Below are 66688 nucleotides of genomic sequence, written 5' to 3'. Positions count from 1 at the left end.
TCTTGAGAAAACACAGAATAGAATGCTGCCGGCGGTTAAAGTAAAACAGCCAGATAATGACAGGGCTTGCTGGGACAGCGACAGCAACTTTATACATATGGCCTTGCTGGGGAGAGCGGAGAGGAGGAGGAGGGATGGAAGGGCTGGGGGAGGAGTGAAGTAGGAGGAGAGGGAGGAAGGAAGGACAGAGGAGGAGGAGGGAACGGAGGGGAGGAGAAGGAAGAGGGACAGAGAGGAGGGGGAACCGAAGAGGAAAGGGAGAAGGGGTGGAAGAGGAGGAAGGGATCCGGACCCTCTGCCCGATGGGGCTGGGCTGGCCTCGGATGATGGAGGATTCCCAAGGCTCTAGTCAGTAGAGACCATTGCCTCTCATGTTCTGTGTTTCTCGTACCCTCACTCTGCAGATGCAATTCAGGTAGAAGCAGCATTGCCTAGTGGTTAAAGCAGGGGTCTGGAAGTCAGAAGGACCTGGCTTCTAATCCAGGCTCTGCCACTTGTCTGCCATATGACCTTGGGCAAGTCACTTAATTTTTCTCTGTGGTTCAGTTACCTCATCTGTAAAATGGGGATTAAGACTGTGAACCTGATGTGGGACAGGGAAGGCATCTGACCTGATTAGTTGGTAAATACCCTGGCTCTTACAACAGTACTTGACACATAGTGAGCACTTAATAAATATCATCATCATCATCATAAAGGGAGGGCAAGGGGCTCCCTGTGAGCTTCTAGAGGACAGAGAAGGGACCCCGCCCAGAAGGTTGGTCCCTGCGTCTCCCCGAACTGTCCCCAACCCCCTGCAGCATGCGCAGGGCAAATTTGGAGAGGTGGTGGGGACCCCCGCCGTTCCTCACTCCTCTGCCCAAAGTTTCGGGCACCATATGGAAGCAGGTGGGTTCTTGGCCAGGAGGGAGGTCGGGCTCATGCCCTTTTCTGCCACCATCCTCACCAGTGGCCAGTCTCCTCCGTGGTGTCGGGGCCATGAGGGCATGAGTGGCCTCCCAGTCTTGTCCATTTCAGGATCCCCCGGGTCTCAGCCCCCCACCGGTCCCATCCTGGGGCTAGCTGAGAGCCTGAGGACCCCTAGAGGCCCGGGACCAGATGGGGAGAGGTAAGGGTCTCACCGGGTCCCCAGTGGTGAGTGCCCACTGACCCGGCAGCTGATTGGAACCCCCCGCCCCCCGCAGCTCACTCGCTCTTTCGAGTGGAAGCTCTTTGAGGGCAGAAGTGAACCTTGTTCTGTTTGTCTTCCCAAATGCTCACAGCAGTGCCTGGGGGGTCCAGAGTGCTAGCGAACACCACCCCTGCTGCAGGCTTTCCAAAGGAACGAATGGAAATGCTCTGGTCTCACTGTGACTTGTTCAGCCACATCTTGCAATGTCTCATCCTGCAATGTGGAGGGCTCTCGTGGGAGGGCTGGGCCGTGAGCACACTCGGGCCCGGAGCTAAGCCTGCGGACCAGAGCAGAGGGCAGCCATCCATAATTTATTTCCAGTTGTACGATAGTCTTCAAAGGCAGGATGCCACTTGCATAACTTCTCATAATAATTGCATTGTAACAAGGCTTTACAAGTTGCACTGGTTCATTATTCATCGGCGACTAGACTCTCTGGGTCCCTGCGAAATGACTGCAGGGAGCTAAAGGAGATCGCCCAAGGGAGGAAAGGCAGAACAGACCTCTGTCCTTTGTGGTAATAAAGCCAGCGCCTTCAACACCACAACCAGCAGCATCGTTGATGCGGCATTTGGCATGGTGGCTATCCTGACCTGCTACTGTGGGCAGAGCGCTATACTGGCTGCGTATCCCTATTATCTACAGAGCTCTGTACTGGCTGCCTCATGTGGGCAGAGCACTCAACTGGCCCCATACCATGGGTAGAGCACTATACTGGGAACCTACTATTCGTAAGCTCCGACCAGGCTACCTAAAATGGGAGGAGCACTATACTAGACCCCAACTGTGTGCAGAGCACTGTACTGGACTACTACCATGTTCAGAGCATGATACTGAGCACCTGTGTGCAGAGCTCTGTTCTGGATACTTGGGGACAAATTAGAAGAGTAGAAGACACAGTCCCTGCTGTCGAGGAGCTTACACTCTAATGAGCCTAGGGAGGAACTGTGGTTGATGGAGCCGATGAATTAGATTTCCTGAGAGATTTTGCTTCCTGATTTACCAGTGTCTTCCCTCTGTACCACAGGAGTCACCACGGTCCTGACCATGACAACCCTGAGCATCAGCGCACGGAACTCCCTCCCCAAAGTGGCCTATGCCACTGCCATGGACTGGTTCATTGCCGTCTGCTACGCCTTTGTCTTCTCTGCCCTGATCGAGTTTGCCACCGTCAACTACTTCACCAAGCGAGGGTGGGCATGGGATGGAAAGAGTGTGGTCAATGACAAGGTAGGTGGCGTGGCCAGTCAGCCTCGTGGAGATGCCACCCACTTCCTCCTCCTACCAGGGTTCCGAGCTTGTTGAGCTGTTGAGCTGACAGGGTTGCAGAACCCCAGCTCGGGTCTGCCTCACCCCACCTCGCCCCACGGAGACAGAACTCCAAGATCATGGAGGACTCAGCTCCCTGAAGGGCCTTGACGCCACTGCCATGGCCTGTCCTTCTGCTTGGAGTTCTGAGGAATCACCTCCCCTCCCCCAACACACACACCTGGGGTTCTGGGGATACGCCCCCCCCCCCATAATGCCTGGAGTCCTGGGATAGCCTCCCACCATCCGGGGTCCTGGGAAGTCGGGGAACCCCATGACACTTGGAGTCGCAGGGAAACCCCAGGGTTCCAGAGATGCGGGCCCCCCTCCCACCCTGCCCCCCGTGGGATGGCCTGTTGCCGGGTGCTGCACTTAGGCCGACTTCGTGCCTCTCCCCAGAAAAAGGAGAAGGCTTCCGTCATGAAGAAGAATAATGCCTATGCGGTGGCTGTGGCCAATTACGCCCCCAACATCGCCAAGGACCCGGCCCTCGCCACCGTCTCCAAGAACGTGGCTAGCGCCGAGCCCGGCAAGAAGCCGGAAGGGAAGCCAGCAGAGGCCAAGAAGACGTTCAACAGCGTCAGCAAGATCGACCGGATGTCCCGCATCGTTTTCCCCGTCCTCTTCGGGACCTTCAACCTGGTTTACTGGGCTACCTACTTAAATAGGGAGCCTGTGCTCCTGGGGTTCGCACCGTCCACCTAGGCCCCGCAGAAGGCCCCGGGCCATGTCGCTGGGCCCCCCGGGGGTGGTACAATGGGTCACTGCTAATCTGCGATCCTGTGTGTACAGTGTGTAAATAGACAAAGCTCTTCTCCGCCCACCCTGTGCACGGTAGATCCATGGGGCCCAGGGGCGGGGGCGTGGGGGGCGCCGTGCCAGGAAGACCATTACATGAAAGCAGGGGTGGGGGGGTGGGGAGCACTCCTTTCAGGTGGGCTTTGGGAAAATGGTGAGGTCAAGTCATGATGAGCCCATCTTCCAGATAACTGGCGGATGCGCTTGGGCGTGGCCGGCCAGAGGGAGTTGGTTGGAAGTCTCCACGGGCTTCCACTATCCAGAGAACTTGCTCGTGTGGATCTCTCCGGCTGGCAGCGATGGACCCGGGAGTCCCAGCCAGCAATCTCTGTTTTGGCCCTCGGGCGGAAAAAGTTTTCTAATCGGCCGGAAGGCAGAGGGGGAGCTGTTCCTAAAAGCTGATGCTTTCAGACAGTGGTGTCCCAACTCAGCCACTTTGGCCCCAAGAGTCCCACCCCCTGGGGATCCAGGCAGGGGGTCTGGGAATGGTGGGAGAAAATGGTGTGGAGAGCGGGGTGGTGGTAGGCGCTGGGATGTGGTGGACCCGGTCTTTGGTCCTCCTGGGCTGTGTCCGGACCTCAGGGGACTCCTCTGTGCCTCTCGGCAGGGGAGAACCGTGTCCCCACTGGCTTCCTGAGGTGGAGTTGCATGGCCGGGGGCTGTAGTAGATGCCCCCCCCCGCGCCCCAAGAGTATCCCCCGGGATCCAGCCAGCCATCTGGCCAGCTCGGAACATTGGAATTCGTTGTGGTGGCCCGTTCCCGAGAGAAGAGCCTGACTTCCTAGAATGCGTTGTTTCAAGCTGTGGCCATGGTAAGGGCGAGGGTTGGAGAAGAAAGTTCTCCGGCCACTCCGATGACCGGCGCTCGAGGGGCTGAACAGGCCATGTGGTCCTGGGGGCCCACCCGCTGCCTCCATTTGCTAATTCTGCCTCTGACATCTGTCCCCCCATCCCTGCTCCAGCCCCCTGTGGCGTCTGCCCTTAGCCTCCTTCTGGTCCCTGCACATCTGTTCTCCCCGGCTCCGCATCCCGCTCCCTGCATCGTCTGTCCCCCCGACTTTGCCTCCAGTTCCCTAAAACATCTAGCCCCCCGCCCCCGCCTTCACCTCTCTGCACATCTATCTCACCGGTTTCACCTCCAGCTCCCTGGAACATCTGTCCCCCACCCCCGGCTCCGCCTCCAGCTCCCTGCATCATCTATCTATCTATCTATCTATCTATCTATCTATCTATCTATCTATCTGTCTGTCTGTCTGTCTGTCTGTCTGTCTGTCTGTCTGTCTATCTATCTATCCATCCATCCATCCATCCATCCATCCATCCATCTATCTATCCCTCCGGCTCCGGCCTCGATAGCGGAAGCCAGGAGTTGGGAGGAACGGGCAGCAGGCGCGGCCCCAGACGAGATGCCGCGTGAATCTGCTTCTGTAAATGGCAGCGTGACGTTTTGCTGGCATGACTTTTCAGCGGCTTTGTATAGTAGGCGAGGTTTTGGTAAGGATTGGACTTTTTTTTACTTACACTTTGAAGCGTTACTGGCAACCGCCCACTCTTTCACAGCGGTAAGGTAGCCAAACTAGAAGCCCCCCACCTTTTCGATTTTGTACAAGCATTGGCTCCTGATTGGTCACTTTCTTTTTCCTCCCGATGTTCTGCAGAGCTCCATTCTGCCCCAGAGAGTGGGGTAATAAAAGGGAACGGTGATGTATCTTACCTAATTCCTCGTTTCTGGTCTCTGTTTCCCATGTCCGTTAGCAGTTAGCAGTTGACCTAACAGTAGCCAAGCCCCCCACCGCACACACACACACACACATTCACATACACACACATGCACACACACACACACACACATCCCTTCCCCCACCCCCGGACGGTGTCCGAGGATCGACGGTCCTTTCCTGCCTTTGTACAGTTCTGACTGGGTATCGTAGCGCAATTCCACAGGTCTGTTCTGAAAATCAATAAAAGGACTTCATATGGCATGGGAACACGCCAAACTCCACCCACCCTCGCTTTCCCTTCTTTTCCTCTTTGCCTTTCAGCTATGAGGGACTGTCCCCGTCCCAGGCCTGGGAGGATGAAGCCTCGACCCCCGCGGGACACGGCTCCGAGGCGCCGCAGGGCGCGGGACGCAGGGCCCAGGGCTCCCGGGAGCTGCAAGGGGGGGTGGTCCCATCTCCCCAACGGTCCCTCGGCCACCCGGCCGCCCGCCCGCCCGGGGTCAGAGCCGGCTTCCGTCTCCCCCGGCAGCGGGTGACCAGCAACCCCGCCCTAGCCCCCTCCCGGAGATTCTGCGCCCCGCAGACCCGCCTTGGGAGCTCCCGTTGGCGAGGGCCCGGCCGCTTCCCTTCTGCGGCCCTGGGCGGATGACGATTTAGGGTCCCCGATTCAGGGTCTGGGAGTCAGAAGGTCATGGGTTCTAATCCCAGATCCTCCACTTGTCTCCTGTGTGACCTTGGGCAAATCACTTCATTTCTCTGGGCCTCAGTGACCTCATCTGGAAAATGGGGATTGAGACGGTGAGCCCCACGTGGGACAGGGCCTGTGTCCAACCCGATTTGCTTGTATCCACCTCAGCGCTTAGTACAGTGTCTGCCACAGAGTAAGTGCTTAACAGATACCATCATCATGATTACTATTACTACTGGGGGGGGTACGGGGAGAGGCGGGGATCTCAAGACGCTGATGGAACCTTTCCTCCTTTCCATCCAAACTCCGTCTGTGCCGACAGGAAGGGGCAGGGCTTGGCTTCGACGTCGAAGCTTCGTGCTTTGCTTACCAGGGGCCCGGGCGGGCACTGGGATGGGTGGTGGATGGCAGCCCAGCCGGAAGGCGGCCCCGGACGGGCACGTCCAGGGATGGGTGGCGGATGCGGTCCAGCCCGGCCCAGCCCAGCCTGCCGGCCGGCCGGCCCGACCGATGCCCCCTCCGAAGCCCCCTCCGGACGGGCTCCGGCTGGGCTCCCAGGGTCCCGGGAAAGCCATCGGCCCCGCTAGGGAAGAGTCTCTTTTCCCAGGCCCTCTTCCCGGCTCGACCTCCTGGCCCGGGTTTCGGGGCCTGCGGGTGGCCCGAAAAGGGAGGCTCTCAGGGAACTGGGGGTGGTTCGGAGTCCTCAGCTCCAGTTCTCTACCAAATGTGTGGAGCCCCTCTCGGGCTCTGGGCCGATAGTCACCCTCAGGACTAAGGGGTTTCATTGTCAGGGGGGTTGGGGCCGGGGGCGGGGGGACGGGGGCAAAAAGGAGGCAGGGTCTGGTTAGGGGTGAGGGGAGAGGGGGAAGGAGAAGGGGGCTGGGAGGCCAGGCAGGTGCAGACCTTGAGAGCTAGCAAGTCATTATCACACAATTTGGGGTCTTTCCAAGCCCGGTTCAGAAGTGCTCGGGTCTAGTCAGAAACCCGGCGGGGATGGAAGCTGGAGTCCATCCCAGATAGCTGTGGGAGAGACAACAACTTCACCCCCACCCCCTAACATCCACGCACACCCACACACTCACACACACGCACAGAGCCGCCAACCTAAGGGGCACCAGCCCCATCGTCTACTGCTGAAATCCTGGGGCTTTGGCCCTCACTCCCCTCGCTGTAATCGAGGAGCCTGGACCCGTGGTTTCCACAGCTGGGAGTCCGGAGGGTACCGCCCCCCACGACCACCTCATCTGCCTCTGCACCCAGTAAGCCCTCAATAAATACGATTGAATTGAATGAATCTGCCTCAGTGAGAAGCAGCTTGGTTTAGTGGAAAGAGCATGGGTTTGGGCTTGTGAGTCAGAGATCATGGGTTCTAATCCCAACTCTGCCACTTGTCTGCTGTGTGGCCTTGGGAAAGCCACTTAACTTCTCTGCCTCAGTTCCCCCATCTGTAAAATGGGGATTAAGACCGTGAGCCCCACGTGGGACGACCTAATTACCTTGTATCTATGCCAGCGTTTAGAACAATGCTTGGCACATAGTAATCGCTTAATACAAATACCATCTCCATCATCTGCGAACTGGAGAGCTTGCAGCTGAGCTTAGGGTGAGAGCAGACAGCGATTGATGCACAGTCCATAGTCCATAACGCAGTGAGAGAGTAGATATAAATAGCAGACCCAAATGGAAAAAGAAATCGATAACAAAGCCATCCACAGTGAAACCCAGGAGGGCTGAGGTGGCTGAGGAGGGGCACGATCGGGAAGGAGGGAGGGAGTTAGTTCGGGAAGGCCTTCCGGAGAGCGGGATCGGCGATCGTTAGCTGGGGCAGGAGGGCTTGGAGCTGCCTCGCTTAGTGGCAAGAGCCCGGACTTGGGAGTCAGAGGTCGTGGGTTCTAATCCCAGATCTGCCACTTGTCTGCTGTGTGACCTTGGGCAAGCCACTTAACTTCTCTGTGCCTCAGTTACCTCATCTGTAAAATGAGGATTAAGACTGTGACCCCTCGTGGGACAACCTGATTATCTTGTATCTATTTTAGCGCTAGAACAGTGCTTGGCACATAGTAAGCGCTTAACAAATACCATAATAATAATTATGAAGGGCGGTCCTGGTTTCCGGCCTGGTCTTCCTGCATACTCCGACCTGGAGTCTGAAGACAAATTTCTCCTTTTCCTCTCCACTTCCCGGTACTTGGGTGACCAACAGGACACGGAGTCTGGAGGTTGAGTGGTGCTGAGTCGGCGGGAGGGAGACTTGGATCTGACTGCACAAGGACTCAGCTCCAGCTGGTGCTGTGGTTCCCCCCGCCTTCAGGTCAACAAACCGTTCTGAGGGCGGGAGGAAAGGGGGGAGACAGACATCAATACAAATAAATTTTATTTATTTTATTTGTACATAAGTGCTGTGGGGCTGGGAGTGGGGAAGAGCAAAAAGAGCAAGTCACGGCGACGCAGAATGGAGTGGGAGATAAGGAGAAGTGGGATTTAGTGTGGGAAGGCCTCTTGGAGGAGATGTGTCTTCAGTAAGGCTTTGAAGGTGGGGGGAGAGTAATTATCTGTCGGATTTGAGGAGGAGGGCGTTCCAGGACAGAGGCAGGACATGGGCTAGGGGTCGGCAGCGAGACATGGGGATTACCTTGAGAGAGATAGAAGCACAGAGATAGAAGCACAGAGAGGTTATTCATTCATTCAATTCATTCAATATTATTAATTGAGCGCTTACTCTGGGCAGAGCTTTGTACTAAACGCTTGGAAAGAACAATTCGGCAACAGACAGAGACAATCCCTAGCACTAGAGGAGCGAAGTGTGCCGGGCTAGGTTGTCGAAGGTGAGAAGTGAGGTGAGATAGGAGGGGTAAGGTGGTGGACTGCTTTAAAACCTATGGTGAGGAGTTTTTGTTTGAGACGGAGGTGGTTGGGCAACCAAGGGAGTTTTGTGAGGAGCGGGGTGACATGTCTTGAACGTTTCTGTAGAAAAATAATAAGGGCAACAGAATGAAGTATGGACTGGAGTGGGGAGAGACAGGAGGCTGGGAGGTCAGCAAGGAGTCTGATGCAGTAATCCAGGCGGGATAGGATGAGTGATTGTATTAACGTGGTAGCAGTTTGGGTGGAGAGGAAAGGGCGGATTTTAACTATGTTGTGAAGGTGGGACTGACAGGATTCAGTAATGGATTAAATATGTGGGTTGAATGACAGAGGAGTCTAGGATAACGCCAAGGTTATAGGCTTGTGCGACAGGAAGGATGGCGATGCCATCTACAGTGATGGGTAAGTAAGGGGGAGAACAGGGTTCGGGTGGGAAGATAATGAGTTCTGTTTTCTTCCTGCTTTGGACAGCTCCTGTAGCTCCTTCCCCTCCAGGGCGGGGTAGTGCGGTGCGGGGCTGGGCAGGGGAGGGCGGGGCAAGACAGGGCAGACTACGCGCTAGCGGCAGCGGGCTATGAATCTCTGCCCGAGAGCCCATTTCCAGGATCGCTGTGTAACGGTTCTTGGCCAAGGAGATCCTCCCCTCCCAGCTGGCTCGGGCCGAGCCTGAGACATTAGAATACGACCTTGACCTGCCAGTGGGCAGAGGCTTCCTTTAAATTCAGTCGCCCTAACTGTCCGTGGCATCTGGCAACGGCCATGCCCATATTCCCAATCGCCCTGTCCCTCTGGCCTTGTGACCTCTGGGCAGGGAAAGGGGGAACGGAGGGGGACCTGTCTCTTCAGTCACTTCATTCTTTGCCTTCATCACCGCGGCTCTGGTCTTACCCCTCTATTTGTTCTCAGGGTGTGTGTTTGTATGCATATATGTATGTATGTGTGCATATGTGTGTGGGTGTACTTCATTCTTCCTTTGCCTTCATCACCGCGGCTCTGGTCTTACCCCTCTATTTGTTCTCAGGGTGTGTGTTTGTATGCATATATGTATGTATGTGTGCATATGTGTGTGGGTGTCCTTTACACTCTTCTGACTCTTACATGCTCCCACCCCCCGCCCCCAGCCCCACCACACTTTAGACTAAAAAGACTACCTGTGCCCTCTGCCATAAACTACCATTCATGGAAATCTGATCCGCTCATATGCATGTAGAAATTCAGCTCAGTCCCCGGACTGGTGGGTGACCTTGGTCAAGCAGCTTTACCTCTCTGGGCCTCAGTTTCCTCATCTGTAAAATGGGGTTAAGATACCAGCTCTCCCTGCCTCTTAGACTGCGAGTTCCGTGTGGGGCTCATCTGATGACCATGTATGCACTGTGCTTAGCCCCTAGAAAGCTCTTAAAAATGTAAAATACTGATTTATCCAGGTCAGACTGAGTGCAGATGAGCACTCTGGGAAAAAAAAAAGGTAACAAAAGCGATCAATCAATCATATATATTGAGCGCTTATCTCGTGCCCGGCACCTGTACTAAACGGTAGGGGGAATACACTATAACGGAGTTGAAAAGACACATAAACCGTGGTCACAAGGAGCTGACGATTTACTGGGGAGACGGGCAGACGGAAATGATTTACCAATAATGGAGGCAGGAGGAAACGCGGGGATCAAGTAGGTGGCAGGGAGAACACGCCGCGGTGAAATGTCAGAGTCCCGCGGGATAAATCAGCGAATGGGGAGGTGAAAGCATGTCCGTTAGAGCCGAGGATGGGATGCGAATGAATATGAAGAAACAGCGTGGCTCAGTGGAAAGAGCACGGGCTTAGGAGTCAGAGGTCGTGGGTTCTAATCCCGGCTCCGCCGCTTGTCAGCTGGGTGACCTTGGGCAAGTCACTTCACTTCTCGGTGCCTCAGTTCCCTCATCTGGAAAATGGGGATGAAGACTGTGAGCCCCACGTGGGACAACCTGATTACCCTGAATATACCCCAGCGCTTAGAACAATGCTCAGCACACAGTAAGCGCTTAACAAATACCAAAATTATTATTATAAAGTTGACCGAGAACAGGGGGGCGAGGGGCCGGGCTGAGAGGGTCCACCTGGGCATCCATCCATCCGCTCCGGAATGGAAGCTCCGCCCCCCCCGGGAGCCGATTGGCCCAGCAGGGACCAGACCGCCTCAGTCGGCGATCCTATTGGCTGCCGGGGACGAGCCCCCCTCGGAGCCAAGTTGCCGGGACGGCCAGGACAGGACCGGCCAGGACAGGACCGGCCAGGACAGGACCGGCCAGGACAGGACCGGCCAGGCCAGGCCGGGACCAGACCGGGCTCGTCGCCTCCCGCGGTCCCGGAGCTGCGGAGGAGCGGGTGTGCCGGGCCTCGGGGAGGGTCTGCGCGGGCCGGAGCGGGAAAGCCGATGGATGGTCCCCAAGAGCCGTCCGGCTCCGTCCTGCCCCCCGGGAGCCCGCTCGGAGGGCCGGGGCGGCGGCTGCTGCTGCTGCTGCTGCTCCTGCTGTCGCTGTCCGTCAGCCCGGAGGCGAGGTGAGCCCCCGCCCCGGCTCGGGCCTCGCCCCCCCCGACCCGCCCGAGCCCCAGAGAAGCCCCCGCACTGCCGCCCCGCTCTCTCTTCCTCCCTCACCGGGCTTAGCTCGGGTCAGCATGGGGTTAGGCAGTCGAGGCTGCAGGGAGGACCCGGATTTGAATCCTGCGGCGCCGAATGAGGGTCGCCCCGACGGGGGAAACTTCCCGGGCGACGGCCGTCCGGTGAGCGACAGTCTCTCCCTGAGAGACCGGACCTGTTGTCTTGACTGGGGGTCCCTGGTCGGCCCTTCTCGGAGCCCAGGGGCCCTATCTGGCCACCCCTCCTCTCCCCTCCCTCTTCCCGCCCTCAGCCGCCCGGTCTCAGCCCCTGTCTGATTCTGGGTCTCAGTTTCATTCCAGGGGGACACACTGGGGTGTGCAAGGTACACGTAAGGTAGATGAGGTATGTGAGGTATATGAAGAGCGGGTCCTGGAGATGGCGAGTACTTCAATTGCTTAGGGAAGTGTTAAATGGGTAAATTGGGAGTAAAAGGTGGGGAAGTCCTGGAGGCAATGTGACCAGGAATTCTGTGAAGGTGGGGAGAATGGTGGTCTGCCGGATGTTATGGGGGGAGGGAGAGGTCGAGGCAACGAGAGCCAGGCATAGTGAGTAGGTTGGCTTGAGGGGAATGAAGAGTGCGATCTGGGATGTAGTGGGAGAGACAAGAGAATAGGTGAGTAGGAAGGAGAGGGTAACAAGGCATTTATTGGCCCTCAGTCCACCTGACCCTGTCCCAGCTCCTTCGCAATGTCTTTCCATCTTCTTTCCGTGGTCCGTTTGCCCAACGGTGGCAGCCACCGGAGACTCTCACTCCCACCCCCGCCTTCCTAGCCAAACTTTCCTGGAAGAAGTCGATGAGAAGTGCATGGGAAAGTAAGTGCACCACCTTGGGGCCAGCCCATGTCAGATGCCAGTCTGATGGATGGACTAGGGGCTCCGACGAGGGCTCCTACTCTTCTTATCCGCTGCCAGTGTTCTCTCCGACCTGTGAGCTGGGAGAGGCCTCGAACATTGACTGAACATTGAACCCGTCTGTGGGCAGGTGGGCCTTCTCCTGCCCCACTATCCCCAGAGGCGGTCAGTGTCCGGGCAGGGCACCCGCCTCCTGTGGCTCCTAGACTGCAGGTCCCCAGGTCGGAGGTCCCTGGGCCTCGCTCAAGTTTGCAGGCTCCCACCGCTACGTTGCCGCCCCCAGCCCCTCCGCCCTCGGCTAATCGCCGAAGACTAGCCCGGTTCCCTCTCCTCCTGGCCCAGGGCCGACGAAGCGGACGACGACAGAGTCGACTCCGGCTGGAACAATAGTTGGGTCCTGGCCCTCAAGGCTCACCATGAAGGAGACGTCACCCTCATCCTCAACAGCCTCCTGCGGGACTACGACAGCAAGCTTCGCCCGGACATCGGGGGTGAGTCCCTTCGGCGGGGCCTGGGCCGGAGTCTCGGCCTGGCGACTGGTCCCAGGGCCGCCGGGATGCACAGACACTGTCCAGCGTTTTGAGAGGCTTCCTCGCCCTCCCATCTTGGGTGCTAGCCCGACCAGGGTGGGATAATAATCATAATAATAAAGATAATTATAGCATTTGTTAAGCTCTGACGGTGCTCCAGGCACTATACTAAGCGCTGGGGTGGAAACAAACGAATCGGGTTAGACACAGTCCCTTTCCCACGTGGGACTCACAGTCTCAATCCCCCTTTTACAGATGAGGTGATTGAGGCACAGAGTAGTGAAGTGACTTGTCCAAGGTCACACAGAGGACAAGGGGCGGAGCCAGGTTTAGGACCTTCTGACTCCCAGGCCCTGGCTCTATCCACTAGGCCATGCTGCTTCCTGAGATGGGATGGCCGCTCTGAGGCCTCAACCCGAGGCCTGAGCTCAGGGGAAAGGCGAGAGGCCTCCCTCCACCACCACCCCCTGCCCCCGCTCCCGAGGGCAGGGCCACGGCTCCAATTGTTCTGTGGGCGACCTCCCGAGCCCCGGACCGAGCCAAGCTCCTGGGTCCCGGGTTGAGAATAATCCAGTCCCCCCATGAGACGGGAGGAGCCGGGACTGGGTCAGGCCGGCGTCGGAAAGGGGATGGATGGATGGGTTATTTTCCGCCTCCGTCCACGACCACCGATGGGATTTCCCAGTTCGGGACGAACGGGCCATGCCGGTGCCGGGAAAAATCCAGGAGTTCTTCGGCCTCTGTTGTGGCGGGGACTTGAACACTTGGGAGTGAGCCCAACTTGGGCTTGTGAGGATTTCAACCCACCCACCAGAAGACATGGTCGCAGCGTGGGGAAGTGCTCTGGGGGTCCCAGCGTTGTGTGGAAAACGCAGAGGGAAAGGGCTCCCATGCCTGGCATGGACTTGGCTGTGCCCAAAGCCTGGGCTGGCCTCGACCTTGTGAGCGTCAATGTTGGTGGCCTTTTGCTAATGGACTTCGTTGGTCCAACAGAACACTGGGACCTTCCTTTCCTGCCCCCAAATTCCATCCCCCTCGTAGCGGTAGCAGGAATGCTAGGACTTGGGCAATCTCTGGGGCTGGGCCCCTTTTCTAATTACTTGGAAAGACACAGCACGTTATATACTCTGCCCGCCCCCCGCCCCCACAGGGAGCTTCATTCATTCAATCGTACTTACTGAGCGCTTACAGCATGCAGAACACTGTACTAAGAGCTTGGAAAGTACAATTCAGCAATAAAGAGAGACCATCCCTGCCCACAACGGGTTTACAGTCTAGAGGGTGGGGAGACAGACATCAAAATAACTCTAACTCTAATGGGGGAGACACACAGAGAAATGCTCACTGCAGCCTTTCCCCACGTGGCCGTCATTCGGAGTGGCGGGGGCCAAAGTGTCCGGGGCGTGTTGGTCTTCTCGGACCACAAAGGGAGTTTGCCCAGCGAAGGCTACTGCCCTTCCCTCGTGTACCTCATGGTTGATGGGATCGCCTACTTGCAGAAAGCCCAGATCCTGCTGCAGAGGAAGAAGGAGAGGATTGCTATAAAACTTTACTGAATCACTCAGGTTCTGCTTCCCCTCAGCCCGGTTGAGGGGAGATGGGGCCAGTGCTTTGCAGGGCAGGTCGATTATGGAACACTGGGGCTGTTATTAGTTGCAATTGGATCCAGTGAAGAAAATCTTCAATCAATGAATGTTGCCATTAAACCCTTTCCTAACTCCCCTCCTAATGGAACTCCTGGCCCAAGATGCAGCTCTGTCTGCCATTCTGAGAGCCCGGGAGCTGGCGGGAGGGGGGTGGGGATGTTGGGCTGCGGCGGTGGGGAAGTCTGAACAAGAAGCCCCGGCGTCTCCTGTCAGAAACAGGACGAGCCTCAGTTTTAAGATTTCAGGACTGAGACCCTGCATAGACGAGTTGATTCTCGGAGTGGGTGTGGTGCCACTCGCACTTTCTCATCCATGCGCCCCGGGTCCCCAGTGAGCGGGGTACGAGGAGCTGGCAGGCGAGCAGCGGGGACAGCACCCAGAAAAGCACCCATGTGGTTTTCCCCCACGTTAGCCAACAAGCGGAGTCGGGATTAGAACCCAAGTCTCCTGGTGTCCAGAGCCCTAATCTTGCCGTCAGAACCTCAACAGGATCCAGTCAAGTGGAAGGCGATGTTTAGAAGATTAAAACAACTTCTCAACATCTGTCACAGCATCATCCTTGAAATGGTGGGGCTCTGGAGTCACCATAGTTACCGCTTAGCCAGGAGATCCCCAAGTTTCTGTCTGCCATCCAGGGTCCAGAATTGGGACTGTCCAAGTGGAACTAGTCAGGCTCCCCTTTCCCATAATCCCAGCTCTTGCTTCCTGAACTTGGCAGAACAGCCAAGGCCAGGATGGAACATGACCAATCCATGCTAAACTAATCCCAGGGCACAGTGGGACCTGTAGTCCCACTGTATGAGAAGCAGCATGGCGCAGTGGAAAGAGCACGGGCTTTGGAGTCAGGGCTCATGAGTTCGAATCCCAGCTCTGCCACCTGTCAGCTGTGTGACTGTGGGCAAGTCACTTAACTTCTCTGTGCCTCAGTTCCCTCATCTGTAAAATGGGGATTAAGACTGTGAGCCCCACGTGGGACAACCTGCTTCCCCTGTGTCCACCCCAGCGCTTAGAACAGTGCTCGGCACATAGTAAGCGCTTAACAAATACCAACATTATTATTAGCCCAGAGGCCCATCCCCGGCCGGTCATCGAGAGGACAGGGGAAGGTGCCCAATCTCAGGCAGTCTTCTGAGATGCCAACTTTCAGCCATCGAAGATGAGCTGATCGCCGCCCCCTTAAAGAACGTCCATCTCCAGAACCATTTCACTCAAGGTGACCCGGAGACTGTGAGCCCCATGTGGGGAAGGGACCAGATTCGAGCAGATGATGCAGTGCACAGCACACACCAGGCACTCAGTTGATGCCATCATTGTCTAAAGGAGGCGAAGTCCACTCCTTGATCAGCCTCAAAAGTTGAAGGAGGTTAGTGCAGGCCTCTCCCAGTCTTGGGTCTGAGTAATTGTTCTACATGTTTGGTCAGGGAAGACTGCTAGCCCCCATTATCCATTCCCCGCCCCCTCCTCCTTGGCCCTGCCTTGTGAAAGGTCACATTCTGGATTATTCAAGAACCAATCTCTATCCAGTATTTCTTCTCATATTTCCTGGACCAGCATGCTGTGAGACTCAGTGGTCTGTGGCGCAGACTTTCCAGGGATGCCCTTGTATATGGTGGGGGGGGTCTTCTGGTGGGTGGATGGGTGGATGGATGGCTGGCTGGAGGGACAGTGGCAGGTTGGATGGTAGCGGCTTTGTGGGGGGGAAGGTTGGTTGAGTAACAGCATGGTTAGATAGCTGGGCGGGAATGTGGGTGAGAGGCTGGGAGCACAGTGGTAGGGTGTGTTGGTGGTTGGATGTTTGGTTGAGCAGGTGGGAGGGTGAGAGTTTTTCTCTGGAATCTAATTGTGGCAGTTAGAGTTGTAGCTAAAATGACCGATCATCTGCTACACGCCACCGTACCCAGTGAATGGACCCCTCGGATGGCCAGGATGAGATGTCCCCGGAATTGGGCCAGAGGGCTACTGCGGATAAAGTGGGGAGTAAGTGGTGAGGTGCATCAGGCAGTGAGGGATGGGGTCTCTGATGCCACCTGGCCTGTTGCTTTGCAGTCAGACCCACGGTGATCGAAACGGACGTGTATGTGAACAGCATCGGCCCTGTGGATCCGATCAATATGGTGAGTTGTGAATGTTGAGGGCAAAGCTGGGGCCGTGGGGCGGGGATGACATTGTGCAGACACTCAAATGACTGCATTGTTAGTGGAATGGGTCCTGGTGATGGGGTTCAACCCAGCGAGGAACCCAACAGCTACAGCTGAATTCAAACCCCCAACACACCACCCGCTGATACATACATACGCGCATTCCCTCTGATGCGTACATACCCCCACCTACGTAGGCACTCTCAAACTCACCCGAACACATCTATACACAACACACAGGTGTACTCCCCACAGTTATGTTTCCACACAAGTTAGCAGAAAGTCATGAATACAGATACACATGCTCACACACCTCTCCAAGGATGGCAGCAGAGTGAGGTTTTTGTGCTTCACTTAGGTAGGTGAGGGATAATAAAAAAGCTCATTAAGCAGAAGCATCGTTAGTGGGAAGCAGACAGGGTGATTAAAGAATGCTCAGATACCCCAGCTGGGTTACTGAGAGGAGGTTGGGCCGAAGCCTTAGAAGATTTAAAGGCCCAACGCCACCCAAATCCAAGCAGCTGGTCGCGCGAGACCCGGGGCAGGGTGGATCACTGTCTGGACCAAAAGCTCAAACGTGAGGGGAGAGGCCGATTGCTAGGGAAGCTTGCTAGGGTCTGGGTTCCAAAAGGGGGCTTCCAGTTTTAAGGGGGTTGAGGCCTGTGCCCCCGGGGTCCAGCTGTGTGGGAGATGGAATCGGTGTGCAACCGCCAACCCCTCCGCCCAGGGTTTCCCTTGGCGGCAGCATGATCCGCCGCCTGCCTCCCCAGGAATACTCCATCGACATCATCTTCGGCCAGACGTGGTTTGACCGCCGCCTACGGTTCCCAGGCTCCTCGAAGGTCCTGATGCTCAACAGCAATGTGGTCGGGAAGATCTGGGTTCCGGACACCTTCTTTCGCAACGCCAGAAAGTCAGATGCTCACTGGGTCACGACCCCCAACCGCTTGCTTCGGATCCGGGGCGACGGGCGCGTTCTCTATACACTCAGGTAGCGGTGTGGGGGAGGAGGGCACACGGACTCCCCACCCCCGAACTGCTGAAGCAGCCAGGCCAAGCTGTGGCGGGTGGGGCTGACGCAGACGCTGGTCCACTGGTCTCTTGGTTTCAAGCACCCGGTCCCAGAGCCGCTCCCCACCACTCCCGTCTGAGCAGGGGGAGGGGTTGGAAGGAGTGGAGGAGCCCTCCGACTCCCTTTGGGGACGCTGAAGCCCGGGGCGGGGGTTAGGATGGGGGCGGGCAGTGCCCAGCCATCTCAGCAACCTCTGGCTCTGCTCCTGCTCCCGGGTCTGCCCCTCTCCCCCCGCCCACTACCCGGGCCAGTCCCAGGGCCTGCCCCTTATGACCTCTCTTTCCTGGCTGGTAGCATCCCAGGAGGCGATGGTCAGCTGGAGCGGGGTCAGGGCAGCCACCCAGCCCTCCATGGGCACGAGATCCCCAAATTCAGAGTTTCTGCAAGCCTGACGGCCCCCGGATGGCCTCACAGGGGAGTAGGCAGAGAGACATGCATACTGCTACTCCAGTTCCCCTCCCCGTGTGGCGGACGGTCCAGGCTGGCCACGTCACGTTATGCTGGCCGGTATGGGATCAAGGCGGGGATGGATGAGAGGGTTGTCCGGTTCATGGAGTTGGGGACTTGCCTGACTGCCTCGCCTTTTCCTGCCAGGTTGACCATCGCCGCAGAATGCTACCTCCAGCTCCGCAACTTTCCTATGGACGAACATTCCTGCCCGCTGGAGTTCTCCAGCTGTAGGTGGTGAAAAGCTCGGGTCGGGCCCAGTTTGAGTGCTGCGCCTTCTTCGGCCCCATACTCCGGGACAGCGAGGGCGGCCACCTCTGAGTTCTCAGCCTGATGTTGGCCCAGTGTGGGGTTTGCGGGGGGCCTGTGGGTGACTTTCAAGGGGTCCCTCTCTTTTCACTCAGATTACAGGCTCCGTGGGGGCAGGAACCGGCCTTGGGTATCCGTGGTTTTTTTCCTAAGAGCTCGTTACAGGGCCCTGCCCTCGGAGGGAGCTGGGTTCAGGGTTCTGCCCTGAGAGGGGGCTCGTCGGTTAGAAAATGGAGCTGGCCTTTCGGAGACGCAAACGAGCCGACGGCTGGCAGGCCCACTGGTGCTGTTTCAGAGGGTTTTTGTCTTCCACCCCATGCAGGGATTTGGGCCCATCAGGAGGGGCAGTAACTCAGTTCACTGCTGCAGCCCCATACTGGGCGGCACCCCCTAGTGCCTGGTGAGTTCCAGGCACCTTCCTCCTGAATAGTAATAATGTTGGTATTCGTTAAGCGCTTCCTATGTGCAGAGCATTGTTCTAAGCGCTGGGGTAGATACAGGGTCATCAGGTTGTCCCACGTGAGGCTCACAGTCTTCATTCCCATTTTACAGATGAGGGAACTGAGGCACAGAGAAATGAAGTGACTTGCCCACAGTCACACAGCTGACAAGTGGCAGAGTCGGGATTCGAACCTGTGACTTCTGACTCCCAAACCCGTGCTCGTTCCACTGAGCCACGCTGCTTCGCTAAGATCTCAAGTCTCTTGATTTTTCCTTCCTTCCCCACTTCTCGTTCCAATTCCGGGCACTTGCTGGTCAGTCCCTTGGGCAAAGAGAGCCCATCGGGATTTTGCCCAACATTTAACATCACGAGTCCTGGAAGGGCCAGCAGTGTTCAGACAGCGTGGCTGTGGCCCAGGACCACTGTAGAACTCCCCTTCCAGCAGTGTTCCTTCCCCAGTGCTCATCTTCGATAGGCAGATGTCACTGTTTGCCAGTCAGTGAGGCCTGGGGGTCAGGAAAGAAGTGGGCCGACCACACAGACAGTCACCTCAGTCCCCTCAGGTGGGCAGATACAGCAAGACCAGCAGGTCTGGGGCGTGTCAGGAGTATGTGGGAGGAAAAAGGCAGTAATCAGGAATCCCAGTCAGTGCAGTCCTGCACAGATGTTGTGCTGTGGTGGCACAGCTGGGACAGTTCCAGAAGGTAATTTGAGGAGCCAAAGGGCAGATCTGTTGGGTTAGGGGACTGCCATTTTACCAATCTGATTTATATTCCCTAGGTCTAAGAGTCAGACCAAGTACTCCTGCGTTCTTATGCCAAATACTTGTTTCCTAGATGGATACCCCCAAAATGAAATTGAATACAAATGGAAGCAAACCTCTGTAGAAGTCGCAGATCCTAAATACTGGAGACTGAATCAGTTTGCGTTCGTAGGGCTCAGAAACTCCACTGAAATCTGGCGCACTCAATCTGGTGAGGAGAATGCTGAAAACTCAGAGGGGGAGAGTGCGGGCTATCTGTTTATTAGTAATGGTTGTCATAGTAACAGTATGGAGCGCCCACTTGGTGCAATGTGCTGTGCGAGGTGTTTGGGAAGTTCAAAATAATCAGGCGACACATTCTCTGCCTTCCAAGCAGCTTCTACTCTAAGGGGGAAGGGGAGGAGATGAACATGAAAACATTTACAACTTGAGTGGTCAAAATAAGTAACTGAGCACAAAAGATATAGGAGAGTGGGGAAGACTGGTCTGCTTAGAGACTTTTGTTTTTCTCATTTAGAGCTAAGCTCGGACTCTTTTATTTATTCATTCATTCATTCAATAGTATTTATTGAGCGCTTACTATGTTCAGAGCACTGTACTAAGTGCTTGGAATATACAAATTGGCAACAGATAGAGACAGTCCCTGCCCATTGATGGGCTTACAGTCTAATCGGGGGAGACAGACAAAAACAATAGCAATAAATAGAATCAAGGGGATGTACATCTCATTAAAACAATAGCAATAAATACAATCAAGGGGATGTACATCTCATTAACAAAATAAATAGGGTAATAAAAATATATACAAATGAGTGGATGAGCACAGTGCTGAGGGGAGGGGAAGGGAGGGGGGAGGAGCAGAGGGAAAGGGGGGGAAAGGGGGCTTAGCTGAGGGGAGGTGAAGGGTGGGTAGAGAGGCAGCAGAGGGAGCAGAGGGAAAAGGGGAAGCTCAGTCTGGGAAGGCCTCTTGGAGGAGGTGAGCTCTCAGTAGGGCTTTGAAGAGGGGAAGAGAATTAGTTTGGCTGATGTGAGGAGGGAAGGCATTCCAGGACAGCGGGAGGATGTGGCCCAGGGGTCGATGGTGGGATAGGCGAGAACAGGGGACGGTGAGGAGGTGGGAGGCAGAGGAATTGTGACTTTGGCAGCTTGTGTCTGATTGCCTCTCCTGTTAAATGGTAAGCTCTTCGAGGTCAGGTTTCGATTGTATATTCTCAAGTGCTCAGTCCAGAGCTCTGCACATGGCAGGGGCTCAAAGAATCCTGCCCACGATGATGTTGTTGTTGTTGATGATGATGATGATGGTGTCGATGGGGGATCCAATTTTTCTGTGAATGCATCTCTGATGGACAGGTAAAAACCTTGAATTAAAAGGATGATTGGAAAGTATTTTTTCTCTTGCAGGAGATTACGTTGTCATGACCATCTTTTTTGATCTGAGCAGAAGGATGGGTTTTTTTGCTATTCAGACATATATCCCCTGCATCCTGACGGTTGTTCTTTCATGGGTGTCTTTCTGGATAAACAAAGATGCGGTGCCTGCGAGGACATCACTAGGTATGGAGTCGTCCGCCAAGGTCATTGATGCCGAACTGTTCTGGACCCCATCACGGTGGTGCTCTGAGAGGTGGTGGGGGGGAACGGAGGGGATGGGGAACCAGTGAGTGTCCCTTAGTCAGGGCAGGACTGATGATCCCTGCCAATGACCAGTTTGGGAGGAGCAGAGAATTCCACCTTAGAACGTGCTGGTGGCTCCAGCTTGAGCCATATTTCACCTTCCTATCAGAGCTCTTGCTCTTGAAAGCTATTAGACTAATTTGTAGGACTCTGTCTTCCATCTTATTCCCTCCTGAGCACCTGGTATAGTACCCTGCCCACAGAAAGGCCTACAGCTACTCTCCTGGACCTTCCACTCTGAAATCTGGCCTTTTGGTCCGGATATAGCTCAGTTTGATGGCTTTTCCCTGAATGGGAAGTTGTCCAATGAAGCCTGGAAGATCAGCTCTGGCCCAAGCATCTGGGCCACAGAAGGAGGCAGTGATGGCGGTGGCTGCTGGTGTGGGGTCAGACAGGGACATCCTCCCACTTGTGATTCTGGTCCTTTGTGATCTAAGGCCAGGGTGGGCCATTGTGGGGGCTGGGCCCAGAAACAGCTGGAAGATCTGCTTCTTGTGTGCAGGGCATTGGGCTAAGTGCTTGGGAGAGTTTGCTGCATTAGAGTTGGTAGACACTATCCCTGCTCTCGTGGGACTCTCACAGACTAGAGGGGGGCCGTGGAGAAGAAGACTGGGTCCCAGCGGGGTGGAGGGCTGAGCCCGTCATCCCGCCGCCTCACGCAGGTATAACCACGGTGCTGACCATGACCACGCTAAGCACGATAGCCCGCAAGTCCCTACCCAAAGTGTCCTACACGACGGCGATGGACCTCTTTGTCTCCGTCTGTTTCATCTTCGTCTTCGCGGCCCTTGTGGAGTTCGGGGCCCTGCACTATTTCAGCGGCGGCCGGGCGGGGAAGCGTCCCAAGTTAAGGCACAAAGGAAAGGTACGTTCGAGGCTTGCGCTCCCTGACTTTGGGGTTGGCACTGGGCCAGGGTTGGGGGTTGTTCTTCCTTCGTTTCTCTGGTCCTCCCAGCCGTCTGGTGGTGAGGGAGACTCAAAGCAAACAGATTGACAGGCGAGGCTACAGTGTTTCATTCTCACAGTGCATCCTAATTGCAGCACAGTCGGGGACATGAAGGGAGAAAGATTAGGATAAGAGAAATATTTCAGGGTGGAGGGCAGGGGCTGCGCTCTTTGCTTGTCCCAGTCAGCAGCTCCGAGCAGGGCATGGATCAGCCAATGGCAGGGTCATGGCGGGGGTCAATGGGAAAAAGCTAACGTGTCCCTTCCTCCAGAAATCCCGTGCGCGGGCGACAGCCCGGCTCCTGGAGTCGACCACATCCATTTCCCTGAGCGGTGCTCCCCCTGCCCCTGGGGCTGGCTCTGGACATCCATGTCTGGAGGGCAAGGACTGCATCAGCTTCTTCTGCTGTTTCGAAGACTGTCGGACGGGGTCTTGGAGAGAAGGGAGGCTGCACCTCCGTGTGACCCAGATCGACTCTTATGCACGCATCTTCTTCCCCACCGCCTTCGTCCTGTTCAATCTTGTCTACTGGATTGGGTACCTTTACCTCTGACCGCGCTGCCCGGAGAGCCGGTGCAGGCATCCCCGTGACCCAGGCAATCGTGGTGCAGAGCCAGTGGAGTCACAGCCAGGGTCCCCTCGGATTCTAGAGCCTCTAGAATGTAAGCTCCACTCCTTGCAGGCTGGCTCTGGGATGGCGGTGGACACTGCATGTGCTGCCGGGCATTGGCCCAAATGCCCGGGAGAGAAACGCTGAGGTGCAAGGCCCATTCCTTGCCTGCAAGAGCTTCTGCTCTCCTGGGGAGTTGGAATCCCAAGCTATTGCACTGTGCTCTGCCGGAGCCTGCTGGTAAAGTACCCTGCAATGTCCAGGCTGCTTGCTGCCCAGTGCCCCACCATGGCCTGCGGAAGGATGGACAAGACTTCTAATGGAGTTCAAGGAGAGGTCATTGAGCTGAATTCTGACCATAAGAGCCAAGGGAAGAGGTATTATTCTTGCCCTTCCCACTGCAGTCAACCCAGTGGCCCAAACCCCTCCAATGTGGTCACACCCACACTCACCATTTTGGTGACCGTCCTGGGGGGTGGCCAGTCCTTCCTGCATCCAGCCTCTGGGGAAAACCTGTCTGCGGATCTGTTTTCCCTCTGCCCCTGGAAGTCCCAGGTCCACCCTCCACAACCGCCTCACAGAATGTCAGCCCAGTTCATCCACGTGTCTGGTCAAGACACTTAACTTCCCTGTGCCTCAATTACCTCATCTGTAAAATGGGGATTAAGACTGTGAGCCCTAGGTCCAATCTGATTACCTTGTATCTACGCCAGTGCTCAGTACAGCTCAGTATAGGCACATAGTAAGAGATTAACAAATACCATTTTAAAAAAAAGAAAACAACAAAAAAAGAGCACTCTACTGAGTGCTTGGGAAAAGACAATAGAGTTAGGAGACATGATCCCTGCCTTCAAGGAGCTGACGGTCTAGCAGACTATGTGGCAAAATACCACTGATTCGTGATGATTTGCAAGTCATTACTCTGGAGGAGGTACGCCTGGAAAGGTGCTGCCATCTGCAAAAAGGAGTTTAGTCAGCATTTAAAGAGATCCACTTATTTCGGTAAAAACACACAAAAAATAAAACAGGCCTGATCATGATGGATTTTGAAAAGAAAAGGCCCAATTAGAAAGTGGATTTAAGACATGAGGAGGCACTGAGGTTCTGAGAAGGGCAAGAAAACATTAAATTCCAGTACAATTGATGAGGCCTGTGTTCTCTGGAAAAACATTTCAGGTAAAATTGCTGGGCCACTGCAGGGAAAGTCAGGGACAGAGAAATAGGAGTCAGGGGTGTTGTATGGTCTCTGCTGGGTCACTGGGGGAAGGTCAAGGGAGTTGGACCCTGAGGGTTGATGTCCACAGGCTAAGTATCCCAGTGCCCTTGTTGAGACAGACCATGAGCTGACGTGGCAGGGTGTCTGCAACTCAGCATCAGACTGAAAAGCATTGGCTAGAGGTCGTGCATTGGGTTACTGGGTTACGTTGTCGCTGCTCCTACTGATGGCCCTGAATCACCAAGCTGGTCCGTGACTGGCTACCTCGACTGGACCACCTGATAGGCTTCATCGCCCAGGTTACACCCGCCACTATAAGCAAGACTGCCCCAGTCGTGACCTCTCAAAAATTCACAGGTCCTTCCCCATCACCACTTCTCTTCTTCCTTGGGGCACACAGTTGCTAAGCAACTGTATCATTTTGCAGGAGCACCAGGCCTTAGAGATCCGATGCAGGGGAAACATACACATCAGTGTCTCTCTTCCTGGTGGAGGGTAATTACTGCCAGCCTGAATTGGGTTATTGCTAATGAAAATGCAAATACAGCTAATGGCCATCATAAGCCCATCTCTGCTTCTTGCAATGTGTATCCAGCTTCTGGCCACCCGACCGCTCAAGAGGATGATCCGTGTCCCTGACCCCACAGGGGTCCATCAAAACTGATCAAGTTAGACAGATGAAAGGGGAGTCAGCTGTAGCATTCGCTACTCCATGGTGATCAAAGCTTTTCTTCGCCTTATTCCCAAAATATTTAGTAACAGGGATGGTGCTGGTTTAATTATTAATTAGGGCTATGTAATTGGCTGAATTGGGAAGACATATGTCCATAAATATACCTTATTCATTTGGTACCCTCAGGGCCAAAACGTTTACAGGAGCAGCATAGCCTAGTGGAAAGAGCACGGATTTGGGAGTCAGAGGAACTGTGTTCTAATCCTAACTCTGACACTTGCCTGCTGAGTGACCTTGAGCAAATCTCTTAACTTCTCTGGGCTTCAGTTTCTTCATATAAAAAAACGGGGATTAAATACTTATTCTTCTACTTAGACTGTGAGCCTCATGTGGTACGGAGACTGTGTCCGACCTGATTAATTTTTATCTACCCCAGTGCGACTGTGTCCAATCTGATTAATTTATATCTACCTCAGTGCTTAGAACAGTGTGAGCATGTAGTAAGTGCTTAACAAATACCATAATTATTATTAATTATTAAGATAACATTTTCAGAAATTCTCTCTCTCTTTCTCTCTCACCCCCAGTTATTGTATTAATATCCAAGTCTCTCAACCCTCACAACTAACTGACTGTACAGTTACCTTAGAGAGCTAAGAAGTGAGCAGAAAAATCCTGCCATTGCTTGGAAGGGGTCTCGGTCCTGAATTAAAGCTAGGGTCACTGAGTCTCACTGATTCTGTCTCTGGGCCCTGGGTCCTTGGGCTGTGTGCCCATGTGTGAAGCAGCGTGGCTCAGAGGAAAGAGTACGGGTCTGGAAGTCAGAGGACCTGGCTTCTAATCTCTTTCTATCACTTGCCTGCTTTGTGACCTTGGGCAAGTCACTTCACATCTGTGTGCCTCTGTTTCCTCATCTGTAAAAAGAGGATTGAATGCTCGTTCTCCTCCCTATTTAGACCATGAGCCTCATATGGGATGGGGACTGTGTTCAACCTGATCATCTTGTTCCTACTCCAGCACTTAGTACAGGCTTTGGCACATAGTAAGCACTTAACAAATGTCTCAATTGTTATTATGATGGTCGTGTAGCCCTCCAGCTTCCCTGGCTCTGGCCCCCCTCGGAGGCTTAGGCTCAGGCTCTTCTTCTCTGCTGCCCAGGGGACCCCAGGGTGGTCAGAGTCCAAACTGGACAGGCAGATGGGCCCCTCTTGCTCAGGCTTCCTGCAACTGATGGAACCCAGGAGCCTTTGCTGCCACGGGCAGAGTGAGTAGTCCTGCTTCCTAGGGATTTCACCAGGACCAAAGGGGGCGACCTCGCCACCAAGTGCCATCATGCCCTCAGTCTGAACCATCCCAGTGAGGGCAGCTCTTGCTCCAGGGTCCTTCCAGGGCCATCTCTGGCATTAGTGCAGGTGGCGGGGCGGAATCCTCCCCGGCAGCCTCTCCAGAGCCGGCGGTCGGCTCTGATCGACACAGTTTTGAGGTGATACTGAGTGGATCCAGTTGGAAAAGGACTTGTTCTGCTGACCAAATGGGCTCTTTTTCTAGCAGCGTCTCCGAATCCCAAACTTGAGTGCCTTTAGTGTGTGATTAACGGAGCCGAGAAATGTATTTTTCATTCCCAGATGATGAGAGATTAATTGGAGGAGAATTTTAAATGATCCCTCGGGAAGCATCCTTGAAAATAAAAGGCTGATTTTCATGGGTGAGTGTTCTCTGTTTGTGGAGGGGCAGCCAGCTCTCCCTGGTGTCCTGGGGCCCGGAGGGAGAACTCCTGTCAGGTACAGAGCTGCACACCGTATTCTAAGCAGCCTCCCCTGCCAGCGACATTCACTCGTGGCGTGTCTGTGGGGCTGACGAGGTCATGGCTGGACACGCAATCGTGAGCACAGTGTTCACACAAAATGGCTGTCCCTGGTTGTGATGTTGTGCTTAATTTTGTAGCCTCCCACAGAGTCTTGACAGAGGGCAACCCCCCCAACCCTCCCCTTGACCTGCACCAGCCATCAGGCTTCACTTCCAGTGGGGTCGAGGCTTGAATGCCCTCCCTTCTCCAAAACACTGCCAGATCCACGGGCCTGTCACCATCTCCCCAGGGGCTGGCAGCTAGGAGCAGGCTCTGGAGGGGGATGCAGGCAGCCTGCACAGAGGAGGGCCCCAGGAGGGTATCCCACACAGAGGAAGGGCTTAGTGGGGTGTCCCTCACAAAGAAGGAGCTCAGGAGAGCATCCCACATAGAGAAGGGATCCAGAAGGGCACCTCACACAGAGGAAGGGCCCAGGAAGGTGTCCTACATGGAAGAAGAGCCCAGGAAGGTGTCTCGCATAGAGGAGAGGTCTAGGGGGCATCCCATATAGAGGAAGGGTTTGGGGGGCATCTCATACAGAGTAGGGACCCAGGACAGAGAGCTTGCTGGTTGCAGAATGTGCTTTGGGATGCTTGGGAGAGAACAATAAAGGTGAATGCCCCCAGTTATTTGCCCTCAAGAAGTTTACAATGTAATGGAGCATGATTTCGCCCCCGTACTCTGAATGATAAGGAGCTGTATGATGTAGTGGATAGAGCAAGGGCCTGGGAGTCAGAAGGTCATGGGTTCTAATCCCAGTTCCACCATTTGTCTTGCTGTGTGATCTTGGGCAAGTCACTTTACTTCTCTGGGCCACAGTTCCCTCATCTGTAAAATGGGGATTAAGACTGTGAGCCCCATGTGGGACAGAGACTGGGCCCAACCTGGTTTGCTTGTATCCACCCCAGTGCTTTGCCTGGCACATAGTAAGCACTTAAAAAAAACATTTTTATTAATAATAAATGCAGCTCCACTATTTGCCTGTTCTGTGATCTTGGGCAACTTACATCACTTCTCTGTAGCTCAGTTTCCTTATCTGTAAAATGGGATTTCAAAACCTGTCCTCCCTCCTACTTAGACTGTGAGCTCCATGTGGGCAAGGAATCATGTCTGACCTGTTTGTATTGTATCAACTTCAATGCTTAGTGCAATGCTTGGCACATAGTGCTTAATAAATTCCACAATTGTTATTATGATGAAAGTACCCAGCCCAGTGCTCTGCCCACATTAAGGGCCCATCCCAATAGCCCAGTTTGAGTTCTGTGTTCTGGGTCCTTTGGAGGCCTTGAGTGTTCTCTATCTGCTCTCTTTCCCTATCTCCTCTCTCTTCTGCCTCCTCTCACTTTCTCTCTCTCTCTCACTCTCTCTCCTTCCTCCCTTTCTTCTCTCTCCCTTTTCTCCACTCTCCTTTCTCCCTCTCCTCTCTCTTTCTCTCTCTTTCCCTCTCTCCTCTCTCCTTTCCTCTCCTCTCCCTCCCCTCTCTCTCCCTCTCCTCTCTCCTTCTCCTCCTCTCTCGCTTCTTTCCTCTCTACTCTTTCTTCTCCCTCTCTTCCCCTCTCTCCCTCTCCTCCCTCTCCCCTCTCTCCTCTATCTTCCTCACTCTCCTCTCTCTCTCTCTTCTCCCCCTCCTTTCTTTCTCCCTTCCGCCCTCCCTTCTTCCCTCCTTCCCTCCCTTCCTCCTCCCACCCTCCCTCTCTCCCCTCCTTTCCTGGTAAATCCTTCTCCCCCTCCGAGCTGATTTTGGAACCCAGGGTGAGCTACAATCCCGTTTTGCGATTATATAAACCGTTACATAAACGAGCCTGTCATAGCCAAGAGATTCTATTCTGAACTCAGACTTGACAGGCTCCCAGGAAGAGCAGAGTGAGTCATCAGCGCAGGCACTCCAGAAACGCCACAGCCAGGACCTGGCTGAGCATTAATGGAGAGATCTCCTCTTTCTCCCTCCTCCCCTTCCTTCTCTCTTTCCCCTACCCCCACCCTCCAAAGCCTCTCCTCCTCCTCTTCCCCTCCCCTTCCTCCTTCCTCTTCCTCCTCCTCCTCTGGCTGGGTTCCTTCCTCTTGGCAGGCAGAGGACAGGGCGGCTGTGAGAGAACACAGTCTCCTTCCCTCCGTCTCTGATGGGGTCAGAGACAATCAGAGATCATCCCCCCCAAAGCCCCAGGGGATTCCCTCCTGTGGATGCAGCCACCTGGGCTCATCCCAGCATCTGGCCACCATGACTGTGGGTCTGGAAGGGATGCGAGGAGGAAGAGACTGTGGCCATGAAGGGGAACATTGGGCTGGCAGACCACTTGGCTCCCATTCTGTCTGGTGCCTGACACCTTTAGATGGGATCCCGGCCTGGAAATGACCCCGGACCCCTTGGGCAGCAGCCACCTGCTCCTGTTCAGAAAGGCCCCAGCCAGATTCTTGAAAGAACCAGTGACAGCAGCCTGTAGTCAAAGTCTCCTGTGTACACAGCACTGTACTGAATGCCTGCTCTGAGCTCAGTACCGTATTGAGCCTTTACTATGTGTGCGGGGGGCTACATCAGGCACCTACTGTGTGTGGATTGGGAGGCCACAGTGTGTGGAAGTACTGGGCGGCTGCTGAGGGTGAAGCACTGGACTGGGTGTCTACTGTGTGCAGTACACCAGAGTAGCTTGGCTTTGCTGAACACCTGGCTGCCGGGTGTCTGGTGATCTCTGATCAGACCCACTGGAGGAGGGAGTTGTAGAAGGAGGTGAGGGGTCTCAGCTGGTCCCAAGGTCTCCGGGCATTGACGTGGCGGCTTACCTCAGGGAGCAGGTCAGGGCCTGCCCCCCGCCCAGGAGTAGTTCTCCAAAGAAGGTGGTGGCAGCAGGGGTGATGGGTGAGAGTCTCATGGGCACCCTGGAGTGCGCCGACCCATGAATAGATAGAAGGTGAAAACTGGGCAATGCTAGTTCATTGGTATGACTCAGACATACAATAAGCTACATAATCAGTGACGTAAAAATAAAAACGGTGCTCCCCTCTCCTTCCAAACAGCCTGCACAGGCCTACCTGTCTCTGCTTTCCCAGGTAAATATCCCCACCCAGTCAGAGGCTGTATGACAAACACTCCTTCCCTGGCCCCAGCCCCTGCCCCCAAAGTAGGATATCATCGGCATCCAGACCCCTGATCCCCTGGGGGAAGGGGTTCCCTTGGCTTCCAGGAGGAGTGGGGCCGGGGGAGGTGGTTACCGTGCCCTGGGGGGGGAGGGCTCTACTGCTCCCACCACAGCTGCAGGACTTGACCCAAGCGAGGCCAGGGTTGGGGGAGAGCAGCGGGGCCTGTGAGCTAGACTCCAGTCAGGACACCCAGATCCTCTTCCCGGCAGCAAAGGCCAAGGGAGGAAAGGAGAGGCAGGTTTCAACTCTGAGACTCCTGGAAAGGCCAGAGACTCAGTGAGCACCGCTGGGCCCTAGGGCTAACTGCCACTCCGCTCACTTTGCGCTGGGGAAGCATCACGTGACCTAGTGGCAGGAGCCTGAGCCCGCCAGTCACCAGACCTGCGTCCTAATCCCTGCTCTTCCACTTAACTTCTGGGTGACCTTAGGCAAGTCACTTAAATTACTTGGGTCACAGTTTTCTCATCTGTAAAATAGGGATTGAAAACCTGCTCTCCCTCCTCTTCAGATAGTGACCCCTCTGTGGGACAGGGATTGTGTCTGTTCTGATTGCCTTATAACTTTTTCAATGCTTAGTATGGTGCTGGGCACACGATACGTGCTTAACAGATACAATTTTTATTTTTATTAATAGCACAGTGCTCTGTACACAGTGGGCATCCGGTACAGTGCTCTGAAGACAGGAAGCACGCAGCTCAGTGCTTCACGTGCAATAGGCACCCAGAAAGGTGTTGTGCATGCCATAGGCGTGAAGTAAGTGAATACTAATAAGGATGACCATGATGATGATGATGAAGACGATGAGAGCAGTGACGGGAGAGATGAGAATGACGATGACGATGATGACAGCAGTGATAGTAGTGATGATGACGATGATGACAGCAATGATGGGTCCACTGCCGCTGCTCTATTGGTATGGGCAGTTCGGGGGCCCCTGGCTGCCGGGGGCTATGGGGACCCTGAGATACAAACAGCAGCAAGACTTAGAGTTAGGGCGCTGCCAGCCACCCGCCGGAGGGCAAGGGGACTCCGTTCCAAAAGTGTTGTCCTCTCCGGCCAGTCATGGCTCTGGTCTCTGGCTGGGCCTGATGAACATGTGTGTGCATGTGTATGTGCGTACGTGCATGCACATGTGCACGGGCAGCAAATGAGCTCCTTCTGTAGGGGAGCAGCCCCATCCACCACTCCTTTCAGTGGCCAAGCCTCATCCAACCCCCAACTCTGGCCCCTACAGAACACACGTTCCCCCTCCAGATGACCCTGACTCAGGCACTGGTGCAGGTCCAGAGACCACCTGGGCCACCTCGGCGTGCCTCAGCCTTGCCAAGCTCAGTCCCAAGCTCAGCCGATTAGCGAACAGCAGGCAGTGGGCAGCGGGCAACAGGCAGTAGGCAATGGGCAGCGGGGAGGGATTTGAGCCGCTCTTTCCTCACTCCCTTAAGGGAAGATAGCGATTGGCTCTGATCACTATTCTTAGATCAAAGCAATTAAAGTGTTACTAGCTCTTCAATTTGTCTGACCACCTCTTAGTGCCACTGACTATTTAGTCTAAAACTGTACACCCTGGGAGCGCAAGAGAGATTTTCTGTGGCTCCTGGAGTCTAATTGCAACACACACACACACACACACACACACACGCCTCACTCTAGGCTTCAAGGCTCTACATCACCTTGCCCCTTCCTACCTCTCCTCCCTTCTCTCTTTCTACCGCCCACCCCGCACGCTCCGCTCCTCCGCCGCCCACCTCCTCACCGTCCCTCGGTCTCGCCTATCCCGCCGTCGACCCCCGGGCCACGTCCTCCCGCGGTCCCGGAACGCCCTCCCTCCTCACCTCCGCCAAACTGATTCTCTTCCCCTCTTCAAAACCCTACTTAAAACTCACCTCCTCCAAGAGGCCTTCCCAGACTGAGCTCCTCTCCTCCCTCTACTCCCTCTACCACCCCCCCTCACCTCTCTGCAGCTAAACCCTCTTTTCCCCCTTTCCCTCTGCTCCTCCCCCTCTCCCTTCCCATCCCCTCAGCACCGTACTTGTCCGCTCATCTGTATATATTTCCATTGCCCTATTTATTTTGATAATGAATTGTACATTGCCTCGATTCTATTTAGTCACCACTGTTTTTACGAGATGTTCTTCCCCTTGACTCTATTTATCGCCATCGTTCTTGTCTGTCCATCACCCCCGATTAGACTGTAAGCCTGTCAAACGGCAGGGACTGTCTCTATCTGTTGCCGACTTGTTCATTCCAAGCGCTTAGTACAGTGATCTGCACATAGTAAGCGCTCAATAAATACTATTGAGAGAGGGAATGCCTTATAAGCATTTATTTAATGTCACTGGGTGCAATGCACCTCCCAGCTACCTTGGACACTGTTGACCACCTTTTTCTCCTGGCTACATTATCCAATCTTGGCTGCCTGACCCTGTCCTCTCCTTGTTCTCCTCCTATCTCTCTGGCTACTCATTCTCAGTCTCTTTTGCAGGCTCCTCCTCTGCCTCCCATCCCTTAACTCTGGGAGTCCCTCAAGGCTCAGTTCTGGGCCCCCTTCTATTCTCCATCTACACCCACTCCCTGGGAGAATTAATTTGCTCCCATGGTTTCAGCTACCATCTCAATGTGGATGATTCCCAAATCAACATCTCCAGCCCTGATCTCTCTCCTTCTCTGCAGTCTCACATATCCTCCTGCCTTCAGAACATCTCTTCTTGGATGTCCTGCCAACACCTCAAACTTAAACATATCCAAAACAGAACTCTTATCTTCCCACCCAAACACTGCTCTCCCCTTGACTTTCTCATTACTGTAGACACCACCACCAACCTCCCTTGTCTCAGAAGCCCGTAACCCTGGTGTTATCCTTGGCTCATCCCTCTTATTCAACCCACATGTTCAATCTGTCACCAGATCCTGTTGGTTCAACCTTCATTTGTTGTTGTTGCTATCTTATGCTTCATAGCATCACTAAAATCCACACTTTCCTCTCCTTACAAACTGCTACCACATTAATCCAAACACTTATCCTATCCTGCACTGATTGCTGCATCAGCTTCCTCACTGACGACCTCCTTGCCTCTTATCTCTCCCCACTCCAGTCCATCAGTCCATTCTTCACTCTCTACTGGCCTGAATCATTTTTCCACAAAAATCTTCAGTCCATGTTTCCCCACTCTTCAAGAACCTCCAGTGGTTGCCCATCCTTCACCATATCAAACAGAAACTCCTCACCATTGGCTTTAAAGCACTCAAGCACCTGATCCCCTCCTACTTTACCTCTCTGCTCTCCTACTACAACCCAGCCATACACTTCACTTCTCCAGTATCAACCTAATCACTGTACCTTGATCTCGCCTATCTCGCTGCCGACCTCTTGCCCACGTCCTGCCTCTGGCCTGGAATGCCCTCCCCCTTCATATCTGACAAACAATTATTCTCCCCATCTTCAAAGCCTCATTGAAGGAACATCACCTCCAAGAGGCCTTCCCTGACTAAGCCTTCATTTCCTCTTTTCCCACTCCCTTCCACATTGCCCTGATTTGCTGTCTTTATACACCACTCCCTGAGCCCCACAGCACTCATATACATACCCGTAATATATTTATTTATGTTAATGTCTGTCCTCCCTTCTAGACTGTAAGATCACTGTGAGCAGGGAATATGTTTACCAACTCCGTTATATTGTATTCCCCTAAGCGTTCAGCACAGTGCTCTGCATACAGTAAGCCATCAATAAATACAATTGACTGATTAATTATTAAATGCTTGGGAAGGACAAAATAAGCAAGTGGCACATTCCCTGCCCACAAGGAGCTTCCATGCTAATGTGGGACACACACACACACACACACACACACAGAAACACCCCAACAAACACTCTTAGCACACACTTCACACACACACTCCAGAACAATCCCCACAGGCACACCACACCACACACACACACAAACACACACATACTCACATATGTCCAGTATAATCTTTTTCCCCCAGTCAACTCCCACGCAAAATGCTTTTAGTCTCTGATGATTTATTTGTTGCAAAATATAGACTTCCTTTTTCCTACAGTGATTCCTAAGGTAGATGGGAATGATAGAATCGTGGCCGTGTCCTGCTCTAGGAAGAAGAGAATGTTCTCTCATGTGTGAATCTGCTGGCCTGCATATGTCAATCTCCACAGTTCTGGAGGGCTGGCAGATCTCCTAGGATCAAATGACTTGCTGGGAAAGTGGCATTTCTCCCCAGGCCATTCTGGATCCCTTGGATCCCAAATGTCTTCTTTAGGACTATATGGCCCTCCCCTTTTCCTAGCACACAGTACAGTGGCTTGGAGGGCAGAGGACTTGGAGAGTCACTAGTGGCTCTCCAGACTGGGTAGGGGACAGGGCATCTGGGAGTTTCTTCATTCAGAAAGCTTCCCTGCCCAAGACTCCAACAGGGCCAGGATTAGAACCTAGGTTCCCAGGTTCCAGCTCCTGAAGCCAGATATTTCCACTGTTGGGAAAACAGAGGGTGTAAGTGAAAGTTTTTAACGTGTGATTTTGGTCCCGGAGTGAGATTACCGGGTCTGCAATGAGCTTAGGGCTAGCGACTGGCAGTTTTTTGGGGAATCTGATACCTCCACTCTGGGCCTCTGAATGGGTTTGTTCAAAAGAAAATGAACTCAGTAGAACAAGTTTCAAAAATCTACCTCGTTCTGTTGCCATTATTGCACCGACCTTTCAGTTCCCAGGACAAACATGGAATCCAAGGGGATGCCCAGCCTTCTATCCTACTTCCTCTCCCTTTCTCTTTCCCTCTCTCATCTTTCCCTCCTTTCCTCCCTCTCTCCTTCCCTCCCCCTAGAGTCCTGCCTGGGTGCTTTCCGGGTTCCAAAGCCTGTCCTGGCGCACACACTGCGTGCAAGACCCTATACTGGATTTCTGCTATGGGCAGAGAAAGTTCCTCTCTGGTGAGCTGCCAGCCCCCAGAGAAGATCCCCCCCACCCCATGCCCCCTATACCCCTGCTTACAGGCACATCCCTGAAGCTCCAGCGCCAAGACCCCCGAACCCTCCTACTCCCCACCCGGAGTCTGGGATGGGCGATTTCCCTGGGAAAAGCAGAGGCTCCACTTGGATGGTCCAGCCTTAACCACCCAGCCCGCCCTCCATATGGGCATTGGTCAGTGTGGCGCTCTGGGCCCAGCCAGTTTGTGGTGGGGCAGGGGCACCGTTTCCAGGGCTGGCGAATGTCCCCACCGCTCGGGGGGAGGAGGAGCGACCTCTGAGAGCTCGGACCGCCTAAAGGGCCTTGCTCCCGTCCAAGCCCAACCTGGGGGCTGAGTGACGGCCGGTTCTCCTGCTGCCTGGTGTAACGCTGCCTCACAGCGTCCGGACCCGCAACATGCAGCACCAGCAGACAGCAGAGTGCCCGTTGCCATGGTAGCCAGCTCTCTGCCCCCAAATCCTCTGCCCCCTCCTCTTGCTCCTCCCGAGCTCACTCCCTGGCTGTCCTTGGCCCTTCGCGCTCCCGCCTCCAGGAGCCCCTCCCTGCCTGATGACCAGCCCTTCCCTGCCGTGCTCCCCGGCCCAGGCAGGACAGGGTGCAGACGTCCAGCGGCCCCGTGTCCCCCACCCCCGGAGAAACGCCCGGCCGGGGCAACTCGGGTGGAAGGTCCCCTGAGGTCCCCCAGTTCCCCGAGCCCCCCTTGGCCGCTTCAGGAGCCTCAGGGACCCAAGGGTCTTCTCTCCCACCACAGGGCCTCTGGGCTGCTTCCCTGCTGACCAGGCCTGCCTAGGGGGTCTATCCTCTCCACGAAGTCCAGAGCCATTCTGTCCTCACAGACTGGACTGGTGTCAGTCCAGCCCCTGGTCTCGCTCCAAAGTTGCTCACCCCCCTTCGTCCCCCACCCCTGCCGGGGCCCCCATGGAGATCAGGAAGGGAAACCCCGTTGGAGACTGGGGTGGATTCTGTTCTGCCAACTTCAGGATTCTTAGGGCCCTCCGGGTGCACACTGCTGTGCTGGACGCTGTAGATAATAATAACAATGATGATGGTGTTGATTAAGCACTCAGTATTGCCAAGCACCATGCTCAGCCAAAGGAGCCGGGCAGGAGGGTGGTAATCAGACCATCAGACCACACACAGTCCCTACCCGACCTGGGGCTCACAGTCTAAGAGGGATACAGGTCAGGGATCAGATCCCCATTTTATGGATGAGGAAGTGGAGTCCCAGAGGGGCCTGGTGACTTTTCCAAAGTCATACAACATACAACATGTCAGGTGAAGAGCAGGGATTAGAACTCAGGTCTCCTGACTCCCAGACCTAGGCTCTTTCCACTTGGTAACACTACCTACAATGTGCAGAGTGCTGTGATGGGTACCTGGTGTGCCTGGTGCTATATTCGGCACCTGCTCTTTGCAGAGCACTGTACTGGACCCCCCTTATGCTTTCGTCTGCTTTTCCGGGCTCCATGAGGGACACTGCTTTCTGGGGCAGGTGTCAGGTGGTCAAAGGGAGGAAGTAGGAGGCCAGTGCTAGGTATGAACTGTAAATTCTGGATCTGTGGGATCCGAATTAATGAGTTTTGCTAAGTTGGAGCCCGGGGATGATGGAGGGACTTTTCATGCCCATCAATGTGTGGCCTTGCAAATGACTGTGCCACCCAAGACATTTCTCCTGCTGAGTGATATGAGTCCGATCTGATCCACAGCCATTAGGTACACAGTACTCTGCAATGTCCTGCACCTTCCAGCTGGGGACATGGGAGTGTCCAGAGAGAATTTCTGCTTCTGGGGTTCCCCTCTTGTCTGAATCCTGGCTGGGCCTTCTGCCATTGGGAAGATGTGGAGTCTTCAGGAAGAGGGCTCTCTCGGTGGGCATCCTCGGCGACGGCTTCCTCTTCCATTGTTCCTCTAGACTGTAAGTTCGTTGTGAGGAGGGAGCGTGTCCACCAACTCTGTTATATTGCACTCTCCCAAGTGCTTAGTACAGTGCTTTGCGTACAGTAAGCGCTCAGTAAATATGATTGATTGATTAGGAAGGAAGCTTCCAGCGACAGAAAGCTGGGGTGAGACAGAGGAAGGGGAGGGGAGGGACAGGGTGGCAGGAGATGCGGGCAAAGATCGTTCTCTCCCGGCCAGCTATTGGCCGGGGATCTTGCACACTCAGAGGCTGTGGGGGGGCCCCAGGATCTACAGCCTGGGACTACTGCCCCGATGGCCCTCCCAGCAGTCCTCCAGGACCTAGTACACCCCAACTGCTCTCCTCAGCCCTACCTAGGGCCCAGGGATGCTGAGTCCAGGCTCTGGGCCCATCCCACTGAGAGAGAAAAGGCATTTACTGTCCTTCCCAGGGCTATTAACATCCAATAAACTGACGCCCCGCATGGAAGAAGACAGGCCCTTATTAAAGCTCTCTGCCTAAATTACCTCATTACTCAATGCTTATGAGGTACACAAAGAAGTCGGAATTTCTTTATTGCAAACAGAATAAACAAGATAGAGTGCTAATTACTCCACAAGGTCACTTGGCTACTAAGGGCTGCAATGGTTGGTAATCAGGGAGGAAGATTTAGCCTCTGTGCAGAGCAAATTGGTTTAAGTATTTGTCTAAGTGGGGGAAGCTTGTGATGTATGGAATTCAATATGGAGAAATGTAGGGGTCTTTTTGAGTCTCCCACAAGAGGTTTTGAATGTAGAACAATTAGTTCCTTTAAGAGTGGATAAATGTGGCATCGACTGACTCAAAAGGCTGAACAATAGCATAGCGGCATAGATACCGATCGACTCCATCCTGGGCCAGAGCCCTAGCCCGCCCACCCAGACAGCCTGCAGGGCTGTCCTCGGGTGCCCAGTACAGTGTTTGGCCCACACTATGTGCCAGGGACACTTCTCTGTACAGAGTAAGGGCCCAGCACAGTACTTCACATGCAATAGGAGCCCAGGACAGTGCTCTGCCCACAATACATGCTCAGTAAAGTTATCTGCAAACATTAGACCATCAGTAGAGTGTTTTTCATGCAGAAGGCAACCAGTATAGTGCTCTGTACATATGGCTGCAGCTTTTAGATCCACACACCAATCTCTGAACAAATCCTCGTAGTCTCAGTCCTGTCAGAGTCAAATTCAGAATCTCAAATCCAAAATGGTTTGTTCAGACAGTAAACCACATCCTGTTTCCTACTGGACAAGTGAGCTCCATTCCACTGCTCTGAATACTTCTGTAACTGGCTCCCCCATTAGACTGGGAGTTCCTCGTGGACAGGGAACATATCGTGGGCTTCTGTTGTTCTTCCCAGGAACTTGGTTTAGTGAATTACATTTAGTAGGTGCCCATTAAATGTGATTACTATCATTAGCTCATTACGGTAGGGAAATTTTCTGCTAATTCTGTTGTATTGTACTCTCCCCAGCGTTTAAGTACAGTGCCCTGAACATAGTAAGTACTCAATAAATACCACTGATTGACTGATTATTAATAATAGTGGTAATTATTGACCATATCTATGTGCCAGGTTATGTCCTGAGCATTGGGTTAGAGACACCATAATCAGATGGAACACAGTCCTTATCCCTCAGGGGGCTCACAGTCTAAAGGAGGGAGAGTATATATACATATATACGTATATAAGTGTACATACGTATTCATTCATTCATTCAATAGTATTTATTGAGCACTTACTATTTGCAGAGTACTGTAGTAAGCGCTTGGAATGTACAATTCGGCAACAGATAGAGACAATCCCTGCCCAATAGCAGGCTCACAGTCTAAACGGGGGAGACAGACAACAAAGCAAACCAGAACAAAAAGAACAAGTAATATGTGTATGTATGTGTATATATATGTATCTCTCTATATGGGATTTCTCAAGTGCTTACTATGTACCGGGCACTGTACTAAGAGCCAGGGTGGATACGAGCTGATCAGTTTGGATGCAGTCCATGTCCCACATGGGGCTTCACAGTCTTAAATCCCAATTTACAGATGAGGTAACCGAGGCAGAGGGAGTTAAGTGACTTGCCCAAGGTCACACAGCAGACAAGTGGTGGAGCCGGGATTAGAACCCACTGCTACCTATGGCTGCTGCTGCTCCTCCTCCCACTACTATTCATTCATTCAATCATATTGCTCCTAGCCCTGCTACTTTGGGAGAGGCTAGCTAAGTCCGGGCGAAGGGAATCCTGGAGTGTAGACGCAGAGGGTTCCCTGCCTCAACAGCCACAGGCCCTTTTGAGAAGCACCGTGACTCACTGGAAAGAGCCCGGGTCTGGGGAGTCAGAGGTCGTAGGTTCTAATCCCGGCTCCGCCCCTGGTCAGCTGTATGACTTTGGGAAACTCACTTCACTTCCCTGGGCCTCGGTTCCCTTTTTTTTTTTTTTTGTTGGTAATTATTAAGCGCTTACTATGTGCCGAGCACTGTTCTAAGCGCTGGGGTAGACACAGGGGAATCAGGTTGTCCCACGTGGGGCTCACAGTCTTAATCCCCATTTTACAGATGAGGGAACTGAGGCACCGAGAAGTTAAGTGACTTGCCCACAGTCACACAGCTGACAAGTGGCAGAGCTGGGATTCGAACTCATGAGCCCTGACTCCAAAGCCCGTGCTCTTTCCACTGAGCCACGCTGCTTCTCATGGTTCCCTCATCTCTAATAATAATAACGATGGTATTTGTTAAGCGCTTACTATGTGCCAAGCACTGCTCTAAGCGCTGGGGTAGAAACAAGATCATCAGGTTGTCCCACATAGGGCTCACAGCCTTTATTCCCATTTTACAGACGAGGTAACTGAGGCACAGAGAAGTGAATTGTCTTGCCCAAGGTCACACAGCTGACTAGTGGCGGACCGGCATTAGAACCTGTGACCTCTGACTCCCAAGCCTGCGCTCTTTCCACTGAGCCACGCTGTTCTCTAAAGGGGGGATGAATAAATAAAATAAATAAATAAATTGTGGTATTTGTTAAGCGCTTACTGTATGCGAAGCACTGTTCTAAGCGCTGGGGGATACGAGGTGATCAGGTTGTCTCAAGTAGGGCTCACAGTTTTAGAGAAGTACCGTGGCTCAGTGGAAAGAGCACGGGCTTGGGAGGCAGAAGTCATGGGTTCGAATCCCAGTTTTGCCACTTGTCAGCTGTGTGACTGTGGGCAAGTCACTAAACTTCTCTGTGCCTCAGTTCCCTCATCTGTAAAATGGGGATTAACTGTGAGCTTCACTTGGGACAACCTGATGACCCTGTATCGACTCCAGTGCTTAGAACAGTGCTCTGCACATAGTAAGTGCTTAACAAATACCAACATTATTATTAGTAGTAGTAGTATTCACCCCCATTTTCCAGATGAGGTCACTGAAGCCCAGGGAAGTGAAGGGACTTGCCCAAAATCACACAGCTGGCAAGTGGCAGACGCAGGATTAGAACCCACGATCTCTGACTTCCCAGCCTGGGCTCTTACCACTGAGCCATGCTGCTTCTCTAAAAGAGGGATGAAGAGTGTGAGCCCCACGTGGGGCAACCTGAGGACCTTGTATCCACCCCCAGCGCTTAGAACAGAGCTTCGCACACAGTAAGCCCTTAACAGATGCCATCATTTTTTATTTGGACCGGGATTGTCTCTATCTGTTGCCAAATTGTACATTCCAAGCGTTTAGCACAGTGCTCTGCACTTAGTAAGCGCTCAATAAATACTAATGAATGAATCAGCGTGGCTCAGTGGAAAGCGCCCGGGCTTGGGAGTCAGAGGTCATGGGTTCGAATCCCTCCTCTGCCCCTTGTCGGCTGAGTGACTGTGGGCAAGTCACTTCACTGCTTGAGAAGCAGCATGGCTCAGTGGAAAGAGCACGGGCTTTGGAGTCAGGGCTCATGAGTTCGAATCCCAGCTCTGCCACTTGTCGGCTGTGTGACTGTGGGCAGGTCACTTAACTTCTCTGTGCCTCAGTTCCCTCATCTGGAAAATGGGGATGAAGACTGTGAGCCCCACGTGGGACAACCTGATTCCCCTATGTCTACCCCAGCGCTTAGAACAGTGCTCGGCACATAGTAAGCGCTTAACAAATACCAACATTACTTCACTTCTCGGTGCCTCAGTTCCCTCATCTGTAAAAGGGGGATGAAGACTGTGAGCCTCACGTGGGACCACCTCATTCCCCTGTCTCTCCCCCAGCGCTTAGCACAGTGCTCTGCACATCGTCAGCGCCTAAGAAATACCAACATGATTATTCTCTGGGCCTCAGTGACCTCATCTGTAAAACGGGGATGAAGACTGGGAGCCTCACGGGGGACAACCGGATGACCCTGTCTCTCCCCCGGCGCTTAGAACAGCGCTCTGCACATAGTCAGCGCTTAACAAATACCAACATTATTATTATTTTATTTTTTATTGAAGCGTCACGGAGGCCGCCGTGACGAGCGCGGCTCCCCAGGCCCCGCCCACCTCATTGACCCCGCCCCGTTTCGTGGCCACGCCCCCTTAGCATGGCCCCGCCCCTCCCCCTCGGAGTCGAGCGTTCATTGGTGGCCGCTCCCGGAGAGTGCGCATGCGCGGTTTGAGTTGGGAGGTCGTCGCTCCCGCGGGCGCCCCCTTCCGACCGTCGCCGCGCCCTGTCCTGCACCCGAAGGCTGCTCCGGTCCTTTCCCCCGGACCCTCCCGGACCCTCCCGGACCCCCGGGACCCCCGGGACCCCCAGGACCCCCGGCGGTGAGTCCCCGGGGCGGGCGACGGCGGGCAGCCGGGCCCCAGCCTCCCCCCCGCCCCTCCCTCCTTTCCCTCCCCTTCCCCCCCCCCCAAGCTGCCAGTCCCTGCATTATTATTATCATTTTTCTCAAGCGCTTACCGTGTATCAAGTTCTGTTCTAAGAGGGAGGACTTTATTAAGCGCTTAAGAGGACTCAGGCACTGTAGTGATATTAATAATGTTGATATTTGTTAAGCGCTCTGTGCAGAGCGTTGTTCCAAGCGCTGGGGTAGATACAGGGGAATGCGGTTGTCCCACGAGAGGCTCACAGTCTGAATCTCCATTTTGCAGAAGGGGGGAACTGAGGCACAGAGAAGTGAAGTGACTTGCCCGCAGTCACACAGCTGAGAGGTGGCAGAGCAGGCATTCGAACCCATGACCTCTGACTCCCAAGCCCGGGCTCTTTCCGCGGAGCCACGCTGCTTCTCTGTACTAAGCGCTGGGGTACATACAGATCAATCATGTTGGACGCAGTCCATGAGACTCAATCTAAATCCCCATTTGACAGTTGAGGAAACAGGAAACAGAGAAGTGATTTGCCTAAGCTGCCCAGCAAGCAGATAATAATAATAATAATAATGGTGGTATTTGTTAAGCACTTACTATGTGCGAAGCACTGTTCTAAACCCTGCGGGGATACAAGGTGATCAGGTTGTCCCACGTGGGGCTCACAGTTTTTAATCCCCATTTTACAGATGAGGGAACTGAGGCACAGACAGGTTGTGATGCCCAAAGTCACACAACTGGCAAGCGGCGGAGCCGGTATTAGAACCCATGACCTCCGACTCCCAAGCCCGGGCTCTTTCCACCTAGCCATGCTGCTTCTCTATAATAATAATAATAATGATGATGGCATTTGTTAAGCGCTTACTATGTGCCAAGCACTGTTCTAAGTGCTGGGGGGAGGGATACAAGGTAATCAGGTTGTCCCACGTGGGGCTCACAGTCTTAATCCCCTTTTTACAGATGAGGGAACTGAGGCACAGAGAAGTTAAGTGAGTTGCCCAAAGTCCCACAGCTGACAAGTGGCGGAGCCACCCTCCGGGCCACTCAGACTCCCTCTGACTCCCAAACCCGGGCTCTTTCCACCAGGCCTTGCTCCTCCACTGCCTGTCCTCTCCTTCTTCCTGCCTCACATGCCTCCACACACACACACACACACACACACACACACACACACACATACACATGCACACACGCACAAGTGCACATGCATGCATGTACACATACATACACTCACCCTATCCTCATCACCTCCCCTGCCTCCCTGGTGTCCAACCAGCCCCGGCTTGACCTCATCTGTCATCTTCCTCCCAGATATTTCTCAGTCCGCAGGCAATCAAGTAGTCGTATTTTTTGAGCGCTTACTGTATGAAGAGCACTGTACTAAATGCTTGGGAGAGTACATTTTTATAACAGAGTGGATAGGCATGTTCCATGCCCACAAGGAGTTTACAGTCTAGAGGTGGAGACAGTAATATAAATAAATTATGGGTATGTGCAGACGTGCCATGGGACTGAGAGGTAAATAAAGGGTGCACATTTGGCTACAAATCCAAGTGCAAGAAGGGGGTGGGAGAAGAGGATATGAGGACTTAGGAGAGGAAGGCCTCTTGGAGGAGATGTGCTTTCAATAAGTCTTTGAAGAAGTGGAGAATGATTGATGGATATGAAGAAGGAGGGTGTTCCAGGCGAGAGGTCGGCAGCGGGATAGATGAGATGGAGATAAAGTGAGTAGGTTGACATTAGAGGAGCAAAGTGTGCAGGCTGGGTTGTACTAGGAAAGCAGTGAGGTGAGGTGGTTGAGTGCTTTAATGGAATGCTTTCCTAATGGAAAGGAGTTTCTGTTTAATGCAGAGGTGGATGGGCAACCACTGGAGGTTCTTCCGAGGCGGGGAAAGATGGACCGAACATTCTTCAGCAAGCCAAATAAAATCATACCTCCTCTCATGCCCATGCCCAGTCACATTTGAGGCGTGGGGCAGCTCAGTGGGAACTGCCACCCAACTACGCCTTGTCCAGTCCGGAACTTTGTCCCTGATGGGCACCAGGATGCATGGAGGAAGCCTATGCTGGTTGCCCTCCAGGGCACCCATCCTCATGGTCAGGGACAGACCATACAACACCCCTGACTCTTCCCCCAGAGACCCAGCCTGGACCATCCAGGATCACGGCTTTTCCCCCTCCATCCCTGACTCTCCCCCAATGACCCAGCACAGACCCTCCAACACCCCAGCTCTCCCCTCTCCATCCTTGACTCTCCCCCAGTGACCAAGGCTGGACCATCCAGGACCCCTGACTCTGCCCTCTCCCTCCCTGACTCCCCTCCAGTGACCCAGCATGGGCCCCTTGCCTGTGGGTCTACAGAGCCCTGGATTTTCTCAGCTCAGTTTGGTCCTGGAGTTTGCTTTTTGATTTCCATTGAAACTTTTATCCATTTTGTTTCACACAGAAAGTATCCTTTTGTGTCAGGTGCTCACAGACCGATGGTGGATGCCAACAAAGGGCCTACGGCCCATTAGAAGGGGGAAGGCGGCCGCAGGCCTTCTAGATAGGAGCCCCTCCTCCACCGGGCCATTCTCGTACAGGGCCTGGGAGAGCTGCGAGTCTTAGTGCGGAAGTGTTTCCCAGGCAAGGTCCTGAAGGATCATATGGGGCGGGAGGGAGGGGAGGCTTCTGAGTGGCCGGTGTAAATGTAGGAGTCGGATCTGTAGGGGGACGCGCTCGAGCACCTGGTTCCATGCCACGGCCAGCCTCGTGTCTGGCATTCCCTGAATGTACACCACTCAGCTCGGTTGCCTCTCTGTGGCTCCTTGCAGGTTTGCCTTTGGTCTCTGGGATCTTCCCCACGCCCCACCATGAGACTGGTGATCCTGGATAACTACGAGCTGGCCAGCGAGTGGGCCGCCAAGTACATCTGCAACCGCATAGTGCAGTTCAAGCCTGGGCCGGACAGGTACTTCACGCTGGGGCTGCCCACAGGTGAGGCGGGGTCTCCGAAGGGGGGGCAAACCGGGGTCCATCCGATGCTGGAAGGTTTCCTCCCTCCGGGTGCCGGCAGCGGTGGTCACGGCAGCTACGGAGCACCACTGGATAGAGGGCATGGGGAAGTGGCCGGTGTCGGAGGGTGGCCCTGAGTCTGGGCAGCACCTCCTTACTTCACCCCTTCCTTCCATAGCCTGGGGGTTCGCCTCTCCTGGTCCCTCCCCTTCTTTTCAGGGATCTTGGTGTTGAGTCTCTTCTAAACCATGGAGGGTAGGGAGGAGTGGCCCCCAGGCCCCTCTGCTCCATCCCGTCGCTCTTACTTGGTTCTGAGAAAATAGAGCATTGAGTGAAAGAGTACTAGAGGAAGTCTAGTTCTCCAGTCAGAATGGGGGTCAGTGAACCCCCAGGACAATATTAGTGGAAAGCAAAGCAGTAGAGAACTGCAAAACTGGCCGTCTGAGATAACCATGTGAAGCCAAGTAGCCAGACCCAGTTCCTGGAAGTGGGAAGCCCTCCCACACAGGATCGCAACAATGGGGGACGAGGAGAAACCCAGCAGTCTCATCTCAGAGGGGGAGCCCTCCTTCTCGGGACTGCAACAGTTGGAGAGGAGAGGAAACCTGGCAGCCTCATCTCACAATGAGAGAGCCACAAAAAATGGTGGCAATAGCCAAAGTGTGTTAAAAGGAGAATGCTATAATGGCGCAGCTGTACCTGAGTTGAGAGTGGTGCCCAGGGCGCAGGGACCATGCTAGTGAGTGTCCACCGGGAATGGCCGCTCGAGAGTCTGCTGGGCCGTATCTGGCCAAACAGAGGGCTGGGCGTGGGGTAGGGGTTGGGTGGGAACCACATAGAATGTGCTCTATAACCATGGGGAGATTGGAGGGGATTCATGGAAACTGTGCTCCCAAGAATGGGCCAAACCAGCGGCTGGCAGCGGGAGCAAATCTCGGAATGAACCCAGGAAACCCACCGTCCTTCATTCCAGGGAGCACGCCACTGGGATGCTACAAAAAGCTCATCGAGTACCACAAGATGGGAGTCCTCTCCTTCAGATACGTCAAGACCTTTAACATGGACGAGTACGTGGGTAAGTCCCGGCCACCCCTGGAGCCCCCAGTGCATGCTGGGAGTATCCACGATACCCTAGCCAGCCCCCAGCTCCAACTCTTCGCTCATCCCGAGGAACCCTCCCAACTGAATCTTGCTGCCAACTCCCCTCTCTCACCTGTCGCTTCCTCTTTTTCCCTCCCCGGAGTCCCCGATGGGTGGGCATCCCTTTCCTCCTGCAAACCCCCTTCTCCAGGAGGCCCTCCCTGATTGGCTTCTACCACAGCATTCACAGCATTCCCCTCAGCCATCTGAGTTTCTCTCCGTTGTCTAATCACTGTCTTTGCTGTCATTGGCATCTGTGCTCCTCTCCCACCTGTTGAAGGTGGAGGAATTTCTGTCCGCCTGCTTCCAACCCCGCTGGGCCGGGCACGGGATCTCTTACAGACAAACCCGTAGGTTCCCTGGAGTTCTGTCCCAGGAAAATGGGGTTCTGGGATGGGGAATATTTTCCCTCAAACTGTCCAGTTACTAATTAGGATCCATTCCAGAACCTTTGGAAAAGTAGTAGGACGTGCTACCTACTGCAACTATTGCTTAGTCTGTTAGGGTAGTGCAATCTCTAAGAAGAAATCTACTTCATATATTAAAGCATGAGGCCACAAGCATGGGATTAGGAGTTAGGAGATCCAGGTCTGAGTCCCAGCCTTGCCATTGGCCTGTTGCATGGCGCCGCGTTGCACTTCTCTGAGTGGCTTCGGCAAGTCACTCCTCATCTGTAAAATGGGGATAAGGAAGACTGGGAGCCTCTTGTGGGAGAGGGACTGTGTCCAGTTGGATATCCTAGGACTTACACCCGAATAAGCCCTTTAAAATGCCAAAATTGTTATTTTTAGCATCATCATTGCAGTATTTTCGTGGTAAACTCGTCTCTAGACTGTAAGTTTGTTATGGGCAGGGAATGTGTCTGCTTATTGTTATACTGTAGCCTCCCAAGCGCTTAGTAGAATACCCTTCACAAACTAAGCGTTTAAAAAATACAAATGAACAAAATGAGGTGAGGTTCAAGGTGCAAACTGGAACCTGAATGTGAGCCCTCAGTGGTTGTCCCTAGGCTGGCTGGTGTCCTACCACTTCTAGCCCCCTGGTGCCCCTGATGCGCCCCTGGGCTTGGTTGGGGATGGAGCACCTGTGGGTGGCAGAGCCCTGCCTGTACTGACTCCCTAGAACTTGGGTGGCTCTGTTCAGGGCAGAGACTTGATCCCTGCCCTCCGGCCGCCGCCATGCCGGAGGCTTGCGGGCTCCCTGGCCCATGGCATTCCTGGCTCAAGACCGATGATGTAGGGAGGCAGCGGGGAGGGGGAGGCTGGGTCTCTGGGACAGGACCCGGGCACTGACCTCTGCCTATCCCAGGCCTGCCGAGGAGCCACCCAGAGAGCTACCACTCGTACATGTGGAACAACTTCTTCAAGCACATCGACATGGAGCCCAGCCATGCCCACATCCTGGACGGGAACGCCCCCGACCCGCAGGCTGAGTGTGACGCCTTCGAGAGGAAGATCCAGGAGGCCGGGGGGATCGACCTCTTCATGGGAGGTGAGCTGGGTGGCCCCGCCGTTGGGCCCGCAGTGGGTGAGGGCCAGTGGGGTCTGGGTCGGCTTGATCTCCCCCATCTCTTTTCCAAACGCCCTGGCCCCGACCTCCTGGGACAGTGACCCGACTGAGAGGCGGCATGCTTTCTGTCTGCTGACTCTAATGGAAAGAGCACAGACCTGGGAGTCAGAGCACCCAGGTTCTCATCTTGGCTCGGCCACTTGTCTGCTGGATGGTTTTGGGCTTCAGTTTTGTCATCTGTATAATGGGGATTCAATACCTGGTCTCCCTCCCCTTCGGGCTGCGAGCCCCGTGTGGGACAGCGACCGTGTCTGTCCCGATTATATTGAATCTCCCCCAACCCCCAGGATGTGCTTGACCCAGAATAAGTGTTTAACAAATACCACAAGTATTTTATTATTATTATAACCCGATGATTCAGTGGCTCAGGACCTGACTCTAAGATCACTGTGGGGCCGATGCTGGAAAAAGTTGCTTCTCCTTTCAGATCTGAATTAGAACTCGAGACATCACCTCCCACCCCCTAACATGGGTCAGCCCCACAGCCCATCTTGCCCAGGCCTGTTCCAATGGGGTGCCAGGCGCCAGCCCCTGGGGAGGATCGGGTGCTGGTTACCCTCCTGAACACCCACATCCATGGACCAATTACTCCGTCCCTGACACTTCCCATCCAGTGACCCAGCATGGACCATCAATACCCCTAACTCACCTTAACTTCATCTCTCCATTTCTCACCTCCATCCCTGCCTCTCCTCCGGTGACCCATTCTAGGATGACTGTGTAGCCTTGAGGATTATTCTCAGAGAGAATTTCTTCTCCTACCCTTTCTCTGGCTCTTTACTGTCAAGCAAATGCTCTCGGTTTTAGGGACCTCCGGTCGTGGATAGATTTTGTATTTTGCAGAGGTTACGGAAATGGAAGATATAAAAATTTGCCACAGAAGGGCTGAATGTCAGGCACATTGTTCATCTCCCACCTTTACTAATCCAACCTATCACTGAGTGGTGGTCGTCTCTCTCCTTAATTTTGAGCAATAGAGACAAGATCAATTAATCAACCAATGGTGTTTTATTGAGCACTTGCTGTGTGCAAACCACTGCGTTTAGCACTTAGGTTAGTCCATCGGAGTGAGTAGACATGATCCCTGCCCTCTAAGAGTTTCTGGAAAAGTGTGGAGACAGATCGTAAACTATATTACAGGTCGGGGAAGAAGGGAAAGGGGATATGTATGTGAGTTGGTGCTGAAGGCTTGGATCTTTTAAGGTACGTCCTCAAGTGCCACAGGAGGTTGTGAATACGCCATGGCTCCTTGGAGTACGTCTGGACTCAGACCGCCCTGAAGCTGGGTGGCACCCTAGCATCTCGGATGGGTGGAGGAGGCTGGGGACTGGCCCAGGTCAGGCTTGCTGAAAATGTGTGTGTGTGCCTCTTTGACTCTCCCTGACTCTGTCACTCCATGGTTTTCTGTGTCTCTGCCTGGGAAGGCATCGGGCCCGATGGCCACATTGCCTTCAACGAGCCAGGGTCTAGTTTGGTGTCACGGACAAGGCTAAAGACGTTGGCGATGGACACCATTTTGGCAAATGCCAAATATTTCGATGGAGACTTAGCGAAAGTGCCGACCATGGCCCTGACAGTCGGCGTGGGGACGGTGATGGATGCCAGGGAGGTAAATGTCTGGGGCCTGGGAACTGTGGCCGGTCGTGACCTGCTGTTGGGGAGTGGGGTTGGGGGAAGAAGGATGGCTGCTTCGGCTCCTGCCGTGGGGAATGCCTGGAGTTCCACAGATGTGGAGAGTGGTTCTTGTGACTGTTGGTCACGGTCACTCCCCTGGCTCTGCCCGGCCACGCCGTCTCACAGGTGGTCATCCTGATCACGGGCGCCCACAAGGCGTTTGCGCTGTACAAGGCCATCGAGGAAGGCGTCAGCCACATGTGGACGGTGTCGGCATTCCAGCAGCACCCCCGCACCATCTTCGTGTGCGATGAGGATGCCACGCTGGAGCTCCGGGTCAAGACGGTCAAGTACTTCAAAGGTGAGAGTGATGCGGGGCCCAGGTGCAGGGATGGGGGGACGTTCTGGGAGGTTCGATGAGGGGTCGGTTGGAGATGGTGTGTGCGTGGGTGTGTGTGAGAGTAGAGAGGGTGCCCTGCTCTCATGCCGCCCCAGAACGGAGGCCGGGCGGGTCGGCTGCTCCGCGGCACCGGCTACTGCCTCGGGGTCCTTTTCAGTTTGAAACAACTCGGGTGATATTTGTAATTGCACCTGGGTTTATGTGTGTTTATGGCCTTCCTCCCAAGAGCCCTGGCGTAGGGTCACCGGAGGGGCCTGGCAGAGAAGGCAGCAGGGTGGAGGAGGTGGGGCCGGGCTCGGTCCCAGGCCGAGCGGCTCTCCACACCATCGGGCTACTGGTGTTCCTCCGGGGACCCGTGCTGGCCAATCGCACCTTCCCTCCCAGCTCCCGGTTCCCGTCCGCTGTCCGTGGCCTCATCTGCCGGTCTTTGTCTCCCACCAGGCCTGATGCATGTGCACAACCAGCTCGTGGACCCCCTGTGCAGCATGAAGGAAGAGAACTGAAGGGGGGAGTACAGGAGCCCCCGTGTTCGGAGCGGGCGGAGATCTGCCGCTCTGCCCGGCCGGTCACAGCGGGGGCGAGGGGGTTGGGGGGAGTTGAGTCCGATAACGTCTTCCTTAGGGGTCCAGTGTCTGCGCGTCGTCCGACATTCCACAGGCGTAGAAGGTAGCGGGTCGATCCCGAGGCCGCCGAGCAGTCCACTTGCTCTGTTTGTTCCCGCTACAAGCCAGCTGGCACCCTGGGTGCCTGCTTCCATAGGGGTGGGGGTGGGGGTGGGAGGTTTCCGAAAGGGTCTGTCGGAGCTCTGGGTAGGGCAAGGCTGGAGGCTGGTTCTCACAGCCGTGGGAATGTGACCCCCATTCCCTGGAACAGATTTCCCTTCCCCCCCCGCCCCAACAACCCCTCCTAGCTCGGGGAGCGGATGCCCCCACCCTGGTGAGTAGGTCCACCAGAGCCAGGCACCACCTGGTAGAAACAGCGGGGTCTGCTCTAGGCTGGGGTTGGATAGAGCAGGGAGGGAGCCTCCTACCCTTTCCACACGCGTAGCGTCCATATAAGCCTGGCTGCCATCCCTGAGGGTTGTGGGGTTTCCTTGACACACGGTTGCCTTAAAGCCACCCCCTCCCCGGCCCCGTGTCGGGCCGGCCCCGCCCATCTATCACCTGTCTCCCCGGGTGGCTTGAAGAGAAGACAGTGCCTAGAAAGTCTCTCCTGTTGGGAAGTGGTGTTTCCCGTGCATGGCCTTACACGACGTCTGCCGCCGCAGCACTTTGAACCCGCATGCTTGTCGCCTTGGTGCCCGGGAGGCGGGGGGCTTGGCCTGCGGACAGGACACCTTCTGCTGGGGCCGAATTCTAGTTCTGTACAGGGGGTGTTCCACGTCCAATAAAGGTGGCAAAGAGGCAAGCGGAGGCTGTGTGTCAGTGACGTGGCTCATAGATGTGTGGAGCAGGGCCGGCTGCGGGGACTCACTGGGTGGCTCTGGGGTTCTGGTCTCAAGCACGGGTGCGGCGTCTTCCGCTGGCCTGGGCCCTGTCCGGATGGGACACTGAGGTAGCGGGCCGACCCAGGGCTGGTCTCTCCCCATCCTGTTTGCGGCAGGAGAGGAGACTGCTTGTGTTGCTGAATGGGCCTTGAGGAGGGGTGAGCGCCTGTCCTCCTCTTAGCCCAGGAAGGGTGACCTGGGGCAGGGAAAGAGCCATGAGGAGCTGGGCCCAGTGAGGAGCCCAGCTGGAAAGACCAGTGCCTGGCCACTCCCCCAATCCCCTAATCTATCTTCCCCCACGCCCTCTTCTTCTGCACTTCCCTCTGGGCCTGAGGTGGGTTCACTGAGGGGTCAGACAGCTGTTTAGACCAACACCTGTGGGGTGCCTGGTGGGAGGCAAAGGTGAATGCCCACAAATCTTTTATTGCAAAGATCACCCCCGGCAACAGACCGAGCCCCCCTCACCCTCGATGCCGCCTCTTCCTTCCCCGGGAGAGACGGCCCAGGCTTGGGACACGGCGGCTTGCCCGGAAAGAAGGGAGGACGGAGGAGCAGGCAGAGGGCCGGGAAACACAGTTGGCTTCCCATCCAAACCTGGGCGGAGGGAGCGGCAGCCCAGGAGCCACAGGTTCCTGTAGTGGCAGCACCCGGTGCCCGCACAGTTTGAATTTCGGCACAGAAACGGTGCCCCCGGTCGGTCATAGCAGAGCCGGAAGGGGCAGGCGAACGTGCCCTCGCGTCCACTGGCCGGCCCTCTGAAAGCGGGGAGTGACCGGAGTGGCTGGGACTCAAATGGAAAAGCCCAGTCTTCTCGGGAGAGGGGATTGTAGAGTGGAGCCCGTGGTGGGCGATCCCTAAGCCAGCCCTCTATCCCAGCCACACCCCTCCCAGCAGGGGCGGGCCGACGCGAGGGGCCGTGCTCCAGTCACCCGGAAACCGCGCATTGTGGGTGGCAGCGCCACAGCCTTGAGCCGTGTTGTTCAGCAGCACTGGCCGATCCGATCACTTGTCAGGTTGTCTCTTCAGGACCTTGATGAAAGCGTCTTTGGGCACTTCTACGTTTCCCACCTTCCGCATCTTCTTCTTTCCTTCGGCTTGTCTCTTCAGGAGTTTCATCTTTCGGGTGATGTCACCACCATACTGGGGAAGGCCCCACGGGGCTGTTAGTGCCTGATATAGGGGTTCAGGACGGGCCCCTTCCCTGCCCTTACTGCCTCAGGCAGGCATGGGAAGGGGCCCAGCCAGTCAGCTCCCAAATCCATTAGCTCCACTCACCGACCACCAGGGTGAAGACCGGGGTCTGGTCGGTCCGGCCCCTCGCACACTTGGGGGCTAGCGGTGGTGCAGGGTTGGGGCTGGGATGAGGTGACCCCACTCGGACCAGGAAATCAGACCTCCCCCAGGGACCCCGAAGCCACAGGGATGGGAAGTGATCTACGTACGCATTTGGCCAAGACGTTCTTTCTGTAAGCCTTGATCCTGCAGAAAGAGACATGTCCGATATGTTGGGTGACAGGAGGAAGGGTGTGAGGAACACCTCCTCCTTCCCATCAAAAACACCTGTTGTGGGGGTGGGGAGAAGGACTCTGCCCGCTATGGAGGCTGGGGATTCTTCCTCCCTCCCTCCCTGGAGGAAGTCGCAGACTGGGAGAATGGTGCCTGAAGGAAACTTTGGGCAGTCTAACCCGGGCGACTTACTCCCACCGGTCAGGAACGGGAAGCAGCAGCATGGCCTAGTGGATGGGACACAGGCCTGAGAGTCAGAAAGACCTGGGTTCTAGTCTTGGCTCCGCTCATCTGCTGTGTGACCTTGGGCAAGTCATTTCTCTGCCTCAGTTCCCTCATCTGCAAAATGGGGGTTAAGATTGAGCCCCAAGGGTGCATGGACTGTGTCCAACCTGATTACCTTGATTTATCCCAGTACTTTGTACAGTGCCTGGCACCTAGCAAATGCTTAACAAATACCAGGAAAAAAAGGGGCTGGGGGCCACCCCCTCCCTGCAGCCTGTCACTTGGGCCTCTTGATGCTGGCCCCAAGCTCCCAAGGGCATGCCTGGTGCGGGTGGAGGAGCCCGGCACAGGTTCACGGAAGAGCCAAAAGGTGGGGCGATTCAGACTCACGTCTCTCGCGCGATTATCTTGCTCCCGACAGCAGCCTGGATGGCTATTTCGAACAGCTGCCTGGGCAGCGAATCCTTCAGGCGCTCGCACACGACCCTGCCCACAGCGGCGGCTTTGTCTCTGTGGAGAAACCGTGGGTCGGGTTCCAGTCAAGCCTCTCGGACAAAAACCTCACCAGTGTTTTGCAGGTTCCCGGAAGCTCCAAGATGGTGGATTGTGGCCACGGTGCTTTTCCTGGCTGAGGTTGACTGGTTCCGCTGCTGCCGGGACGTGAAACGGGGCTAATGCTTCCCGGGCCCCAGGAGAAGCAGAGAGGCACGTGCCTCCCAACACCCTCTGACTTGGGTCCACCCACCATCAGACAGTCAGGCTGCTTTCCTCACCCCCACCCCCACCCTGCGGGGTCCCGTGACGGAGGCAAAATGAGATCTGGCCCCTTGAGGCCACTCGGGAGGCCGCTGGTCGCTCACTTGTGCACGATGGAGCCAAGCTCCTCCACGGGGTTCCCATTCAGCAGGATCTCCATCCTTACCAGCTCTGCCGGCTGGTAGCCGGCATCTTCGTAATCAAAGCTAGGAGGAGAGAGAGCCATCCAGGTCAGCACCACGCAGGTTCAGGGCCGCTCTGGTCTCCGTCTGCTCTTCGCTGAGATCCCGGGACCGGAGGCGGCCCGGCTGGGTCGGCTGCCGCAGGGCTCTAAGTTGTCTGGGGAGCCGGGTGCCTGCTCCTGCCAGGCCCAAGGTGGTGCTGCTGATCTGCTGGCTTGGCCCACCCAGCTTTCCTGCACTACTCCCTGGCATTTTCCCTCTGGAGCTTAGCCAAGGGACATAGTTGGGGGGGACATGGGCCCACGTCCCCCGGTCACCTCCAGCTCCCACAGTGGCACTGCTGGGAGACTTGGCCAGGAGAGCGGGGACGGAGCAGGCCAAGAGCGAACAAGCGCTGCCAGTTCTATCATCAGGCAGAGCGATGGAAGGTGGGACGGTACCATCATCTCCAGGCTCTCCCATCCTCCAAATGTGGCCACTGATGTCCTGCAGGGAGTGTCACCCCCCCATCCCATGCCATCATCAGCCCTTGAGAGCAAGGACCTAGCCCGACCCACAGACTCCAAGTGCTCCTGGCGCAGGGGCGGTGGACAAACCCATCTCCCATATTCCTTGATGGACCACCCCACGCAGAAGAGCTGTTTCCCAACAGCGGCCAGCCTTTGAGAGTGTGCAGGAGTGGATGTCCTATTGAGTCTGGAAGTCAGAACTTACGGGGTCTATCCTGCCTTCCCAGCACTGGCTGGCCATAGTTGGCCTTGGGAGTGGCCCCTGGGGGCCTGGTAAGAGAGATGGAGTCAAGCAACCGTTTTCCCCTTTCCAAAAGAAAGAAGGTCTGGAGGGGATAGGAGGGCAGCGGAGAGGCCCGCACCCTGGGACACCAGGAAGACTTCCTCCTGCCCCAGCTAGTCTCTCTCCATGGACATCGGAGTCACTGTCTATTAAGGAAAGTCCCTTGGCCCTTCCAGATGTACCTGGCGTATCCAGAAGAGAGGGATTTCAAAGCATCATAGAAATCCACCACCACCTCATTCAGTGGGAAGAGGAACTTGAGCAACACCCTGTGCTGGTCAATGAACACCATGTTCTTCTGAACTCCCCGGTGAGCCTGCAACAGACAGGGATCATCACGCAAGCCAGTCGTGCCCAGAGCCTAGTGCCACTGCCAAAAGTCTCTCCTGAGGAGAGCCCTCTTCACTTTGGCAGTAGCCGATGACAGTCCTACTGAACACTGAGTTCTAGCCTATGAGCTCCAGGCGTCTGAGCGGATGAAACACAGAAAACTTGGAAGATTAAGGTTTCACGTTTCCCTGTCTAAAAAAAAAAAGCCAACTTAAAACCTCTTATTACAGGTACAAATTTACATGGCTATCTGATGACTTAACTTTAATTTTTGTGTCTTCTCACACTGCATTTTTTGAAAATAGGTATTTATATTTTGTGGAGTTAATGCTTTGGCTCTTAGGAATGCCCGAATATGCTTTCTTTCCTATGGGAAAACCAGAGTTGGCTTCACACTTGTCCAGCTAATGTGGTTTCAAGGGGCCGATTGAGCACGCTCTCTGGGATGTGGTGTGACCACGGTTGCCTGTCCCTTTTAGCTGGGCTCCCCTGGCTGCCTAGGATGGTGCTGTGCACACTGACGATGCTCCAGCACTTGCTGAATCCAGGTGATGAAACCTGGGTGCAGACAGAGAGGCAAACATGGACTAGCCAGGTTGTAACGTAGCCTCGGGGACTCCGCGAGATCCCAGAGTCGGCCCTGCCGACTGCGCCAGTCCCCGTGGTGGGGGAACCAGGGGCACGCCTGGCACGTGTGGTCCAGGATGATAATGGCTGTGCCCGCCACCGGGGGAGCTTCTGTTCGTTGTCTTAAGGAGGGGCTGAAATTGTACCTGCCAGGGCTTGGCAGGTTCCCCCCCCTTGGCCTTGTCTGGCCTCCTAAGCTTTTGGTCTCACGTCCAATCCCCGGGGCACCTTCCTTGAGCCCTCACATCCCTACCTCTCCCTGCATGATCGTGTCGGGGTCTGGTCCGGCCCAGCCCCGTCCCGAGCCGGGATGTGGCCGAGAAAGGAGAAAAACTGCTCACGTTGAAGCCGCGAACCGCACCCACGTACCAGGCACAGGGCCGTGATTTTTCCAGTGTACTCATCAGGGGTGATGATGGTGCCCAGGACAGTGGGCTCCAGGTATTCTGCTACTTTGGATCTATCAGGAAACTGGGCCGGGCTGACGATTGTGATCTCCTTTTCTCCATACTCCTGCAAAGGAGAAAACATCAGCGCAGTTCAGTCTGCTCTCCTGAATGGAAGGAAGGAAGAAAGGAATGGAGGGAGGGAGACGGATGGCCACTGGCTATCAGAAGTTTCCACGCTAGGGTGGGAGGGGAGGGGAAAGGGCCGAAGCTAAGGAGATGGGTGAAGGCGGGTCTGCCTGTCATCCGCCAAATGTGTCATGCCAGAGGATCCCAGGGGTGCCCCTTGGATGCCAAGGCTACCTTCTGCAGGGCCAAATCAAATGAGATCTGGTTTGGCCCTGCAGGGTGGCGGTGGCGGCTGACGGCTTTGGTCTGATAGGCGAGGAGATGCTGAAGAGGTTGAATTAGCTGATTAGAAAGGGACCGTCTTGACCATCGCCGTGGGCCTCCAAATCTGATGGTAGGGCATCCCCCTGTCACACTGGCCTGGCCACGCTGAGCTGCCCGGGAAGGAGACTCAGCCTTTAGCTCTCCCTGCCCCTCTCCACCCCCCGTGTTTGGAGAAGCACCACCTTAATCATTTTTGCAGAGGAGAGAACGGCCTTGTATGGCACCGTGGGGGTGGTGAGGATCACAGACGCGTTGTACTCCTGCTCCAAGCGCTGGTTGAATACTTCCATGTGCAGGAGGCCGAGGAACCCCAACCTGGGAAAGCATGTGCGAGTCGGCATTCCCCCAGCACCACCGTGGGGCCCCTGATCTGGAGTGCTGAGTCCGACCCTGCTCTCGGTTCAATGCCCAGGCATCGCCACAGAATGGAAGCCCGCCCCGGGGCTTCCCAGTCCTCCACCTCTACCCCCAATCCCAAGTACGGTTTCCCTCACGGCGCTGGCGCGGATCCCCACTCAGCCTCCAGGGGCCACACCCGGTGCCTGTGCCTTCGGCCTCCCCGCCACCCCAGACCCCCCTCACCGGAGATGCCACCAGGGCCGGCCCCCTCCCTCACCTCCAGCCGGCCCCCAGCGCTAGGCTGCTTTCCCTTTGGACTGTCACACTAGAGTCATTCAGGGTCAGCTTCTCCACCGCACTCTGCAGGCTGCTGTACTCAGACTGGTCCAGGGGGTACATCCCTGCCGGATAGAACGACAGCATGGCACCGGTTGGGGCGGCGGTGGTGGCACCTCCCTCCCCCCCACCGCCAGGGCTGCCCGCTGAAGGCTTTCTTCTATGTCTGTCAGGGAGATGGGGAGAGGGAACCTTTCAATTGCAGAATGTTTAGGAAAAGCAAAATCCGACCATCCGACCGAGCATCCGACCGAGCTCCTGCTGCAGTCCTCAACAGCTGTGCTTTCAGAGGAAAAACAGGGCTTTCTGTAGAAATCCCTAGTCCTAGAAGTAGGTTTAGTGTGCCAGTTATTTTTACTATTAATATTATTTATAAATATTTATAAATAATAATAGTATTTGTTATGGACTTGCTACATGCTAAGTGCTAGCGCAGGTGCAAGAAAATCAGATTGGACATAGTCCCTGCCCCACAGAGAGCTCACGGTCTTAAGAGAGAGGGAGAACAGGTATTTAATCCTCATTTTGTAGATGGGGAAATTGAGGCATAACCGATGAAGTGACTTGCCCAAAGTTACGCAGCAGACAAATGCACATAGATGGTGCAGGCCTTTGCCCTTTGCAATAGACCACGCTGCTTCTTATATATTTTGAAAAACAAAACTCTAGAATTCAGTCCTCCTGTAGCTAATGAAACTCCCTGAAAGCTTTGGATACAAGTTGAAAGAATGTGTGTTCCTTCTCAGGCCAAATATACTTGTTAACACTAAATCTGAAATGGTTGGAATAAGCATGTTAAGGTGTAATGACATCTGAAACTTTACAGTCTTTCTGACATCATCATTATTATGGGCAGGGAATGCGTCCACCTATTCTGTTGTATTCTCCCAAGCACTCAGTACAGTGTTCTGTACACAGTAAGTATCCAGTAAATATCATTGACCCATTACGTATGGTCTAAGGCAGAGCACCTTTCCATGAAACTTAGAAACAGAAGAATAAATCAGGCAATGAATGACATTTCTTGAGCACCTACTTGTGGAGGGGGCACAGTACTAAGTGTTTGGGAGGGAATAGTGGAGCTAGTAATAATGTTGGTATTTGTTAAGCGCTTACTATGCGCAGAGCACTGTTCTAAGCGCTGGGGTAGATACAGGGTAATCGGGTTGTCCCACGTGAGGCTCACAGTTAATCCCCATTTTACAGATGAGGTAACTGAGGCACAGAGAAGTTAAGTGACTTGCCCACAGTCACACAGCTGACCAGCGGCAGAGCCGGGAGTCGAACTCATGACCTCTGACTCCGAAGCCCAGGCTCTTTCCTCTGAGCCACACAGTGTAGACGTGACTTCTGCCCTCAAGTTGTTTACCGTCTAGCAGGATTGGGTACATTCTTTATATGTTCTACAGCCAATGGGAGCCAAAGTCAGAATGCTACAAAGCACTAGCTTGAAGGGGTATTTCTGTTGTGTTTCCCATTCCTCTTTGGGTCAAACAGACGCTCATTCAGCTCTCGCCTCACTCCTCTCCCAGGTCGCTCGCTCACTCTTTTCTGCCCAGCCTACTTCCTGGGCCCCCTTCTTGACTCCCTCACCACTGACCTCTTACTCCTGCCCGGCTTCCTGCCTGGGCAAGGTGACCGTGACAAGCGGCAAAGGCTGTGCTCGGGGCTGCCGGCCCCGCACCCCGCCCGGGGCCCTTGTGCCACCAGACTAATGACCACTCCACCCTTGCCTGCTCGGCCCATGGAGGGCCAAGCCTAGCAAACCCGGCGGAACGTCGAGGCTCCCTCACGGAGCCCCCTCCCCTAGACCGCAGGATGGGGCAGTGGGCGGTGAGCGAGGTCCGGGGATGGCCCAGAGCCAGACCCGCTTTGGGCCGGGCCACTCCTCACCTGCGAACACCATGGGCTTCGCAGACTTGAAACCCGGAAGGGGCTCCACCGGATGCTTTGGGAAGTACAGCGTGTCTCCCACCTGCGCTTCGCTGATGGTTTTCATTCCAGCAATCAGGTAGCCCACCTGGCCTGCATAGCTGGAGGAAGCAAGCATTGGAAGAACAGGGAATGTGATTTGGGGGTCGGACCCCCCAGCTCCCCGCAAAACAATCTCCTTTGGGAACCACACTGAGCACCCAGTGGGGGCAGAGGAGACTCCCCACATGGGCAGAGCAGATCCTTGAGCAGGCCTTCGCCGCAGAAGTCCATGGCGGGTGTCCCATCCGTTCCCCACTGAGAGGTGTGGAGCCTCTGATCCCTCACGCGCCTAGGACCACAATGGGATGGCTCCGGCTCCCCGGGGTCGGCCGATCCCCTGCCACGACCGGCCCTCCGTCAGCCCTCCGCTGACCCACCAAGCACACTGCCAGTTGGCCCGCCGGCTACTCACAGCTTCCGAGTTGGCTGCCCGTCTGGGGTCAGGACTCCGACTTCGTTCACTTCGTAGGTCTTCCGGGAGTGAGCCGATATGACCTTGTCCCCCCTGCAGATCTCCCCGCCGAACAGCGCCACGTTGGCTATCACCCCTCGGTACTGGTCAAAGGTGGAGTCGAACACCAAGGCCTTCAGGGGGTTTTGGCGATCCACCACTGGCCTAGATCGAGAGGTGCATGCTCACTGCCAACCCTCCCTGCCTTCCCTTCCTGTTTCTGCCCCAGCCCTGGGCAGCAGGTGGATGGACAGCAGCCCCAGCCCATTCTGGGTATGGACATTGAGCAGTGGCTACCCTCTTGGCCACTGTGACCCGCCCAAGGGCCTCTCCTGCCACCCATTCCTTGGCAAGATCTTTGGTGGTTTACTGCCGTCAGGAGTCCTGGAAGCTTCCCGGCCTCGGGCCCTTCCGTGTCCGCTTACTCACGGGGGGATCCTTTCGATGATTCCCTGGAGCACTTGATCCACGTTGGTTCCCAGTTTGGCGGAAATCTAAAGGTGAGAAACAGGCCTGCCATGCCCTGAAGGGGAATGTCCTCAACCACGACCCTGTGTGCGCTCTTCCCTGGGGGGCCGCGTGTATCACCCCTCCCCACTGCCTGGCACCTGCCGCCAGCCTTGGCCAGAGCTGCTGCAAACCCCACAGTGGGTCAGAGGCCTCGCTCCCTGGCTCCCCGTCAGCCCGTGGGGGCAGACACGATGTGCCCAAAGCCCCAGGGGCCACTAACGTGCCTCCCGTCTGGCCAGTGGCAGCCTCTGAGCCTTCGGGGGCACACTGAGGGCACAGTGGAGACACAGTTGGGGAGTGGAGGAGAGGTGGCTGGAGGCCAATCCTCTCGACCTCTACGAGCACCCTCTTGGGCTGCATATCCACCAACACTCTCCCCCCTGGGGCACAACAGGAAGCGTGGATGATGGAGACTGGGGAGGAAGCGGAGAGAGCGAGTGAGAGCCGGAGTAGCTCACGCAGGAGCCCAAAAGCCCTGGCTCTGAAAACCCAAGCTCCCCAACACCTGCTGGGCTCACGACTGCGGCCCGATCATTTGCCCGACCCTCCCTGGGGGCCTAGTGGAATCACCAAAACCCACCCAACCGAGCGGACCAGTTCGTTACCCGAATACAGTCCTGGCCAGGAATGTCGAACATCTTCTCCACCTGGTTTGCCACCCTCTCGGGATCCGCATTCTTCAGGTCGATCTGCAAACAGCGGGATGCATTTCTGCCTTTTGGAAAACTCCAGTTCCATCCTTCCGTGAGTGTTCGTCAACACAAGACCCTGACCTTCCCCTCCCGCCTCATCTCCAAACTCTTAAGGGAGCGGAAAAGAGCCTAGGGATCCCACTGGACTAAGCCAGGCTCTTGAGTGCCCTGCCCTCCCAGCACCCTCTTGAGGTCTGCCTATGGCACACTGGAGGGGGTGTGAGAAAAGCCACGCCAGCCGCTGGGGTTCTGAGCGGCCTGCTGGGCGGACCCAGCTCCCCTCCCCTGGGGAGGTGTCCTGATTGACATCATCGCCGCAGGCACCCTCGCTGCTAAGCCGGGGGCAGCAGGACCGGCACTTACTGAATCACTTTTGTAGCACACCGAAAGTAGGGACAGATGAGGCTTGCATTACCTTGTTTATTACCGGGATTATCGACAGTTGTGCTTCAAAGGCAAGAAAAAAGTTGGCCACTGTTTGCGCTTGGATGCCCTGAAAAGCATAAAGTCAGAGAAATCTCATACAGCTCTGTGTCCTGGGGCAAAACTCACGAGTTCCAAAGAACAGGTAAGTGTCTCTGGGGTATGTCATTCCCCCAAAATATTTATTTTTAAATTCCTTCAAATTACTTTTTTAGCAGCCAGAGCTTTAATATACCTAAACAGCAGCAGACTTGGATATCAACCTGAATTTTTTTATTATTTGTAATAATTACAATAATGATAATGGCATGCATTAAGCAGTTACTGTGTGCTAGGTACATCGATAGATACAAGTTTATGAGCTCAATACAGCCACACGGGGCTCATGATCTATGAGGAAATTGAGGCCCACAGAGGAATGTGACTCGCCCAGGATGTCACGGTGGGTAGATAGCCAAATCGGACTAGAACCCAGGTTTCCTGGCTCCCAGTTCTGTGTTCTTTCCACCAGGCCATGCTGTGATCAGCTGGGGGAATGATCCTACACCTGGGCCATCAACCCCTGCCATGCAAAGCCCATTGAGAAGTCATGTACTCCACCTCTCCACACAGTCTGGGGGCACCCCACTTTTCAGGTGGCAGGTTCCCCTCCAGGGCAACACTCCTCTCAGGTCATAGTGATGGGTTTAGGAAGCACAGCCCCCAACTTTTACTCAAACTTGCCTCACCGCTCTCCAGCCCACCCGCCCTAAAGCTAGGCCTCAGAACTGAGGATGCTGTTCTCGCAGAGGCAGACGGGGCGACACTGGGGCAACTCCCATCAGGCGGGACTGCCTACTGTGGACGGTAAGGATGGGCAGCCCCAGGTGGTTCACACTCCCAGAGCTCCCAGGTTCCCTTTGCCAGAAAGCACCGCTCCTCCCCCACAACTAATCTCGGGCACGTCGGGCTTCTGCCTGGGCTGGGGGAGGGAGCATCCGACATGGCACATCCCGAGAGCTGGAGGGCCAATGGAGGGGAGAGAAGCAGGGGTGGGGAGGCTGGCACTGGGTACAATTTTTCATGCCATCTCGGCCTCAAGCCCGAGTGAGGCAGGTGGTCCTGTCCACCCTGAAGTGAACAGAACCAGAAGCACCGCTCCGAATAACCCACGACACAAGCTAAGCCCAGACCTCATTGGCGTCCACGACGAGTAAGACCCCCTGGCAGGCTGAAAGCGATCTGGACACTTCGTAGCTAAAGTCAACGTGACCCTGTGGAAGCACAAAGATGGAGTGAGCCTCGTTTCCGCTAGGACCCTGCCGCACCGTCTCCTTGGCCGCCGCAGCTCCATTCATCCCGACTCAGCGAATGCTAGTGAAGGACGACACAGTGAGCCGCTGGGGGGTGTGAAGAAGCCAAGCCTGACACCCGCGGGGCTCGGGGTGAGCGTTCATCCAGTAATAAATGAGAAATAAGCTCCCATGGCCTTTCTGAGTTGTATACTCACAGGGGTGTCGATGAGATTTAGAAGATACTCCACCCCTCGGAAATGGTAGAAGAGGGACGCAGTCTGGGCTTTGACGGTGATCCCCCTCTCCCGCTCCACCTGTAGTTTATCCAGGACCTGCTTGTTCCTTCCAGTATTGGCGATCGTCCCTGCAAAAGGATGGACAAGGGAGTCGAGCCGACGGCTCTCCCGGCCCGGGTCAAAGCCTTGCAGAAAGTATTCCTGTAGGGTGGGAGGTAGACGATGAGGAAAAAAAATCAACGCCGCAGCCTGCCGCCCAGGTTTCAAGCTGATGGCTGGGAAAATAAACCGACAGAGAAAAGTTGTTCATGTTACCCAAACGTTGTCCTGGTGACCAGATGTGTGCTGAGCTGCCATATCTCAACGTTCAGAAACTGCAGCAACCTGAAGTATGAGAAGGCTCGGTCCAGGGCCAGCAGTGACCCAGTGCAAGTTTGTATTCCACTTGTGGGCCCCTGTTTTGTTATAAAAGTAGGCCCACCTGTTAGTTCCAGCAGTCTGTCTGCTAGGGTACTTTTGCCATGGTCCACGTGAGCTATGATGCTGAAGTTCCTGATGTTCTCCACTGGGAATCTGGACATGTCCAGCTTTTCCTGGAGAGACAGAGAAGAATGGAGGTGCCAAGGGTGGGCCTGGAACTCACTCCCCCAGGTTAGTGATATTTATTAATTACTGTGTGCAGAGCACTGTACTAAGTGCTTGGAATAGTACAATAAATACACATTCCCTGCCCAAAATGAGCTCACAGTCTACGGCTCACGCTCGCCCTTCATATCCACTAGACCACCATTCTCCCCACCTTCAAAACTCCTAAAATCACACCTCCTCCAAGAGAAGTCTTCCCTGACTAAGCCCTCATTTCTCCCATCTGCCCTCTTCCCTATGTTGACAATATATTGGCTATGCACCCCTTAGGCACTTTGATTCTCCTCCCAGCTGTATGCACATATCTGCATATGTCATTATTTCCCCTATGTGTAATTTACTGTATTGTCTGTCTCCCCTTGTGGACAGGGATCGTGTCTACCAAATTAATCGATTGTATTTCTTGAGCGCTTACTCTCTGCAGAGCTCTGTGCTTGGACGTTTGATATTCACCCCACCCTCAATCCCAGAGCACTCTAGTACGTATCTTTAAATTATATATTATAAATTATGTATTTATTCATAGGGCAGCAGCGTGGGCTAGTGTAAAGAGCAAGGGCCTGGGAGGCGGAGGACCTGGGTTCTAATCCTGTCACTGCCTTATACCTGCTGTGTGATCTCGGGCAAGTCACTTAACTTCTCTAGGCCTCAGGTCCCTCATCTGCAAAATGAGGGTTCAGTACCTGTCCTTTCTCTTCCTCAGTCATTCATCAAATCATATTTATTAAGTGCTTACTGTACTAAGCATTTGGGAAAGTACAATACAACAATAAACAGCAACAATTCCTGGCCACAACGAGCTCACAGTCTACAGCGGGGGGGAGACAGTCATCAATACAAATAAATCAAATTGCAGATAAATACTTAAGCGCTGTGGGGCTGTGTGGGGGTGAGAAAAGGGAGTGGAGATGAGGAAAAGTGGGGCTTAGTGTAGGAAGGCCTCTTGGAGGAGATGGGCCTTCGATAAGGCTTTAAAGTAGGGGGGTGTCACTGTCTGTGGGATTTGAGGAGGGAGGACGTTCCAGGCCAGAGGCCGGTGGTGAGACAGGAGACACGGAGGCCCAGTGAGAAGGTTAGCACTAGAGGAGCAAAGTGTGCGGGTTGGGTTGTAGTAGAAGAGAAGCGAGGTGAGGTAGGATAAGGTGATGGACTGCTCTACAGCCAGTGGTGAGGAGTTTTTGCTTGATACGGAGGTGTGTGGGCTCTGATTATCTTGCATCTACCCCCGTGCTTAGTACAGTGCTTGGTATAGAGTCAGCGCTTACCAAGTACCATAATAATCATTATCATCATTACTAATAATATTTGCCTCCCCCTCTAGACTGTAAGTTCGTTATGGGCAGGGAAAGTGTCTAATTCTGTTTTATCTCCCAAGCGCTCAGTACAGTGCCCTGCACGTGGTAAGTACTAAAGGAGAAGCAGAGTGGCTCAGTGGGAAGAGCACGGGCTTGGAAGTCAGAGGTCATGGGTTTGAATCCCTGCTCTGCCACTTGTCAGCTGTGTGACTTCGGGCAAGTCACTTAACTTCTCTGGGCCTCAGCTACCTCATCTGTAAAATGGGGATGAAGCCTGTGAGCCCCACGTGGGACAACCTGAATACCCTGTATCTCCCCCAGCGCTTACAACAGTGCTCTGCACATCGTAAGCGCTTAACAAATACCAACATTATTATTATTATTATTAAACACCCTTGATCGACTGTTGGGAGGGTACAATCTAACAGAGTGGGCAATCACGTTCTCAGTCCACAACGAACAACTTCGTCGTACTGTCCTCTCCCAAGCGCTCAGCCCGGTGCCCTGCCCAGAGTAGGCGCTCAATAAGTGGCACTGATTAACGATAATAATAATGTTGGTATTAAGCGCTACGTGTCAAGCACCGTACTAAGCACCGGGGTGGATACGAGGTGGTCAGACTGTCCCCCGTGGGGCTCCCGGTCTTCGTCCCCGTTTCGCAGATGAGGTCCCCGAGGCCCAGAGAAGGGAAGTGACTGGCCCGAAGTGGCCGAGCGGACAAGGGGCGGAGGCGGGACGGGAACCCACGACCCCCGACTCCGACGCCCCCTGAGCCCGTGCGGAGGGTGGGGGTCCCGGGGCTCTGACCTTGGGGTCCTCGGGGCTCCGGGAGCGGGGGGGTGGGCGGCCGGGGTCCGCCGGAGGCCGCGGCCCGATGGAGTAGGGCCGAGCCCGGACCCTCAGGGCCCCCGCCGCAACCCTCAGCCCCCACATGGCGGGCCGAGGCCGGGACAGACGGCAGGAGCGGGGGCAGGAGCGGGGGCAGGAGCGGGGGCAGAGCCGGGGCGGCCCCGGGCGGGACACGTGCGTCAGGTCCGGCTCCGCCTCCCCGGGACCTGCCCGTTGACGGCGCTAAAGCAGGCGCTGTGCTAGGCACCGCCCCCGGAGCGCTGTGCTAAGCGCCGCCCCGGACCACGGGGACCGACCCAGCGCCCGCCCGCCGGACCCACGTGTGCGTCCTGCCGCATCGCCCGCCCGCCTGCTGCGGTGGAGCCTCCTGCCCCTGCTCCTGGTCCTGCCCCTGGTCCTGACCCTGACCCTAGTCCTGCCCCTGGTCTTGGCCCCGGTCCTGCCCCTGGTCTTGGCCCTGGTCCCGCCCCTGGTCCAGGTCCTGCCCCTCGTCCCTCCCGGTCTTGCCCCTGGTCCTGATCCTGCCCCTGGTCTTGCCCCTGATCCCGGTCCTGTCCCTGGTCCCGACCCTGCCCCAGGTCTTGGCCCTGGTCCCGGTCCTGCCCCTGGTCCCAGTCCTGCCCCTGGTCCCAGTCCTGCCCCTGGTGCTGCCCCAAGGAGCGGTTGTCTCGTTGGCGGGCCACCGGCCGAGAAGGGGAAATGGCAAAGGACGGGATACAGAAGGGCCAAGGACCCCTCTTGGGAGCTAAAACCAGAGTCCAGCAGCGAGAGGGCGGCACCTGCCCAGGTAAACCATTTCCGCCCTTTGGTTAAATGGTATTTCTTGAGCGCTTACAGTGGGCAGCGCTCTGCACTGAGCGCCTTTGCCATGTAATAATGCTGTTGGTGTTTGTTAAGCGCTTACTATGTGCCAAGCACCGTTCTAAGCACTGGGGGAGATATAAGGTAATCAGGTTGTCCTACGTCAGGCTCACGGTCTTAAGGCCCATTTTACAGATGGGGTCACTGAGGCACCGAGAAGTGAAGTGACTTGCCCCAAGTCACACAGCTGACAGGTGGCGGATCTGGGATTAGAACCCATGACCTTCGACTCTTAAGCCAGCGCTCTTTCCACTGAGCCACGCTGCCGTGCACGGCTAGCTCTTGGGTTTAGTCGGCTTTCCCTCCTTCATCTCCGTGCCCTCGCGCAGGCCCGGCCCACGAGCGGGAGCTTCGGGGAACCGTGCTCTGTCGCTTCCCGCAGCCGGTCACCGGATAACGGGGCCGGGGCTTTGATTGACCAGTGGCCTTGGTCACCGGCTTGTCAGAGGCTCCTGGCCGGAGCCAGGAGGTGGGGTTTGAGGAGTAGGACTGGATACAGAGAAGCCAAGAAACTAAAGGGTGTGCATGTGCCCCCTTCACGCCTTGGCCCCCCACCACTCCCCCCCCACACTTTGGTGGACATTTTGTACATTTTGGTGTACAGCGGACCCTCCCTGAAAGTCACCTGCCTCTTGGGAATCGGTGCTGATGAGGGTGAAAACAACAGAAGCGAGACTGACACAAATCAATCAACGGTATTGACCGAGCGCTTATTGGGTTTAAAGCCCTCTTCTGGGTGGCTGGGAGACGGCAACCACAGAATTGGTAGACTCGATCCCTGCCCACCAGGAGCTTACAGACTCGAGACAGAGCGGGCATTAAAATAAATGAGAGAGGGGAAATTGTAGAGTGTAATGATATACGCATAAGTGGTGTGGGGGTGAGGTGCGTATCAAAGGGGACCCAGGACTGAGCCTTGAGGGACTCTCCCAGTGATGGTGTGGGAGACAGAGGAGGAACCACCGGAGAGATAGGAGGAGAACCCGGAAAGGACCGTGGAAGTGAAGCCAAGGTTAGGTGGTGTTTTCAGGAAAAGGGTTACTGTGTGCAGAACACTGTACTAAGTGCTTAGGAATGCACTACACTTGGTAGATATGTTCCCTGCCTGGAGTTTACAATCCGGAAAGGGAGCCAGGCAGTAAAATAAA

The 66688-nt window shown here is 54.9% G+C and overlaps 4 protein-coding genes across 4 annotated transcripts in view; 3 read left to right on the top strand and 1 right to left on the bottom strand.

The window, feature by feature from the left end:
• The window catches only part of GABRA2 (gamma-aminobutyric acid type A receptor subunit alpha2), a 17236-nt gene extending 13934 nt beyond the window's left edge, over nucleotides 1-3302 (top strand). The window contains exons 8-9 of the mRNA XM_029076913.2: nucleotides 2199-2401; nucleotides 2879-3302. Of these exons, the coding sequence (XP_028932746.1) occupies nucleotides 2199-2401; nucleotides 2879-3184 (509 nt within the window). The 3' untranslated portion in view covers nucleotides 3185-3302. The remainder of the gene's footprint in view (nucleotides 1-2198; nucleotides 2402-2878) is intronic.
• A 7660-nt stretch (nucleotides 3303-10962) lies between these two features.
• Nucleotides 10963-23260, top strand: GABRG1 (gamma-aminobutyric acid type A receptor subunit gamma1). Its single transcript, XM_039913688.1, has 10 exons — nucleotides 10963-11087; nucleotides 11959-12000; nucleotides 12382-12530; nucleotides 16262-16329; nucleotides 17124-17344; nucleotides 18020-18102; nucleotides 19460-19597; nucleotides 20788-20940; nucleotides 21723-21925; nucleotides 22278-23260. The coding sequence occupies exons 1-10, from the start codon at nucleotides 10963-10965 to the stop codon at nucleotides 22557-22559; spliced, it is 1464 nt and encodes a 487-aa protein (XP_039769622.1). The 3' UTR covers nucleotides 22560-23260.
• A 17765-nt stretch (nucleotides 23261-41025) lies between these two features.
• Nucleotides 41026-50319, top strand: GNPDA2 (glucosamine-6-phosphate deaminase 2). The gene is made up of 7 exons (XM_029076809.2): nucleotides 41026-41153; nucleotides 44009-44171; nucleotides 45163-45264; nucleotides 46638-46820; nucleotides 48323-48507; nucleotides 48699-48873; nucleotides 49354-50319. Exons 2-7 carry the CDS (start codon nucleotides 44048-44050, stop codon nucleotides 49413-49415), a joined length of 831 nt encoding a protein of 276 aa, XP_028932642.1. The 5' UTR covers nucleotides 41026-41153; nucleotides 44009-44047; the 3' UTR covers nucleotides 49416-50319.
• Nucleotides 50320-50800: 481 nt separating this feature from the next.
• Nucleotides 50801-64813, bottom strand: GUF1 (GTP binding elongation factor GUF1). Its single transcript, XM_016225359.3, has 17 exons — nucleotides 64638-64813; nucleotides 62372-62483; nucleotides 61870-62018; nucleotides 61553-61633; nucleotides 60373-60450; nucleotides 59871-59954; nucleotides 59185-59249; nucleotides 58717-58920; nucleotides 58224-58363; nucleotides 56272-56395; nucleotides 55838-55970; nucleotides 55186-55329; nucleotides 54042-54175; nucleotides 52990-53091; nucleotides 52520-52639; nucleotides 51841-51877; nucleotides 50801-51538 (listed from the first exon to the last, which is right to left on the bottom strand). Exons 1-17 carry the CDS (start codon nucleotides 64761-64763, stop codon nucleotides 51401-51403), a joined length of 1971 nt encoding a protein of 656 aa, XP_016080845.2. The 5' UTR covers nucleotides 64764-64813; the 3' UTR covers nucleotides 50801-51400.
• Between the last annotated feature and the right edge of the window lie 1875 nt (nucleotides 64814-66688).

Source organism: Ornithorhynchus anatinus, chromosome 12, assembly GCF_004115215.2.
Source record: "Ornithorhynchus anatinus isolate Pmale09 chromosome 12, mOrnAna1.pri.v4, whole genome shotgun sequence".
Lineage (NCBI taxonomy): Eukaryota > Metazoa > Chordata > Mammalia > Monotremata > Ornithorhynchidae > Ornithorhynchus > Ornithorhynchus anatinus.
The sequence above is the reverse complement of the archived record's forward strand: the minus strand, read 5'-3'. Positions and strand labels throughout refer to the sequence as shown.

Coding starts and splice junctions, on each gene's coding strand:
- GNPDA2 (XM_029076809.2), top strand. CDS start 44,048: ATGAGACTGGTGATCCTGGATAACTACGAGCTGGCCAGCGAGTGGGCC. Junction 44,172..45,162: donor CACGCTGGGGCTGCCCACAG/GTGAGGCGGGGT, acceptor CCTTCATTCCAG/GGAGCACGCCACTGGGATGC. Junction 46,821..48,322: donor GATCGACCTCTTCATGGGAG/GTGAGCTGGGTG, acceptor CTGCCTGGGAAG/GCATCGGGCCCGATGGCCAC.
- GUF1 (XM_016225359.3), bottom strand. CDS start 64,763: ATGTGGGGGCTGAGGGTTGCGGCGGGGGCCCTGAGGGTCCGGGCTCGG. Junction 55,971..56,271: donor GCGCTGGGGGCCGGCTGGAG/GTGAGGGAGGGG, acceptor ATGCTTTCCCAG/GTTGGGGTTCCTCGGCCTCC. Junction 53,092..54,041: donor CTCTCTTCTGGATACGCCAG/GTACATCTGGAA, acceptor CTCTCCTCCTAG/CTTTGATTACGAAGATGCCG.
- GABRG1 (XM_039913688.1), top strand. CDS start 10,963: ATGGATGGTCCCCAAGAGCCGTCCGGCTCCGTCCTGCCCCCCGGGAGC. Junction 12,001..12,381: donor GATGAGAAGTGCATGGGAAA/GTAAGTGCACCA, acceptor CTCCTGGCCCAG/GGCCGACGAAGCGGACGACG. Junction 21,926..22,277: donor AGTTAAGGCACAAAGGAAAG/GTACGTTCGAGG, acceptor CCCTTCCTCCAG/AAATCCCGTGCGCGGGCGAC.